The sequence below is a fragment of the Carettochelys insculpta genome, chromosome 8, assembly GCF_033958435.1.
Source record: "Carettochelys insculpta isolate YL-2023 chromosome 8, ASM3395843v1, whole genome shotgun sequence".
NCBI classification, from domain to species: Eukaryota; Metazoa; Chordata; order Testudines; family Carettochelyidae; genus Carettochelys; species Carettochelys insculpta.
Window position 1 is genome coordinate 56,193,064 of NC_134144.1, and position 72,089 is coordinate 56,265,152.

The 72,089-nt window shown below is 44.0% G+C and overlaps 1 protein-coding gene across 1 annotated transcript; it reads left to right on the plus strand.

Annotated features, from left to right (window-relative positions):
• The first annotated feature begins 23,138 nt into the window (after positions 1–23,138).
• LOC142017145 (transcription factor 15-like) lies at positions 23,139–29,186 on the plus strand. Its single transcript, XM_075001821.1, has 2 exons — positions 23,139–23,673; positions 24,725–29,186. Exons 1-2 carry the CDS (start codon positions 23,254–23,256, stop codon positions 24,755–24,757), a joined length of 453 nt encoding a protein of 150 aa, XP_074857922.1. The 5' UTR covers positions 23,139–23,253; the 3' UTR covers positions 24,758–29,186.
• The last annotated feature ends 42,903 nt before the right edge of the window (positions 29,187–72,089 follow it).

Genomic DNA, 72,089 nt, shown 5'->3' on the forward strand with positions numbered 1-72,089 from the left:
CCAGGCAGGGGCAGGCCAGACTCCCCTGGTCTATTCAGATGCCTTCATGCCTTAGGATTGGCCCAACCCCAAACTCTACAAACCAATGGCAAGCCACCCTGTGACAGGCCCAATGACTTACCACTTCATTATATGCTTAAAAAAGGGACCACCCTGATGGAGCAGCAGAGTTCCACAAACTTTAGTAGCCTGGTTTTATGCTGATGTATTTAATCCCTGCTGACAGCAGCTCCATTTTTAAAGTTTCTTCCACACCACTTCTATTGTTTACCTTATATATATATAAATTAAAATAAAAAAAGGTAAACAATAGAAGAGGTGTGGAAGAAACTTTAAAAATGGAGCTGTTGTCAGCAGGGATTAAATTGTATATCAACAGCAAGACATTTATGCACTGCTACTTAAACTGTGACAAATGTTTGCAAACATGATAGTTTCTGGATCTTTAATCTAAATGAATGGTGCTTTTAGTCTATGCCTGACTGGAATTCGTTGTGGAAATCAAGAAGAATGTCCTACTTAGTTGTGTGCAGAATGAACAACCACCCTCAACAAGAGGGTGAGAATCATCACTTTCATAGATATCTGTGGCAACACTCCATACTTTAAAAACTCCCCATACAGCCCATCTTCACACAGTCATTCCCTTCTGAATCCAAAGCAGTGTCTGCAAGGAGAAGTAATAAGATTGTACCTAACTGCCAAGCTGCTGGAAAGTGTTTTGAAAAGGTCTTTCCCCTCCTCCCCCCACCCCACTTCATTTTTCCTTTTAACTCTCCCAGGGCAGCAGAGATGACATTAAAATTATTTTCTGATAACTTGCCACCCAAGATGTAATTTTTTAAAACTGCATTTAATCACTACCCATTTAACTGTAATATTAACTACTGGAAAGTTGAGTGCAGAGAGATATAAAGTAGTCTAACTTATTCCTAAAGTAGCTTCAGACACTCGGAAGGGAATATTTCTTACAAAAAGGTCTCTATAAAAACTGTTTTTTAAATGTTTATGGTACTATAACATAATATTTATAAAACAAGTTACAAGCATTTCAAGGTGTTCTTTGGCTGATGGGGGCGGGGGGGAGGGTGGAACTTTTATATCTTTCCCTTGGTCTCAAACCAGTAGTTGACTGTACCACTTAGAAGTCAAAGAAACAGGAATTAGTTTAGAACTGTATTGCTAGCTTTATTTACCCCCTTTTCCCCCCTGAATCTTTGAAAATAATCAAGCAACTGCGTGAAAATTTCACGTAATGCTCCCTGCATAACACCCGAAATTGTTGTAGTATGTTTTTAAAAACAAAAGACTTGTAAAAACAGTGAACTCAACTTTAGTTTTTTTAAACAGTAATGTTAAACTGATGTTTTCTCTTTGTTCATTCTGACAATCTCCACAGTTCAGCTTTTGAGGGAAAAATCATCATCTTGCTCAGAAGAACTTCTACTGATGAAACACTCTGAACAAGGTTAAAATAAAGTTAAACAGTTTTAAGAGCAGGAACTTACTGCCATCTTGTGGAACACACATTTTTATGGCTACATGGAACATACTATTCTGTTGCGATCAGTTGAAAGAATATGTTTGCCTCACCAACATGCTATCGCATTCGATCAATATTATTCTAAAACTTAAGTAAAATAAGCCCAAGTCTTTCTGGAAATGAGCATTTACTTAGGGGCAATTATCCTGATAATTTAATCTTCAGGAACCAAGCTGAACTTGAGTCAAAGTTTATCTCTGAGTTACACCTATAACCCCCCTGGGAGTTGCTGAGTTGCAACAGAATTCAGCCCTCTGCTTTTAACCAGCATGTGTTATTTAACTATATGACAGATGAGGGATCTGATCTGCTAATTCCCATTAAAATTAATGGGAACTGGATATTCAAATACTCTGGGCAGCTCTGAAAATCTCCAAGGTTGTGATCTGGCAGTGTTACAGGTCTCGCATGGAAGCAGTTCTTATTCAGAGAAATAGTTCAATTGATGTAATTTGCTGAAGGCCACATTCTCGATACTGAGCCACTGGCCATATTGAAAGCATCTCTTCTCCCTGTCTGTGGGAGAGTGTTTGCTTGGAGGTCACTTGAGAACAAGCAGGACATCTTCATGTCACCCTCCTTTTTGCGAGTCCATTGATGGCTGTCAGCCCGATTTTGGAGCTGCAGATCTTATCACAGAAGGGGCAGGTGTTGGTAGCTGTTGGAGGGGAACAGGGCAGTTTTTGATGCTCTTTTGAGGGGAGGGTGACAGCTGTCTCCTTTCGGGAGAACAGGCATTCCCGGGGTTGGGGGCAAATGTATTCCTGGATATGCATCCAGGGAACAGTCCTTGTAGTTCCAAGAGAGCAAGGAATGCAATGGAGAAGGATACTTGCTCAGGGCCTGAAGAAGTGGAAGGGAATCCTCCTTGCAGGTCATGGCGAACACAGGGGATACCAGAATTGCTTTTCAAAATCTAGCCCTAGGTTTATTGGCTGTTGTGTTGGAGATGTGATCACTGGCATAAGTGCTTGTGCTGGCTCTCAGAAGGTGCACCGTCCCCCTCCAACCTGTCCCCCTCCTAGTATTTTAATTGCTAAGTGGGGTCCCCTCCTCTTAGCCCCTCCCCCAAAGGCGCCCATTGCCTATGACCACGGGGATCAATTCCAGCAGACAGACAGACTCATTGACAGGAAGAGTGGGCTATCACCACACACTCACCAGTAATCCAGGACAAAATAGATTGCCTACTGCTCTGAAATCCAACTCTGATCCACAGGAAGGAGGCGTAATAACTTTGGAGCAGTTCAGAGAACCTCTGCTGTGGATAAAAGACTGCCTGAGAATCATGCAGGTCCATACAGTGTTTTACAGCACTGCTGTGAATGTACAGTACACAAAGCCTGCTGTGCCAGGACTGGCCATGTGGACTCTGCCAATATGTATATTCCATAGCGTGCTTTGCCCTGCTCTGCTTGGAGCTTTTTGTGCACAGCAGCATGCTCCACAAGGCAAGGTAGTGCACAGCAGGCGGGGGGCATCGCAGATCCCCATCCCCACTGGCTGCACACATTTGCTGTACAAGCCCTTTCTGTGAAGGTCTACAGAGATGCAGGCTGAACATCAGACTCTGAAGAGGTGACTAGGATAAGTGGAACTCACCTAGACTAGCCAGGAAAGAATAAGGTTCAGCCAAGACAACGCATTTACACTTATATCCCTCCCTCCCTCGCTTGTGTAGTCCCTATGGAGAAGTAAGTTCCGCTCTGTTTTGAATCAGCTGTTTTCCCCTCACTATATTTAGCAGCAAGTCTCAACTCTCAGAGAGCAGAATCCAAGCCCAATTGGACCTGCTGAAGATAAATACAGCTGGAAAACAGGGGTCATGGTCACCTGGTGGTCAAGTCTAAAAGGGGAGGTGAATCATGGGGCTCTATTCAGAGAAATGCACAGGCACTGGACTGTCACTGGGAAGAAGTGCTAGTGAAGATACTCGAGAGATCACAGGTACAGCTTATCCCGGAACATGCTTTGCCTCCCTTAGCCACCTTAAATCTGCAGGACTTGTGAAAAGTTACATAGAGGATAGAAGCGAATGGACATTCTACAAATCTCTCTTCAGACCCAGTGGAAAACTACGGATGTGAAGGCCATTTAAGGGATGCATGGAATAGATTAGCGAGCCAGGTGCGCAGTCGCAGAAGTGGCCCACTGGATCAGCTCCAAAGTGGAAGAGTCCCCAACCCTGAGTAAATCCTGAGCTTGCACCAAAGTCCTCACTGACCCACCACTCATTCCATTAGCAGAGAAGAGTCATGTAGCTTTACCCTACCTTGGCCTCACTCTCAGTTGACAGCAGACCTCGTGTTTCATGTGCCATTGGGTACATATGTATTTTGCAATTCAGAATAAAGGTGAGAACTTCTCAGGGTTTTTTGCACAAAGTCTCAGTTGTGGTCAATGTTCCCTGTAATATTTTTTCCATTGATGGGCAGAATATGCTCTGTTATGTGCACCAAAGCATGTGATGATGTGCACCAATAGAAACACATGATGCCCACACTGGGTGGTTGGGGTTGCTCTTTTTAATCAACTGGGTAGCACCTGAATCTCTCCTGGGCAGCCACCCAAGGACTCACCTTACAGGGAACACTGGATATGTGTTTGTTATAAGATCAAAACAGAAAGCCTGGGGGAAGCTTAGGTTTTGTGTTTCATTTTGTTCAGATTACCAAAGCTTAAGGTTCAGAAGAAAGTTTTGGTTTTGAATCCTCTCTAATACAGACTAATTTTGATTATGTGCCTTCTGGACATCAGTGATTCTTTTCTTCCGTGCACACGCATCATGGAGCAGGTTCTTATCTTGGGTGCATGCTGCATCTCAAAATAGCCTCCACTGAGCAGACATGCACACACACCCTATTAGAAGATTTGCTGAGACACAGGCAGCACATCTGAGATTAGAACGGGATACCAAGCCAATAAACACAAAATTCTTATAACTATCAGAAATGATTCAACTCTGTGGGCTCAGTTCTTGCCAAGTTTTATTTTTGAATGGATATATTGTGTATGAAAGAGAAACAGATCAGGAGTATTTTATTAAGGCTTCAGGGTTTGAAAAAAAAAAAATAGGACCTGGATTCAAACAATCCTGGTTTCAGTCTTGTAAATAAAAAGCTATCCCTGTTTGCCAACCTCTTCTAGGTCTTTGTTCTCCTCAAGTGCCTGCTGAGATCCAAGGGTCACAATGTGCCTTGCAAATGTGCATTAATCATCTCCACATGCCTGTGTGAAGTGGTTAAGTGTGGGTATTTCCAATGATTGGACTAGGAATCCACTTAAATTACTCCAATGTATTTTAAATAGTGTTTCATTAAACTTTAATATTAGAAATTATAACTTCGTATTTGCTCTCTGCCAGCACAAACCCCTGAGCTAGACAGATAAAATGGCCCTTTTCTCTTGAGTGTGTCATACCATTTAGCTCCACCAGCATGACAGAAACTAGAATTTATACAGAAGGAAATGATTGTCATTTATGGCAGTTTAAAACTGTGAAGTTTGTCAGCCCTAGAATAGAGCAAATTACTTCTTTTGCAGCAGTACCCAGAGGCTCAATCACCATCCTCGGTCTTTATGGCGCCAAGTATGGCTCCTGCTCAGAGCACCTAATTGACAGTGAATAATTTATCTAGCTTCCGTTCATACAGCATCCATGAGCAGACTAATTTCCTCAACTGTAATTGTTAGTCATTTTATGCTGGAGCACCAAGTTGGAGGAAAAGAGAGAGTGAAGGAAGGAGATCCAACTTCCACTGCTCAGGTACAATGTAACTCTAGAACAGGGCCAAAGCTCATCTGTGCAGAAGGGGGAGCTCTCTTGGTGATAGCTGCCAGGCTGTGCAACAAACTCCCACAGGAACTAAAGAACATGGCAAATCTCACTACCAGTGTTCCCTACAAGTCATGTGCTTGGGTGGCCAATCAGGAGAGATTCAAATACTGCTCAGTTACTAGCAGCTAGTTTTGTTTCTATTGGTGGTACGTTTGCATATGCCACAGTGCACAAATTAATTCCACACATCAGCAAATGGATGGAAAAGTCTAGAGGGAACATTGCTCAGTACCTTTCACTAAGTGCAAGGTGCAGTTCTTCACCTTCTCTAGAACCCACACAGAGCCAAGCACACACTAAAAAAAATCCTAAATCCCTCCAAAAACAAAAAACTACATACACTAGAAAGACGGTGGGAAGGAGAACAAATCATACGTGACAGGTGTTCATCCCGTTGCTTAATTCACTGCTGAAAGGCGTTCAGGTGTTATGATGAGGGCAGCACAAGAATCCAAACAGAGCAGAAAACAGAACTAGAGCATCTGTGGGTAGACAGCAGTACCTCACACCAAACTACCCACACTTACACCAAAATATTTCCCTGGTGATATCTCCCTCCAAACAGGCCATTAGCACAGAAAGTGAGCTAAGAACAGAGACTGATTCTGAACTCACTGATTACATGGGTGTACATTGACATCAATCTTATTTCTCCCATCTTCATAAAATAGGACACTGATTTAGAATTCTTTATCCAGTATGTCCTCTAGTGGGATCTTCCCTCTGTCACTGCAGGAAGATGGTATTGGAGATCAGTATATTATTCCTCTGATTCTAACTTTGGGAATGCAAGTTGGTGCCGCCAAAAGAAGAAAACTAAATGTATTTTGCTGCCTAAAAAGGCTGTCCTGCCTTTCCTTCTTCTGGTAAATGAAAGCACTTTACTGAAGCAGAGGTTGAGCACTATCATTTATTTTTTTTAAAAAAATAAGCTTATGGCATATGCAATACTTTATATAGTTTTTGGAAATTTGTTTCACAGCAGTCTCTGCTAAAAAAAAATTTTAAGACCCTCAACTGTATTTTAAGAAATATACTGGTCACTTCCCTTCCATCCCTCTTCAGCATTCTATGGTATTGTAAAGTAAAATCAATTGAACATTTTGCTTCATTTCTCAAAAAAAAAAGTTCAGTGGCTATATTACTTATACAGAAATTATGTATACATACACACGACTTGTTATAGACGCATAATTAGAAGTAGTATAATCCTGACAGGTTTCTTTACCTAACTATAAAAAAAGATTACCTCCTCCCCGCAAGGGAAAAAAAAAAGCCTTTATATTTTAACAGTGAAAAAAGTCACACATAGCAAACTAGACATAACTTTAAAAAAAACAATCTACAAATCCAAAGTGTAGGTGCTACCTTTCCAATAGTTGGTACATTTTAGGAAAATAATTGCACAGGATTGTCTAGTTAGGCATCTTACCAAGCAAAGTACCTCCCAGGCAGCTAACAGTTCAGTCTTCCAAGGGTGTGATTCTGTAGAGCTGCTTCAAAAAGACAGGAAGCTAACAAGACAGATCTGCCTTGGAGGCAGGTCATCAACAAGGGGATGTCTTCTAGATGGGTACCTGTTCTTGTCTTCCTGGAAAATAAGCTATAAGCCTTTGTATATCACCTTTCAGGCAGGCAACTTACTCAGGTTGGCCTGGAAGGCAAGTCAGCACGCAGATATGCCTAACAGGCACAGAATTAAGGCAAGTCTGCCTTTTCATTGCTTCAAAGATCTCAAGACAAGTAAAGAATTTCATTTTAATGATTTCAGGAGAAAGTATTTCCTTTAAGAAGCCATTTGAGCTGTTTCAATATAGTTGCTGAACATGTCAAAGTACAGTCTCTTTAGCTACCCATTCTTAATGCCAAATTGAGAACAAAATTCTACTTCCCAAGGATCAGATGGTATTTTTAATATGAGAGGGTTATGTTGTTGTTTTATAAGATTTTTCTAGTGTAAAGCATCTAAGTAATTGGGTACAGATGCAAAAATAAAATAGATATGGGGCATGGACAAGGTAAACATATGCCAGAATAATACGAAAAGGCTCAAGTTCTCTCAGGCAGGGATGTAAACAAGGAATGTTTCTGTGCAATTACACCCAATTTACATAGCGTAAGTGAATGCTGAAGTTGGGCCCAAACCTTCTCCAAGTCAAATATGGTAAAGGTGGACGTTTAACCTGGAAATTTATACGCTATCTTTTTGGAAAATTCTTCAAGTGTTTCAAAATCCTGCTCCAGCAACGTACTTAATCATGTGCCTAATCTTCACCATATTATCTGCAAATTCTGGGAGTTTTTTTTTTTAAACACACACTAACTCACATTTTCAAAGGGTTTTGACAATTACATTTGCTAGAGAGATTTTTAAGTGTGCTAGAGAGATAACAATATCTCCTCTAAACTGCTATGTCCAACTACCATGTACTGACCAGTTTGGGCCAACAATTTTGGACATGTCAGCTAATGGCCTGGAGAAAGGAAGAAACATGGAGATGTTCTTTCATGATTGTCTTTTATGGAAGGCTTTGCAATTGCTGAAGCAGCCCAAAGTGACAATTAGGCTGTGGCCACACTTGGCCAAAACTTCAAAATGGCCATGCTGATGGCCAAATTGAAGAATTCTGATGAGCCACTGAAATGAATATTCAGCACCTAATTAGCATTCTCTGAGCCACAGCGCTTCAAAAGTGCCACTTTCAAATGCGCGTGGCTCAGCTACACAGGGGTCCTTTTCAAGAGGACCCCCACATTTCAAAATCCCCTCAGCTGAGAGGAATAAGGGGTCCCTATTTCAAAAAGGACATTCATGTAGCTGAGCCACGTGCCTTCGACAGTGGCACTTTCAAAGTGCTGCAGCCAGCAGCCTGCTAATGAGGTACTGAATATTCATTTCAGTGCCTCATTAGTGTTCTTCAGTTTGGCCATTATCATGGCCATTTCAAAGTTCTGGCCAGTGTGGCCACAGCCTTATTGTTGGAGAGACATTATTGAATTAGCTGGGCGATGGGACTAATGCGGTGATATTTCCAGGGTTATTTGTACCCTATAATTGACTGCACTTTATTTAGCAGTCATTCTGTAGCAAAAATGTAAATAAGTCAGAATAGAGGAGGGAGAGAGGTAAAGGAGGCCATTTTGTTCCAAGAGGGTCTATAGTAGGCCTAAATATAGAACTATAGTGATATTTATGCATCTATTAAAGAGGAGCAGCATGAGTGGTAAGAGCAATGGCAGCTGTGAAAAACACATACAGCTAGAAAATCAAATCAAATCAGTACTCCAACTGAGTACAATTGCTCTGTTTCCAAAACTCATACCATCTAGTACTGGCTGTAAGATACTCCAGTTATAGTTTTCAGTTTCTTTCCCAGAAATATTTCTGATCATACAAACATGGAAGCCCCTTTTCAGGAGGAAGCCAGGCATTGACATCCCCCATGTTGGAGTGTATAGAAGAAATACAATGTGGTAGCAAAGCAGCATTAAAACTAAAACCCTATTGTGCAGTATTTCATGAGAACTAAAATCATCATTTCTACCTGCACAAAAGAAAGCCCATAAACTTCTAAAAATTCCAGACACAAGACCCTCCACAAGTGTTATGAAAGACCACCTGGTATATTAACTGTCAGTAGGAATCTTAATGAGAGTGATTTATCCTTTCCCAGTGATAGTCACAAGACCACCCGAAGAAAGGTCAATGCATTTTTGCAGAACATTTCCTCGGATTGAAAGCTAGACCTCTGGTGTGCAATCTGTAACCTGTTCAACACACTTCCTGTGGAACACATTCAAGGTAAAATCTCTGAGCGCATAATTCCAACACAATTCACTTGGAAAAAGTATTCAGTGTATCCACTCCTCTTGGACCTGGAAGCAGCTCCCTCACATGCGACAATTATGCCTTTAGCACAGCCCCTCACTTCAAACAGGAAGTCTCTGACCCAGACTGAAGTCAGTTTTTATATTTTAGGTAATTGTAACTAGACAGCTAAAAGTGCATATCAAAAATATTGTCATCACTGTACATTAGGTCTGCATTGGGCTGTATCCTTTATGTGTGCAGAGGTTAAGCTTTCATTACAGATAGCTCTGGGTTGAAATATAGGTAAATTTTTTTCTAGAAAACAAAAGGTGAGAAATCGATCCCAAACTATCCCTGCCCCCTGCAGCCCCAAACTGCCCCCAGGCTTCAAGCCCTCCTCCTCTCAGCACCAGCCACCCTCCCTGCTTTAAATGAAGGCCCTTCCCTTTTCCTAGAGCCAAGAACCCCCAGCTCACACTACCCGCCATATATTCCACCCCACTCACTGGAGCAGCTGCCAATGGAGCTGCCAATGGAGCCAGGGTCAAAGGCACCATGCCAGACCTCCGGGGCTGCACCGGGCCTCCCAGGCCAGGCCAAGCCACAAGTGCTGCACTGGGCCCCAGGGCCAGGGACCCACTGGGGCACAGGACAGCACAGCAATGCCAGGGCCATTCTGGTCTGCAGGGGAGCATCAGCAGCACTATAGGAGCCAGCAAGCTGGGGGAGTGTCAGAAGTGCCAGGGCCCCACCAGGACTGAGGCCAGGGGAGCACCAAGCTGCAGACCTGGAAGGGGCACAGGGGAGTGCTGGGGAGCCAGCAGGGGCTGGGACAATCAACAGCACCAGGGCACCCCACCAACCTGCGCCATTCGCACCAACCTCATCCTCCCACCGCAAGCTGAGGGGGACCACTTGGCCCCACACCACTGGAAGTGCCCGTTACTCACACCAGCAGGCTTCCTTCTGGCCCCGCATGGGTCAGGTCTGACTCAGCCACCAGCACATTTGACTTCTCCACAACCTATGTTTCCCCAGGTCCTCGCAGCAGCCCCACCCTCCAATTTGAATATTAGCAGCCAGCTAATTACAGCAAGCCTGTGGGGCCTTCCCTACACCTCATTGGTTCTGCTTTCTCATGTGGAAAGAGCACTCTGAAGCTGACCATGAGGATGCCATCTTTGCCCAATGCCTGGTTCCGGATTTCCATTATTGAAGCCAGCTGACAGGTGGCCCCAAAGCTGTGCCCCCTCAGCTCTTGCCCGTTAGGGCCTTGAAGATGGTGGTGCCAGGAAAAACAGTACTGGAACACATTCCGTGGCATTCCAGCAGGAAAAAAAGATCCTGTTTAACACCACATACAGTTCCAAAGGAACGTGGAAAAATATTCATCACTGCCAATGGATTTTTGTCCTAGAGACGTGGGCTGTGTGTGAAACACCATTTTTTTTTCCCCAGAAGACCATGTTCTATATAGGAGTTTTGTTGTTTTGGATTTTTCTTAATACTTGTGTAGCTTCAGATTACTTTCTGGTGTAATTAACTGACTGGCAGCAACCAGACTTTTGGAAACTTGTCCCGACTTTGTCATTTTCTAATTGGAAGAACACATACTAGAGTCTCGCTATGCTAAACACAACTAAGGAAGTTGTGAGCATGCAAAATAATTTTAAGATGCTTTTCTATACCTAAACTCTGGGATATTTGTGGTCCAAAATATTAAAGCAAACTGGTTTAATTTACACAGAGTGGAGTAGGCCACTCCAAGTATCAGGTGCTCTGACCCATACAGATCTACTTTCAACCCAACACATTCCATTCCCACCTCATGAATTGAGATAACTCCTGTACTTCTGCAAATTGACTTTTGCCAAAGAATTATTTGACAGGGTTTATGATATCCAACCAGTTTACTATAGCAAACTAGCCATATTATTCTAAAAATATAACAGCCATTTAGCTGTTGCTAGCATATTGGACACCATGGGTCTAGAATATGGATTTTAGCTATTTAAGTTCAAGTAATGTGTTCAAAAAAATACATTCCGTTACTAGGGCTGGGTCTGTTTAATTTTATTGTGTTTATTTTGCTTTTAATAAACTCATTTGTTCCATAAAGAGGCTTTTACCTTTATACTCTATTAGTGTATGTACTATAAAAGAACAGCTTGAAACACTTGTTTCACCATCATGTTAATGTAGTGTTAAGGGCTCACAAATAAATATTGAGCATGAGGCCCGGATGTTTTTGACTGAACATTGAAATTATTAGCACCAATTCAAAGGTGGTCTCACATTCAGCTTACTCTTAATCTGTAGCAAATATTATGGGCCTGACTGCTGTTGATGAACTCTACTAACTTCAATGGAATAGATCCCGATTTCATCCCACTGGAACTGTGAACAAAATCTGGCCTCTGTTCAAATTTAGAATAAAGGTCAGGGATCAGCATTCCACTTAGTTAACTGGATGTATTAAAGAGAACAAAGTGAAGGCTCTAAAAGATGTCAGGCCTTTCAAGTATCTCAGAGAGGGCACTCAAGTAGCATGGAAAGAGGAAGGGAGCGTACTATCCCAATTATACTGTAGAAGCAAACCAGCATTTACACACAGGATTATACTTTTTCATGGTTTGTAGTCTCCCTTTAACAAAGACACACAGAAAGGAATAATTGAAATTGCGTGCCTTAAAATAGCTATGAAAGCTCAGTGCTCCATTCACTTTATTGGAAGACCAGTGGAAAACAAAATACAAGAAATGCTTTCTTTACAGGGTCTGGAGAGCCCACAGAAAAATGAGAAACAATGGTACTAACAGTTTTCAAGCACTTCTAATGATTGGCTGACACGTGAACTACTGTACACATTGTGTCAGGCCAGAGACTGCTAGATGGTAAAAGGCAGGAGGAAGATGACAAAATTTGAATCGCCAGAAACTATACTCATGCTTCCAAGGCTTTGAACATTTAAAATAAGGAAAATCTTGCACAAAGGAAGCTGGATTTAGGATATTGCTGTGAAGTAGGAATTTATACTATATTTTAGAAACTGTTGCAGCCCATCACTGAGGCAAACTGAGCTCTTTGCATCAATAAAACAGCAAGACGTACGTAATGGTGTCTCCTGCTTATTATGAAAAAAGACCCCATTCTCTACCAATGCTTTACAATCAAAGCCAAACAGTTATCTCTCTATGCCCTATCTTCACCAACTGACTTTAGCATACCATTTAGGGGAGCTGGTGAAGTGTCCAGCTCTTTGACTGGACAAGACAGACCTAGCACAGCAGTTGTCAACCATGGGTCCTGAGAAGAAGAGGGGGCCCACCAAGCAGGACAAATGTTAGACTCACTGGTGGCCAGGGCAGGAAGCTGAAGCACTGTTGTGTGTGGCAGAAGCCCAGGACTCTGAACCCTGCTCTCTGGGGCTGAAGCCAAAGGCTGAGCAACTTAGCTTTGAAAGGCCTCGAGCAGCTGCCCTGCTTGCCTCACTCCAATGCTGGCCGACATTTACATGCTAACAAACAGATGTGGGGAGACTGATGGGCTGTTGACTATTTAATAACATACTGAGAGGGGTCAGCAAGGTGAAGAATCCTGCTCTAGGGGACCATGAGTCTGGCTCAAGCATACACAGACAGGTAAACAGGTCCAAGACCGTACAACATTAGAGATGAGACCAACACTTCGAATGGCATCTGGAAATCAGTAGACACCCAGTGCAGAGTACAGAATGTTTGCTGCTTTGTACTCATGCCAGCTGACACCCTCAAGCAATTTACTGCATTGTGTACTGGCTGATACAAACACCTTTTGGACATTAGTCCCAAGCAGCGTATGTTGTAGCATCAGGCCTAAATTACTACAAGACCATACATTATTATGGCTAAGTGCTCATCCCCAGGAGCCATTTCCACTACCAGGTACAACATAACACCTGCCTGGGAGCAACATTAGAGTCATACTGGCTCTTGCGCATTGAGCCATGTTGACAAAGACTGATTCTGCAAACTATACAGACCCAGCATAGAGCGTATTATCTCCATACCTAATTTAAGTGGTAAGTTCAGTAAGTATGGACCAAGAAAGACTATGAATAGAACTCCAGCTGCAATCAATGCATACAGTGGTGGTGAACAAGCAGTAAAATTGCCTGTGAATACAACATGCAAAACACTGAGGTGGGAGTAACCTCCTTGAAAGTATAAGCAAAATGCTACATCTTTGGTTTGAAACTGCCCCGAACCAAAAGTTACTTATAAAAATATTATTGGTCACACAGGTATCTACAAACACTTATTAAAAAATACATTTGATTTCAGATGTTTAAATCAACTGGAAAACATATACATAAGTCCTGTCCAAACAGTGATTTGTTGAAGAATGACTCAAAACTCCATTGGGACGATCAACTCAAACATTACCTTCTTGAAAAACTGAGGGCCCTGTGGAAGCTTCTGCAGGGAGCAGACGCAGAGGCAATCACTGCAGGATGGTTAGCACATTTGTGGAAAAATACTTCCACTGTTTTCTCCCCTGCCCCAAGTGGGACAGACTGACTGCCTAAAGAAAAATTCAGGAGGCAGAATTTCTCTGGAGTTTAACAGTGCCTCCAGCATACAGAAAACTCACTGAAAAAACTGAAGAATCATTGAACAGGTAACTTGAGATGAACAGAAGTTACAAGTGAAAAGATAATACTGCTTTTACATCTGAATGGATGACAATATCATGAGAAGGCACGTCAGAGCCAATATTAAATCAGCCAGTTAGCAACCTGGGAAAAGACTAGTTTGTCTCTCCCTCACTACTCATCCTCTTACCTATACTTGGAAGCTATATTGTGCTATAACATATTTAAGATATTTTCAACACTCAAGGTAGAAAACACAATGGCTGCATTTACAGGGGCAAGTTCTGTCGACAGAACAGGGCTTCTGTCAACAAAACTCCAGAACATCTACATGGCTAAATTGCTCTGTTGAGAGTTTGTCAGCAGAAGTCAGCTGTTCTGCTGGCAGTGTTATCCCTGTTCCCAAACAGGGATAACACCTGTCGACAGAGGCTGACCGTATAGACGTAACCAATGTGGTTAATAATCAGGCCTTCCAGGGTGTAGCATAACCAGCTCACAAGACGATAAACACACCATCATCTACATATAAGCTATGTCTACACTAGTGAGTTTTTTCAAAAGTCGGGACTCTTGAAAATCCTGCAGAGCATCTACATATAAAATGTCTTCTTTAGACATCAAATTAGAAGAATGCAACCTTTTTCTGGCAGCCCTCTTCCTCTCCCACGGTGAGGAAAATAATTCTTTCAGGAAGAAAGCTTGCATAGCTGCCCTGGGGGCTCTTCATTCAAAAGAGCAGTCTTTATGGTGCTGGATTCTTCTATACCTGTCCTGTTCTTTCTGCTCTGGCTTCTGGGTGGGTCTGCATGGATGCTCTCTATCAAAAGAGAATTGATTTTTTTCAATCCACTTTTTTGTGTGGATGCGCTCTTTTGAAAGGAGTTTTTTTTTTTTTTTTCCAGAAGAGATCTTCCAGAACTTCTTTTGAAGGATCACTGTTGTGTGGATGTAGCCATAGTGTTTATGCTTGTGTTAGTTCTAGAGAAGCCCTATGCTTCTGAAGGGCCTTTTTCTCCTGCCTTCTTCCCTTTCCACTTAAAATCACTTGCATTCTTCAATACTACTGTCTAAAATACCATTTAGATGATTGAATTTTTAACTGAAAAAAATTTTAATCCAAATGTCTTTGATGGCACCAGTATTTTAATAACTAATATGACAACTCAGTCATCCAAATTGGATCAGCAGTACAAAAGTTTGCTACATACATCTAAAAAACACATATGCAGACAGATAAAAGTATATAGGGAACATTTGGGCTGCCTGAACAGATCCAGTCCATGTTTCCTACACATTTTTCTTGGCAAATTCCTTTCAACTCTCCCCAAGATCTGTCAAGTGTGATGGAAATAGCTCTAAGACCAACTTTATGAAAGCATTCTGCATATTAACATAGAAACAAAAATATTACGTTTCATTATACTTCCAGAATTCTCTTGCCTAAATATTGCCGTAACAACATTTACAAATACAGGTGAATTGCTTTTTTTGGTTAAATATACAGATGCGTATTTTGCTCATTTTCACACCAATATCTAGAATGATTTTTGCAACTGTGTCATACTTGTGTCAAGGTCCATCAGATGGCCCAAGGCCAGAAAGTAAACCAAGATTGAGTGTGCTGTCTGTAGACACTGAACCCTTTACTGGAGGACACCTGTCCCCTTCTTCATCCCACCATGTGTGCACACGCTCATCTGCAAAAGAGCACAAATTCAGTACCATTTTTTCAGTACCATTTTGATTACACTGAACAAGGATGTAAACAAAAACTGAAGAGATGCCCATTCAAGGGCCATTAGTAATACTGGCGGAGAAGATTAGTATCTGCTAAACAGAAGAAAAAGTTAGGTGGAAAGGAAGTTTTATCTTCAAATAATCAGAAGTGGGGCAATTCTGCTCTTGAATGCACAGGCGATCTCTCTGCATTCAAAGGAAACCTTCTGCACAAAGAGTGGAAATTCACTGTAAACATTTAAGAACCATTTTAAAAATACTTAAATGTGTCTCTTTAAAGGCTTTAGTGTCGCTAACATACCTTTTGTAAGCAGAACAATTTTCTCCTATACCTTCTATTTAACGTAAATACATTTGAAGGTTTCTTAACTGCTACTACAAATATTCTGAACCATTGATTTGTTTGCTTCTCTAATTATCCTTTAACTAACTTGGTCTCTTTATATTTACAGTTTTCTCAGTGCTTCTTTTTAAATATTCTTTCCTCCTAATACTGTCTATTACTTTAATATTGTTTGAAAACTATAAAGGCTTTAATATACTAGTTTGCCGAGTGGTGCTATCTGGTGGTTAGTTTTTTGTTTTTTTTTTAATTTGTTGCATATTTCTACACAGTCCTTTAGTGTGGCTTCAGAGCTCTTTATGTGTGTTTACAGAACAAGAGCAAATTCCATCTGTGTCCTGTCAGCGATATGTAAAATATTTCCCACTATTCTATATTAGATTCATGCAGCCCTCTTGTATTAGCAATTCAGCAAACTGTAAAACGGTGGGGGGGGAAGCAATCCAGCACTATTGTGTCTTATTTGAGAAACATGTTCCCCCATACTGTGTGTACTTGTAATCCCAATCAATAACCAAGTAATTAAAGGCACCAGGGTTTTAGCCTTTTTACAAGCCTCCCTTATCAGTAAAATTATTTCTTATTCCACTTTCTCAATCTGTCTTAGCAGTAGAAACGAGTTGACAACCACCTTTTTGCCCTTAACCTCTACATTAGCTACTTCTGTAGTGCCAGTGAATCTTTTCAAGTATTGCTATTCTCCTGCCTTCTTTATTTTGCCAGTCTATTACTGCCTGCATTCCAATACCAGAAATAAATACACTTTTTATTGTTTTTTTTTTGGAAGGGGAGAGGGAAGGTTCGGTCCAATAATTATTATTTATCAAAAGAGGCCACAGAAACAAAATGACAAAGGCAGTACACACTTTTAAGCAAAACGTCTAAGAATGATATACAAGCAATTATCCCTACTACTCAGGCATCAGAGTATATTCAGGATGACATTCTGGCTCCACTGAAGTGCATGGGAGTTGTGTCATGGGGAACTGAGGAATGTGAGTTTATATAGATTTGAACTTTACTTTTTAACAAAACCAAAAAGCAGTATTCTAAAATGTATGTTAAGATTTGATTGCAGATGCTTCTCTCTATAAGAAAAATCTAAGAAAAGATGTAGAGAAGACAGAAGTAGGAATTTTGAATTTAATAAAAAAAATGTGCTAATATACTTACACTCATACCTTCATAGTAGTAACAGAGAGAAAGCTGTGCTAGTCTATATACTATCAAAACAAAAAAGCAGTAAAATAGCTGTAACTCATATGATTTCAAATATTCCTATACAATGTTGAACTGCTAGAGGCATAAACTGGGCTGGATTCCAGAAGGAGTGCCCACTGGAGTCAATGCCAGCTGTGTGCGCTTCTCTAAATAGGTACTTATAGTGCTAATATGCACAGTGTGTTTAAGAATATTGTATATGGCCTAGAATTTTAATTTTGAAGCTTGAGGTGCCTCAGATATTATATAGTAAGACCACAAAAGCTCCCCTTCCCTGTTCCATTTCACATTGAAAGAAATGTTTATCTCAACCTTGACTATTCCACACGAGAAACACATTTCCTGGATACCACAATACAAATCACTGATGGCCACACAGACACCACTCTCTACCAGAAACCCACTGACTGCTACACTTACCTACATGCCTCAAGCTTCCATCCAGCACACACCAAATGATCCATCATTTAAAGTCCTTAGATCCAAATCACGTCTGCTCTGATCCTACTGACAGAGACTGAAAAACTGCAAGGCCTTTACCAAGCATTCATAAAAATTCATTACCCACTGGGAGAATTAAAAAAAACACATAAATACATTCATTGACAGGGCCAGACAAATATCCAGAAAACAGCTATGTCAAGATAGGGCCCTAAAAATCAACAACAGAACACCACTTGTCATCACCTATAGCCCCCAACTCAAACCCCTGCAACGCATCATTAAAGACCTACAGGCTATTTTGGATCATGATGTTACACTCCAGAAGGCCCTGGGCGACAGGCCTGTCCTTTCCTATAGGCAACCTCCTAACCTAAGGAAGATTCTCATCAGCTATCACAAGCTACACCACAGTAATACTAATCCTGGAACTTTCCCTTGCAACAAACCCTGCTGTCAACTTTGTCCATATATTTATTCCGGGGATACCATCACTGGACCTAAAACATGTTAGTCACAAGATCAAGATCTCATGCACTTCCAGCAACATTATATATGCCATTATGTGCCAACAGTGTCCTGCCACTATGTACATTGGACAGACTGGGCAAAGCCTTCACCAAAGACTAAATGGACACAGAGAAGACATCAAGGAACTCAATACACATAAGCTGATCAGTGAACACTTCAATGGAGTGAGCCAGTCTATTAAAGATTTGAGTGTGTGTGTCCTAGAGCAAAAAATTCAAAAACAGATTAGAGCAAGAAATTTGTGAGTTGGAATTCATATTCAAATTCGACACATTAACGCATGGTATGGAGAGAGACATCAATTACCTCCCACTTTACAAGGGCTGCTTTCCTTCCTTTGACGCTTGTAATTATCTCATGCAAGACAATTAACATCCCCCCCACCCCTCATTCCTGTGTCAGTTCTTAATTGCCTTTTTTTTTGATCCTCTGTACTTATGTCAGTCGGCACTGGAAATGTGGCTGATCTGATGAAGTGGGTCTGTCCCATGAAAGCTCACCACTGAATAAACCATTTTGTTAGTCTTTAAAGTGCTACAATTTCTGCTGTTTTGTTGCAGTACAGACTAACATGGCTACCTCTGTTACCTTCTTACAATATGTGATTCAAAATTTACTTTAAAAAATTTCTTCAGCAGAAGAAATTCCCCCCTGTGAGTACATCAGAATGTTAACTGAATGGAGCTAGAACTGCTTTTCTGTTTCACTCAGGCTACTGGGCTTGAAGATAGCTTTTTTTAGATGTTTTGGTAATGTATGTATCTTGGCAGTCGCTCGATAAACAGTAGGACGTCTTCATGTCACCCTCCTATTTGCAAGTCCATTGATGGTTGATCAGCCTGATTCTGGAGCTGCAGATCTTCTCACAGAAGCAGGTGTTAGTAGCTGTTGGAGGGGCGCCAGGCAGTTTTTGGCATTCTTTCTTCTCCACCTCTCCTTGTCTGCACTGCAGCAGGACCTCTCAAAGTGCACCACCTTCTCATGGATTACGTTTTTCTCCTGGGGACAATCTTGGGCAGGATTCTTCCAGGTGTTGACACCGATGCTGCACTCACTCATGTGTGCCTTCAGCACGCCCTTACATTGCTTTGGCTGTCCCCCAATGCTCTGCTGTCCTTCCTCCGATTTCGAAAACAGAATCAGTTTTGGGAGGCACCAATCAGACATCCAAACCACGTGACCAGTTCAATAAAGTTGTTGATGAATGATAATGGCTTCAATAGTGGTCATGTTCAACTCATCCAGAATGCTAGTATTAGTGCGCCTATCCTCTCAAGAGATATTTAGGATTATCCTGAGGCAGCATTGATGATATTGTTCAAGTGCCTTCAAATGACACTTGTATGTTGTTCAGGTTTCACGTGCACATAGTAGCACTGGAACAACTACTGCACAGTATACGAAGAGCTTTGTCTTGGCATAGATGTCCTTGTTCTCAAAGACCCTTTTTCCTCAGGCGGGCAAAAGCAGAGCTTGCACAGCTCAGACAATGCTGGATTTCTGCATCAATGTCAACTGTAGCGGAAAGATGACTTCCAAGGTATGGGAAGCGCTCCACATTTTCCAGCAGTTCTCTACTGACTTCAATAGAAGGTGCAAGGGATTGTCCCATTGGTTAAGGCTGGTGGAGCACCTTGTCTTTTTCCGTGTTCAGCGTGAGGCTTAGATTCTCATGTGCTTCAGCAAAGGCACTTAAGATGGTATGAACGGATGTGGGAGAAAGAGCAACAACACTAGCGTCATCTGCATACTGGAACTCTATGATTGAGGTTGTGGAGGTCTTGCTTTTAGCCTTCAGTCTCCTGAGACTGTCTATAGAATTAATGGGAACTTTTCAATCTTCACACCATCTGGAAGCTTGCCATCAATAAGGTGAAGGGCCTTGGTGATGAAGATGCAGAACAGTGATGGGGCAATGACGCATCTTTTTTACCTCAAACTGTTCACTTTGGGATCCATTGTTGCACAATACTGTGGCAGTCGTGTTGTATGTATGAATCTTCCTAACAGAAAGAGGTTCATGGTGCCTCCATGAATATTTGCGTCTATAGCAGATATACTGCATTTGTGACTTAGTGAGCAGCTGGAGAGAAACCTGGATTAGAAGAATCCTCACCTGATGTAAAACCAGCAGCTCTGCTAGGTGGCTCCAAATTATGTTTAGGCCCTGTTCAGCTCTGGTGATTATAATAGTGACTTTCAGCTCCCTTGCCCTACACCCCTTTCTTTACTCTGGTCTGGTCCCGATGAAAATCTAGGCAATGGTTTTCACACATCTCCTTGTCATTCACTTTATGATTTTTTTCCTTTAAGCTCCTCTTACTTCCAGAATCATCTAGCATGAAGTGTCTAATTTGCTTTTCTTTTTCTTCTGGACAGGGATTAGTATAGGAATTACAAAAGATATAAAGATCTGTTTTGAACATTTGCAAAACAAATTTACACTATAAACATAACTATTCTTAAAGAAGCTGACTTTATAATGACTTCACACTTTGCTGCAACAGCAGAAGGGAATGTGTCTATTTGCATCACACATTCATCTTCTTAGAGGTCTTGCCAAGATCCCTGTGCTCAAAACCTACCAGCCTCATTCTCCATTGTCCCACACCTTGTGAAGTCATTTAAACCTATGCAATGTGTGTGTGAAACGCCTCAAATCAGAATGAAAGTGTAAATGGCTACAGAGTAAGAGACAATCAAGAAGCTGGCTCATGATCTTCCTAACAAAGATACCTGGCTCTCCCAGTATAGGGGCATTCTCTATATCGGCCTTCCTTCACTGCTGATGCTTCAGTAGAAGACAACAATAGTCATGTAACAATGAAATGAGAATAAAATAAACCATCTCCTTCAGGAGAATAGACCCACCAATGGCCATTAGGCAGGATGGGTAGGAATGGTGTCTCTGGCAGAAACTGAGAACTGGCGACGGGGGAGGGATAACTTGTTGGTTTCCTGTTCTGTTCATTACCTCTGGGGCATCTGGCATTGACCACTATTTCAAGACAGAACAAGGGGCTAGATGGACCTTGGTCTGACACAGTATGGCCATTATGTTCTTATAGCAATGAATCAACACTTAAGAAGCTCCCCCTTTGAAAATATGCCATCTTTCACCTGATAAGTATTTTACCATTTGTGAATGTGGTAGTTAAAATTTTGTATGCACTTCCCATTAATAGTTTGAAGAATGCTAGTTTCATATATTCAGCTACCTAAAGATGAAAGTCTGGGAAAGGGAGAACAAAGGTATACCATAGCCAATAAGATATTTGTATTTGTTCATTTGAGAGATAGTCATAGAAGTGCCCATTTACCAGTGAGCAAAACAGTGGAATGACTGAGGCTTTTTAAATTTTAATCCATTAAAGGTTGCAATGGATATCATCCACTGACAAATAAAGGCACCACTGAAGCATGTTTACACAAAAGGGAACCTTCTGCAGAAGATATACTATTCTAAGCATTCTGCAACCAGCTCACATGAGCACATTTGTTGCCCAGCACCTATGCCCACAGGGAAGGTACAACCAACTTTCAAGTGGGCACTATGCCATCCTAACAGATGGACTTGAGTGCTGACAGTCAAGAGACCACATACATGCATTAACTGTATTTGTGGAGAACATGACTCCCAGCCAAGAGTGTCACAGCAGCTGTCCATTCGAACTATATGCACCTATGATTAACAGGACATGACTGCTAATCCAGCTCTGAACTGGAAAAATTGTTTAATATTCAAACAAAAAATAAGCTCCAATGGCTACATAAACAGCCATTTAGCATACTTTATCAGATGGAGGTGACTCAGCTAGGAAAACTGGTATCCTGAGTTTGAGTGCACACAGGTAGTCAACTCTTATGGAAAGAGGCATAACAGACTAGTGGCTATGATGACCTGTAAGTAAATGGGTTGATGCAGAGCTACATTTTAATCTGAATCAGGATTTGGATTTAGATGTATGTCTACTGCAGTGATTTTTCAACCTGTAGTCTGTGCAGCCTTGTAGGTTCAAAGACCAAGCTTAAAATTTCAGCCACTGAAAATTCCTCTAGGAGTTTGCAAACTGAACACAAGTGGAAAACCACTGGTCTAGTACTCAGTGGGAAAGCAGATTTAAAAAGAGTACTAGAGTACCTGTTAGTCCATTCCAAACCAAGGACTATTTTGAAAATGAACTAGGGCAAAGGACAACAAAACAAACCAGCAGTCATGTAGCACTTTAAAGATTAACAAAATCATTTATTAGGTGATGAGCTTCAGGTCTGAAGTGGGTCTGCCCCACAAAACCTCATCACCTAATAAACCATTCTGTTGGTCTTTAAGGTGATGAGCTTTTGTGGGGCAGACCCACTTCAGACCTGAAGCTCATCACCTAATAAATGATTTCGTTAATCTTTAAAGTGCTACACGACTGCCGGTTTGTTTTGTTTAAAAAAAGACTAAACATGCTACCTCTCTGTTGCTGGAACAAAGTATGTCTTCTATTCTTCAGAGCTATTACTCCCTGTTAAGGGCCCATAATAAGAAAACTAAAACCACATTTCCATCCTGTCTTGCCCCTTCCCTTGGGCCCACTTGGATGCACATTAGCTACTTATTGCCATTAGGCCTTGGCGAAGGTTGTAATTCGCAACAGCCCTGGAGCTCTTCGCTCCTAACTCTGCTGTTCCCTTAGCTGCAGGGGCAGCGGCACCTGAGGGCGACAGGCGCTCACCCGCCCTGCCGGGAAGGATTTGTTGGGGGCGGCTGCCGTGCGCAGGAAGCCGAGGCCAGCCCCGAACGCCGCCTCCCCCCTGCCAAGGCGGTCCCGGGGAGGGGACAGGCTTGGCCAGCCTCCCTCTACCTTGTGTCCGGGCCTCGCCGCTCACCCCCGACCCGCGTGTTCGGGACTCAGCCCCGCCTCCCGGCGGCCGCGCTGCCCAGGAATGCCCGGAGCCAGGCGCCCTGCCCGCGCCGGGGCGACAGGTGCAAAGCTGCCGGGCGGGCGCAGCTCCACCTCCTTAGCCTTATTTACGGCGCGGCCACATGGCCGAGCTAAAAGGAGCAGCCATTCAAGGCCGGAGGGGAGCCGGGGCCGCGGCGGCGAGCCGAGCCGGCAGCTGCCCTGCATAAAAGTGATGGGGCCGGGCGGCCGGTGGGAACGCCATGAAGGCCGGTGGGGGCGCTGCGTCCGACCTGGAGAGCGGCAGCGGGAGCAGCCCGGGCAAGTCCTTGCCGAGCCCGGGCAAGCGCAAGCGCCCCCGTCTGAGCGGGCTGAGCAAGCAGCGGCAGGCGGCCAACGCCCGCGAGCGGGACCGGACCCACAGCGTGAACTCTGCCTTCAGCGCGCTCCGCACGCTCATCCCCACCGAGCCGGCCGACCGCAAGCTCTCCAAGATCGAGACGCTGCGCCTGGCCGCCAGCTACATCTCGCACCTGGCCAACGTGCTGCTCCTACAGCCGCTGCCCCCGGGTGAGGGGGCGGAGCAGCCCTGCCTGCAGTACCAGCCCCGCCTACAGGGCGGCAGCAGCCCGCCAGCGCCCCGGCCCATCTGCACTTTCTGCCTCCGCAACCAGAGGAAGTTGGTAAGGCTGGCACGCAGCAGGGGCTTAGGGCTGCTCCCAGTCCCAGCCACCTCCAGGGGCTGGAAGTGTGGGTGCCTCCTGTCAGTGGCCCTTAAGGACCTGTCCTGCGGCAAGGGGGGGGTCCCCTTTTCTCCAACCCCACGCTCATCTCCCAGCCATCATTCCAGTTCTGCCGCCTCTGAGTGCACTCTTGCTCTTAGCTCTAGGAGGGCAGCTTAGACAGAGAACTGATAGTATTTGCTCAGTGTCTGTTCCATATTGTACACCCCTGCAAAGATGGCCAAAGGACGGTCTCACTCAGGGTCATAGGCTGGAGCAATATCCCATGGGGGAAAAATCCCTCTGGATACAGCTTTGAGACTTGTTTAAAATTTATACACACAAGTTTTCTTAGGAGCATTGCCTAGATGAGAGAAATCCACCCTACAGTTCATAGAGCACAAGCTTTTCTTAAATTGCAAGATCCACAAAGCATGAGGCAATGGAAAAAAAAAATCAGCAAGCTATTACCTTGGGTCTATGGTTTAGAGACTTGTGTGTCTATTTCATTTCCCAAGTAGGAACTTTGCAAATAGTCTTCCACCTATTTTCACTTTGAATAGTAACAAAGAGGAAGCCATGCTAGTCTATACACTATCAAAACAAAAAGCAGTCAAGTAGCACTTAAAGACTAGCAAAATGGTTTATTAGGTGAGCTTTCGTGGGACAGACCCACTTCTTCAGACCAAGAAGTGTGTCTGACCCACGAAAGCTCACCTAATAAACCATTTTGCTAGTCTTTAAAGTGCTACTTGACTGCTTTCTATTTTCATTTAACTTCACTGTTGTATTTCTGGTATATTTCATAGTTTGTAACAAATTGAAAGATTTGAAATTGCAATGTGCAGTTTTTAAAATGACTAATGTAAGTGCTAGGAATGTAAAGGGCTGTCTTTTTTATGTGACTGTGTTAAATTAGGTATAATAGTAATCAATGCCAATTAAGGGAGATAATGAATTTCCTTTTTCTGTGATGTTTTCTAACATGTATATTTTCTGTCCCCTCTTACAGAACAGAGAAGGGGAGAAACACTTGTCTATGTAAAGGTTAAGTGGACATTGAATCAGATGAGAAGCTTGCACAAATCTTGCACTGAAAGTAGAACTGTTTTAGAGAACTTCTCTGCATTCATGTTTACACTGAAATTATGCAACAAAAGCTACAATTTAAGCTGTAAAAACCCACTGCTATGCACTGTTTTACATTTTGACAGGTTTATGCAGGCTGTTTTGCCAGTGAAATTGAACACTGTGGGGAGAGTTGCACCTGGTGTGGCAGCTATTTTAATGCAAGAAATGTTAACCTAAGCAGCCAGCCCCGATCTTGATGGCTTCTCTATTTGTATCACATGATGAAACTTGAGCTTTGAAACACACAGTGTCTCCTGTCAATAGAATCTGTCATAAGATGCCATCCTCTGTGCCTATAACCAATATTGGGCTTAACAGTCATGCCACCCACTCTCTCAGCTGATTCATGTGAGAGAAAGTGGCAGCCTGACATGCTGAGGTCTTTGAAGTCAGATTTTAAGGTACTCACACAAAAAACAGCCCAGAATATTCACAATGAAAAGTGACACATACTGCAGCTCTCACTACTCATCTATACACAATAGAATTCCTCTTAAAGAGAGACACAGCCAAAATGGGATGTCACTGTCTCAGTCAGTACCCAAGCAAGTTGACATACAGTGGAAGGGAAGGGTGTCATCCTACCCCTGCCCCTCCCACAATACACAGCACACACAGTGCCAATTCTCTAAATAGCATGGGATCTTTCTAAACTTGTGCTTGATAAGCACAGAATAGGGAGGGTTTCCCTAGGGCTCTAAATTTATCAACCAGGTTATTCTCAAGCAGTAACTGTACATCACTGATGCCATTAGTCACATTTGTTTATAAACTTGTAAACTTTTTTGGGAATTTAAAAGCACGTGTGTCCTGGCTCCTGCTTTGGGCACACTGACAAAACCGAAAAAGTAACAAATATTAACTCTCCATATACTGGTTAATTTAGAGTTGAAAGGTTACAAAAATGGTGTGTTATCTTATTTTTATTTGAATTTCAGTACAAGCTTTAGCCCTGGTTTCTTAATGTGTCACATTTAAAAAAAATTAGGCGTATCTAGTGAAGCACAAAGTGACCCCCAAAAAGTCAGGGTGCAGAGTCCTTAGGTAAGCCTTTCTAGCCCTCCTAAACTTTTTATATACCTTAGAAATATCAGCTGTTCTCTCTCCTCTGTGGTATTAAAAAGGAGAGGGAGTTGCTGCTTTCTTTGGATAGCAATAATTTATGCCATCCTGAGAAAGGTGTATACTGCACAGGGTGATTGTCTTCACCTGCTACCAGCTCACCACCCCTTCTGGCTGGCCACACCCTCTTGTAGCAAGTCACTCATATCAAAGCCAATGTGGGAAAGAATAAGAAAAGAGAGGCTGTTGATGTTTATTGTGTAGCTAACTTTCCTTTGGTTCCCCTGCCCCTTATTTAAAGGCATACAGAGCAAATTCTGTGGACATGTCCCAAAAACATACACCAAAATCAAGGCATCATTACTTTGCTCTGGAAACTTTCAATTCCTCATGGTCCCCGGGCTGGATGTTTTGCAGTGCCACTTTAAGACACTTCTGTCGTACCTACAGGAGCTGTAGTAAATTTCTCCTCAAAGAGGCTGATCCAATGAAACACTGAATCCAATGGAACTATGGTATTTGTGTACACATGATTCACAGCTTTACAAAGTAAGGTTTGATTTTCCTGCTTTTTAGTTTGCTGTTATCTTTAATACATCCTTAGCTCACTGTGTAATGTTTCAAACTGCTACCAGATTTTTTTTGCATTGATCAGTTTTATGTAAAATGGGACTTCATTTTTGACTTTTTAATTTTGAATGCAGAAATCTGCAAACATGCTCTGCAAAGTTTTGCTTTGTTTTTTAAGAGGGTTTGTAATGGCTTAGCAATTGAATGTGTAAATTTTTTACATTTACATTTTATAATTTTGAAAGTGGATTTTTAGATTACTGTAGATCGATATAGTTCATCTTGAACATGATCAAATGTGAGCTTAACAGTGAAACAGATTTCTGTAACATCTGTAATGTTCATAAGGACACTAAGATAAGTTTAAAAACTTCAATTGCAAATATAGCCTATTTGCATTTAATAGGATTTCTCTATTTGCCATTTAAATAGAAATGCAAGGTTCACTGTTTTGACTGTAAAGCTTGATACTTGAAGAAACTCACGAATAAGTGATTTGCACAGTGCTACCGTATTTTTCTAAATGGAACCCCACATCCCTGGTATTTGCACACTGTCACTTACACAGGACGGTTTTGTTCCTGCTTTAAGTCAATGACAAAATGGGAGCACATTATTTGTGAAAGAGAGGGGACATACTTTCCACTGAATATGGCATTAAATCCTGCAGTCCTCCTTATTAAACTGTTCAGTTCAAGAGGAGTGGTTAGACCATTGGCCTTGTAAACCAATCTTTGAAGGGGCCTTTCAAGAGTCTGCGGCAGGTTAGCCTTTAAACTCAGGGATGGTGATCAGTCCCCTGCATGCATAGCAAGACCTGACTCAACTTCTGGAGGTCCTTTCCAGTTCGGTGATGTGAATTTGCATTGTTGTGACACGTAAAGGTTCTAATCTGACCCATGGAACATTAGGCCCTGCATATGCATGTAACAAACAGTACAGTAATCCCTCAATTTACTTGGAGGTTGCATCCTGGGCAACCTCTGTATAAATCAAATTGTGTAAATTGGTGACAGTGGGGAGATCCTTGCAGTTCTGCTGGCTGGGGGAAGGTGGGCAGCTGGAGTATCTGCAGAGCTCTGCAGCTTCCCCCAGTTGGCAGCTGGGGAGCAGCAGTGCCCCACTGCTGTTCCAGCTACCCGCTACCCCTGACTGGGAGAAATTGCATGGTTGCCCGCTTCTCCCAGCTGGGGGGGGGGAAGATTGCGATTTGCACTTAACTCATGTTAATGCAAGTTAAGCACAAATTGTGCTTTGAGGGTTTACTATACGTACCCCTAAAGCCTCAGCTGCTAAAATTTCATAGACACAGGTCCCAATTCTGCAGACAGGTGTCAATAACTTTGCTTGAGACTAGTACACTGAACTCAGTGGGGCAAATGTTCAGATCACGAACTATCAGAGCTCCATTAAAGGTCTTTGATAGTTTGTTAGCTGAGGATTTGCCTCTGTGTGCCTACTCATGTACTTCAAAAACTGAATTGTTACTGATAGTCATATCAGCAGGTCAGGAAGATCTGGATGGTGGACAATGTAGCTACTTAATTACTTTATCTAGTTGAAAATTAAAGAGTCAGGCTTCATAGCTGGGAAATGAAAGTTAAATTAGGATAGTCAGCATCTTGTGCTTTATTGGTTTTACTCCATACAAACTTGTTAGTGTACCTTATCGGTTCTGTCTAAATCAGTCACGCACTTGTAGCATGCAAGTATTTTAAAAAGAGATTTTCAAACTTGGATCCCTAAAACTGAATACCTAACCTCATATAGGCTCCTAAAATAAAAGTGCTGAACACTGAAGATTATGAACAATTTAAAAACATTTAAATGTAAGTACCTAATTTAAACCCCGTAACTCCTTTTCCCCATGTAGGCTTTTCTATTAATGTAAGTCTACACTAGATTTGTCAACACCACCTGTAGAGCATCCACACTAAAAAATGCATTCTGTCGACAAAATTCAGCACTTTCATTGACAGCCTTCTGCCTCTCCCCCATGGGGCAGAACAACTTTGACAGAATCTGACAAAAAAAAAAAAAAAGCGTGGATGCTCTGGAGGACCCTCTATCAACAGACAGGGCTTCCGGATCACTGGGCATCCCTGTCTTCTGTGCTTCTGGTTGGTCATTCTGTTGAGAGAGGGCTGGATGGTCCATCTGTGCTCTGTCAACAGAGCAGATTGAAAAAAAATCTATCTGATTTGCTGTCTGGTTGCACTCTGTCAATAGAAGTTTAGGCAGAAGATATCTTCCAACAGTGATTTCTGTTGACAGATTGCTGTAATGTAGATGTAGCTTTAGAGTTTATACAATGCCTGGATTAAACAATTGTCATTGGTAACATACAGAGACTGGTCTCGATTTTATGAAATCATTTTAAAATTTAAATCCCCATACTCCATGTCAGCCATTGAATGTGTTCTGAATGTACAACAAGTGCCCTCAGAAAGGACAAATAATAGGATTTGAGTAGGTTTATTAAACAGTATTTGAACATACTATTTGATTACTTGCCAGCTAACCAGGATGCAAGTCTGAATGTTCTTTAAGGTATCTTGCTATAATTTTAAATAATTGTTCTTCAAGCAGAAGTATTTCCTTTCTAATGTCTACTTGAAAATTCTAGTTTTTGTACAAAAATCAAGACGTCTTCAAAATATGCTAATTTCTGCTAACATTTGTTTTTATAAATAAACTATTCAAGTTCTGGAGGTATGCCTCTTTCTCTAGCAATCTCATTGTTGGAAAATATAAAATGAGTACTGTATGTTAAAAGCAGATATTCCTTTGTACCTTCTAGAAGGCTATTTGTATGATAATCCCTGTATTCTTATTGCAAATAGAATTCTTTTAAAGTAAAAGTTTATATTAGGGCTGGTAGAGCATTTTCATTAATCATTGTTTCTCAGACTTGTCATGAGCCAATGGAGGTCTGTAGAGAGCACACTGGTCTCATGGTGTAATCTCCCTTAATTTCCAACTACTAACATTGTATTAGAAGATTTTTTTTAAATCATTTTGCTAGTATTTTTCACGTAAACAGTTGCTTTTGTTGCCACAGGGATGTTATGCCTTGAAGAATGGGAAGGTATATGCTTCACATGACAGCAAATGAGATGGCACAAAAGAGAGAAAGCATTCTTGGCCTAAGGGCTTTGACCAGCTATGCAACAAGCCTCCAGGAGGTGGCTATGCAAATCTAGTTTTGCTGTGTTCAGCAAATACAGTAAACCCTCAATTTTATGGACCCCGATTTAGCAGACTTTCAAAACAACGGACAACCCGGTTGTTCCCAAAGTCCACTGGGGTCCGTAAAATCCTAACCTTCCCTTCCCCGCCCCAAAAAAGTTAAGGGACTTACTGTTGCTGCCTGGAGGAGCCGCTGCCAGAGACCCGCACAGTTGGAGGCACCGCCACTTGCTCCTCCCACCAAGGGTGGGGCACATACACAAGTATCATCTGTCCATGTACATGCTCCACTGCAGTGACAGGAGTGCATGGCAGCTCTAGTGTTGATGGTGGCTCTTCCAGCTGCATGTGGTGGAGCACTTCCAGCCATGAGCTGCAGCCAGCGGGATCCCAGCTGCAGTCTGGGAGCTCCAGCTGCACAGGAGGCTCCGGCAATTTTGGCTCCCGTGGCTGCAGTCTGAGTCCCTGGCTTTTTTTGGGGGGGGTTGGGACTGGGGGAACCTTGGAGGGGTAGTAAACGCTCAGATTTAACTGACTTTTGGGATTAACAGACAACCCTCTGCCCCATTTAAAAAAAGCCCTCAGAAGCACCTATCCACCACAGAAGTGATTTGGCACTTGTGCCCCCTAAACCACACCAAAGGGGGGGGATTAAAAATACCCCCCTCACAAGCACAGAGTCTGAGATAGAAACAGCTTGTTTAACAACAGTAGCCTAACCTAAGTTTACAGTGGCATGTGCAACATGCCTAAACAAGAGAGAGGTAAACCCCGTTAAACAAGGTACTGTGCCAAGAGTTTGTAGGACCAAGTCTCTTGCTGAGAACTGTCTTCAACCCCCCCCCCACACTTATAGGGTGTCTCTGTCACAGTGCAGTCCAAAACCCAGAGTCCACAGATACATCACCGTGGAGGTGCTAGCCATCCACTTGTCTGCAACTCCTGCCAGCTGGCTGCCTGTCCACTGCGCCCTGCCAGCCATTCCCTGTCAGCTGCCTGTCCACAGTTCTCTGCTACAATATGGCTTTGGCTTGAGGCAAACCCCTGTGTTTTTGGCTCTCAGGGACTTCAGCTGCCACCCTGTGATTTTAGCTCTCAATCTCAGTGTCCACCAAAGTGTATTTTCATAAAAAAAAAATACAAACTCTCGTAGCTAGTTCTATCTTTGAACAGTAGGAGGGGCAGGCAGAATTAGTCAAACCAGATTTATGGCTATGTGGCCAAGGTTCAGGCAGGCCTAAGACTCTCTTAGCTCTCTGCTAAGTGTTTCTAAATTGATTACCCACCCATTTTCACAGAGTGAAAGCCACTTCTCTGTTGTGTACCAGAATACAGTCTGCACTACTTTAAGTCCTCAAGCCCAAGTTTTCTCAGCTACAGTTGAAAATTATTTAAGGCTAAAACTGAGCCTTAGTGAGGAAAGCTCAGAAGAAGGACCTATGTGCTCCAGACACACAGGCTGTGTCTACACTACTTTCCTACTTCGATGGGAGGATGGGTGTTGGGAGTTTATTAATGAAGTACTGCAGTGCATATGCAGCACTTCATTAAGCAAATCCCATCCCCCACCCGCCCCGGCATCAACTTCGAAGTTTTAAACTTTGAAGTGCTAGCTCATGTCTAGCCACGGCTCAGCCACTGATACTTGAGTAAAATTTTGAGAAGTAAAAGGGACTTCAGAGTATCCTGGGCACTTTGAAGTACTAGCAGCTGAGCCAGCTTGTATCTAGCCGAGGCACTTGGAAGTTGCTGTGTGGGGAATTTGCTTAAGGAAATGCTGCATATGCATTGCAGCGCTTCATTAATTCCCAACACCCTACTTACCATCCTCCCTTCGAAGTAGAGGTAGTGCAGATAAGTCCACGGAGTACCCTCTAAAATTCCCATTAACTTCAGTGACAATAGGATTGACCTTTAAATATGGAATTTAAAATTATGCTCAGTGACAAACTTCACCTTAATGAAAAATTGCACATTGGAAAAAAAAGTTACCAAAGCAGGTTGTGGGAATCACCATCACCGGAGAAAGTCAAGACATGACTTGGGGGGGGGAGTATGGGGGGGGCACTCTAATAATTCTAATATCAGCCTAAAGAAGATATTCTATAGGTCTCTTGCAACCCAAAACTATTTATAAGTTGTGGCATGTGCAAATATTTTTACATCACTTTGAAAGATGACAATTTTTAGTAAGATATTTGTTCATTATTTTGATAATTAAAAATATTAATTCTATGAATATTTAATTGGCTCACAGACAGACAATCATAAAACCACTTATATGATATGATGACATGAATAAATTCTTCCCTAGGTATTTTGTAGCATCTCAGTGGAATTAATATTGAGATGGTCTATTTCCAACAGGGCAGATGCCTATCACCACCAACCCATTTCAAAATAGGCCTCCAACTACTCAGACAACAATTTTCAGTAATCATCCAAAACAATCCCCTTCTCTATGGTACCAGCTTTCACTTGTAAGGTTATAGATATATGTCATTAGTAGTGCAAGAAAAAGGAGTTAGATTCTACGATATGTCTGGTAAGACTGGCACACTCTCAGTGAAAGGTTCCGTGTTGTCCAGGATAAGGCGATGCAGTATGTAGTTGGACCCAACGAAAATAAAAATCAGACTACTTTTCTGCTACATAAAACATTACTGCTTATTTTAGCTTCTGTAAAGAAATAATAGAAATAAAATACATGTTCCATGATCTGCCTCCACACTCCAGAAAGTGCTGTAACATTGCAGTATACTTCTGTTAAATGAGATGATCCATTTCTTGGCACATTTTAATTTCCACTAGGGTATTGCAAATGAGTAGGTTCTATTTTGTGCATAAAATAAATATACTGCTATATAAATATAAGTATGGTGGATACACAAAATTGTCACTGTCTCTGCTAGTTTTACATACTGATGCATCACTACATTCCACAGGGGAACACATTGCAGAAGAATACTTGAAAAGCCTGTAAAAGTCAATAAAAACCCTCTTTAAATGTTTAATTTAGTCTTCTGAAGGGAGTCACAGGGCCTGATTCCTGTTTACACTGGAACCTGGTCTACATCTAAAATTTCACCTAGTTATATCTTTCAGTTTCACATTCTGTATCTTTTAGCTATCTATACCTATATCTAGCTTTCGCTCAATCTAGCCCTACTGGAGACACAACTAGACTGACAAAAGAATTCTTCCATCAGCCTAGCTACTGCCTCGAGGGGATAAATTTTTACAAAAAAGTTTTACTGAAACTAATGTTAAAAATGTATGTAACGTACAGGTTAAGAAAAGAGCATCTGTACATCTCAGTAGAGTGCTCAGGTTAGCCACAGAAGTCATAAGATACCTAAATTCATCTAAATGTGGTTTATTGCTGATATGTACCATAGGTATCTAACAGTATAGTTCAGATATTAGCAACGAGTTATTCAGGCATTACAACTGAACAATCCCTCTGCCACTGTAGCAAGAGCAACATATCTGCAGCACTGCCGCAGTAACATTTCTCTCATAGACATTAAACTAGCTCCCTTTCATATTGCTCTGGGAACATTAAAGGAACTTACAAGAGCCTAAGTTATAATTACAGTCACTTTATATCACTGGAGCAGTACAAAAAGGTCTTTAGTAGAGGACATTTTCAAAAGAAATAAACAGAGGCACTATCACAGAGTGCTCTACTCACCACTGTGGTGCTTCTTGCTGTGCATACCTGGGAATTAGTTCTATCAGGTCAACCTTTCTTTCTGTAATTGCACTCCAGCACTCTCAATATCTTTCACCAAGACCTCAATTCCTCCCACTTAGCAGCTTGGCCCTCCAGACAGGTCAGTATGGTTCTTCCCTGCTAGGGCAGAGTACATTATGTATCCCATTGTCTCACAACACACGCTGTCCCATTTTCCCATGGCCTGGTAGGATAACCCAGGTCTACCCTCCTATACAGAGTTATAGTGCAGAGACCCTACAATAAGCAGTCAAGGTCTGCATGCTCCATAATTTTACTGCTATACCCCTTCCTACCTTGCCTTTGAGAGTGACTGCAAATTGCCAATCAATCCCTCACACACACCCTTCAGTTTTCAGCTACTAGGCTTCATACAGACCACTCCACCCTGATCCTAGCTAGCTGCACCTCATCTCTAATTTGTTCTTGCTCTCAGGCTCCTGCTCCAGGTGCAGCCTAGGTGGTTAATTGGCCCAGCTGGCCACCTTAACCCCTTCAGGACTTGTACTGGACAAACACCCCCTCCCAAGCATTCACTGACTTTCATAGAAACTTAGTTTCCTTAATCATTTTTGAAAAAAAGTAAGTGCTTTTAAAAACGTTACTCAGCGTCAGTTTTTATATGTGTTCTGAAAAGGGGCCTCTCTGTAATGGCTACACCTAGCATAACAAAATGATATTCTCTTCTTCTAGGCCAAGGTTTTATTTGAACTACACTTACTGTGATGTTACAGACTGTCTCCACTATTCCCCCTTCATTGCACATCCCAGAAAAAGGAGGGGAAAACACCATGTCAATCTGAGCTACCTCTGGGAGGGAAAGGCAGGAGAAAAAAAAATACAGCTCTGCCAGTTGCCACCAGTTCTTCTACATAAGCTACTAGCAGCATAGCCACTGAAGAGAAAAGGGAGATGAGAGCAACTCACTGGGAAGAGGAACAGGAAATGAATGCCCAGTGCAGTATGTTTGCTCTTTTCTGTAACCCGAAGACAGTGTATAACATAAAGAAGATGCTCTTTCCTCCCTCCTTTTCCCCTCCACCCTGTGAGACCACTACAGGGCTACGTTTACACGTGCCCCAAACTTCGAAATGGCCATGCAAATAGCCATTTCGAAGTTTACTAATGAAGCGCTGAAATGCATACTCAGCGCTTCATTAGCATGGAGGTGGCCACGGCGCTTCAAAATTGACGCGCCTCGCCGCCGCGCGTCTCCTCCAGACGGGGCTCCTTTTCGAAAGGACCCCGCCTACTTCGAAGTCCCCTTATGGAGCCCTGTCTGGACGAGATGCACGGCGGCGAGGTGTGTCAATTTCGAAGCACCGCGGCCGCCCGCATGCTAATGAAGCGCTGAATATGCATTTCAGCGCTTCATTAGTAAACTTCGAAATGCCCATTTGCGTGGAAATTTCGAAGTTTGGGGCACGTGTAGACACGGCTCAGAAGTCACAGATGTTGTCCAGGGGCCAAATAGCAGCAGAGTCATTTACAAGTACCAATGCTGGGGCTGACAGGGAAAAGTAGGAGGGCATCAGAGAAGACAAATTCTTCCTTGGGGCTATTTAAGGATGTATAGTGCTTGGCCAAGATTTTCTAGGTCCTTGATCTCTAACACAAATCTGGCTCTGGTGCTGTGCACAGGGAGGATAATGCATCACAAACAATTTAAGAATTTCCCTACATTCTCATTTTATGCAGCAAGAACTCTTCAGTTCTGTTTACTTTAATATTTAAGGTGAGATTTCAGTCTCTAGTGGTTAATACATATGTACCTCGCGGAGAATATTTGCTATTCTGCTTTCATGTGAGAGCACAGGTGGGAGCTCTTACATGGTAGTCAATAAATATTTCAGACACCAGAGTTTAGAATACAGTCCTAAGCATTTTATCACCATATCCCCTTGTGAATGAGCATCTACTGTTGTCAGTGTAGCAAGGATCAAATATGGGAAGTATTAGGGCATTGGACTTTGGCAGCTATGAGCTCTTAAATGTCACTGCATAACACCTAATCAGGAACTCCTGTCCTCAGTATTCTGAGGGGGACTGATTCCTGTTTGACTTATTACTGATCTTTCCAAAATCAAGCACCACTATTTTTTTCTGCACTGCAAAAGAGATCATTTATTTGCATATAATCTGAACAATATGGGCATTAACTTGCAGCTACTACTTTAGGGGTTCATCTGAAGACTGAATTCATCTACAGTTTAGCATAACAAATGCCCTTTTATAGTAATCAGCATTCACGTGCATAAGGATAGTATACATTTCTGTATTAATTAGGAACGTCACCTAATTTAATTCAAGCTTGCTGACAGAAAGACTTGTGATCAGGAGTATTTTAAACTGGTGACTGACAGTGACAACAGTGCTACAGTCTTCTGTCTCAGCTGGACTGTGTTCTGCTCATCTTAGCACCCACACGTTTTATTAAGCTAGATTTTCTGATTAATAACTAAGTTTAATATGTGCATACGTATCTCTACAGCTGTTCCTACTGGTATGCATTTGCATTATAACTGAATATGCAATTAACAAACAAGTATCACCATGTGCATTTATTTCTGTTTCTTTCTCTGGCAGGTACAATTGTAGAATAAGTTGTATTTACACAGTCTGTGAAAGAGATTTTCTTATACTGCATAATCTATTTAAATTGTCACTTTCAAGAAAGGAAGACAATATCAGAGGGTATCCAAAAATTAGATTCAATTACCACGCTCACAAAGACAAAATTTATTCTGTTCCACTCCATGGGAAATACAGAAGTTAAATATTTCAATTTAACTGACCCAATTTTGGCTTAAATATGCACAGAGATGCTGCAATGCTGAAATAAATTTTGCAGTTAAAGTCCCCTAGAATTGTAGGCCATGTCTATAGTAGCACCCCCCTTTTGAAAGGGGGATGCTAATGAGACACTTTGGGATATGCTAATGAGGTGTTGCAATGAATATGCAGAACCTCATTAGCATAATGGTAGCCACAGCACTTCAAAAGTTCACTTTTGATCGCGTGGCTCATTGTCTACATGGGGTGCTTTTTGAAAGGACCCTGCACATTTCAAAATCCCCTTATTCCTATAACCAAATAGGAATAAGGGGATTTCGAAGTGTGAAGGGTCCTTTCGAAAAGGACCATGTGAAGACAAGACGTGCATGATCGAAAGTGGAACTTCTGAAGTGCCATGGCCACCCCTATGCTAATGATGCACTGTATATTCATTGCAGTGCCTTATTAGCATATCCCGAAGTGTCTCATTAGCACCCCCCTTTCGAAAAGGGGCGCTAATGTAGCCGTAGCCGTATAGCTTAATTTATTCCTGAGTTTGAAAGTCATATGGAAGTCATAGCAAGAAGTTTGTGGTTCTTTAACAGGGGAAGCTCCCTGATCTTCAACAAGACAGCCTTCTGTTTGTGTGTTTTAAATAAAATGATCCTAAAATATTTCGACTGTAGGTCTAACCATACTAAGTGCCAGTACTACTATGTTATAACAATGAATTGGCTATTCCTCAGGAATCTACACAGGTGTGACCCAGCAAAGGTCAATAGTCAAGCACTTTGTTCAACCACACAAAGTTAAAAATAGATGTAATGGTAGTTTTATATAACCAGGTGACATACAGTAACCTTTTAAGGTCAATAGAAATTGTAAAATGGATCTTAAGTACCTAAATTGGATGAACATTTGAAAGGAGAGACATACGAAATAAAGACAGAATGGTGTTTGTATCAAAGAGGTGAAATGGTAATTTCCCAGATGATTTCTGATTTTTGATAATTTTATATTGTTTAGTTGTAAGTCTATGTTTTTATTAATCTAAAGTGACAGAGATTACTAGTCTATCACTGTCTGTCCCTTCTTTAAGAAATTAAACATAGTTTATGTATTTGAACACAATCTGGACACATCCTTAAATGAAATGATATAATTCTTCATCATAGCATAACAACACAGGGGCAGAGCCGGCAGACAGCACTCAGCAGTTGCATGCAGGGCTCTTGCATAGAATCACAGGGCGGGAAGGGACCTCAGGAGGTCATCTAGTCCAGCCCCCTACTTCAAGCAGGATCAACCCCCACTAAGTCATCCCAGCCAGGACCTTGTCAAGCCAGGACTTAAAAACCTTGAGGGATGGAGAATCCACCACCTCTCTAGGCAACGCATTCCAATGCTTCACCACCCTCCCGGTGAAGTAATTTCTCCTAATATCCAACCTACACCTCTCCCTTTAACTTCAGACCATTACTTCTTGTTCTGTCATATGACACCACTCAGAACAGCTCCTCACCCTCCTCTTCAGAGCTCCCTTTCAGGAAGTTGAAGGCTGCTATTAAATCACCCCTCAGTCTTCTCTTCTGTAAACTAAACAAGCCCAAATCCCTCAGCCTAGCCTCATAGGCCTTGTGCTCCAGCCCCTTCATCATTTTTCTCACCCTCCACTGAACCTTCTCCAGCACATCCACAAACTTTTTATTCTGGGGGCCCAAAACTGGACACAATATTCCAGATGTGGCCCCACTAGTGCTGAATAGAGGGGAACAACCACTTCTCTAGATCTGCTGGAAATGCTCCTCCTAATGCACCCTAGTATGCCATTAGCCTTCTTGGCTACAAGGGCACACTGTTTACTCATATCCAGCCTTTCATCCACCATAACCCCTAGGTCCCTTTCTGCTGTACTGTTGATTAGCCAGTCTCATTAGCATCTCATGGTGTGCTGCAAATGCTGAGCTGTCCTACATCTATCAGTGCTGTAGGTGGTTTCTGAATGTGATGGGAGCGTAGCCAGTAGATTCTTGTACAGAGTGGTTCCACAGGCCACACAAATGCTGGGAGTGAGCTCAGTTAGTTGTTTCCCCATTCTTCTCCTATTTTCAAGGAGGGACAAATGAAGGTAATATGGGGTCATAGGCACGCCCCCACCCTGGGGCTCCCAATCGCTCCACTCATGTCCTGATCCAGTCCACAAAAAAGCTGTCTGCTGAACTAAAGAGGGTCCACCACTAACAGTCTTTGGGAACTCCTTCTCCAGACCATGGTGCCTTGTTTCACACGTGGGCTGCAGTGCACTCTGGACGAAGTCCTGTGCTCCCATCCTCTGGGAGGATCTATAATAGGGTGATAGGACAAGAACCTCCCTCCCAAAGTTTAGCTGGGGTAGTGCTGACTAGGACAGCACCCCCGCCCCCCCGCCCAGCAGCAGAACGGGTAACAACCCAGTGTACAGTTCATAACTCTGTTGGTTTCAGACTGTCCACAGGTGCAGGAAGCTGTCACTCCCTCAAGTTACACTCCAGTTGAGTTTCTCGCTTTGCTCCACTTCTGTGAGGGAGAGATGCTTTTGTTTTAATGAAAGCTTAGATTAGGATGTTATCATATTGCTTCAAGGTCTGTGGCCACAGGCATATAAATGACCATGGTAACAAGCACTCTCTGAAGACACTGTCCTTTTACTCTGTTTAAAAAAGCCTCAGTTATATGCTGGTAAGAATCCAGTCTTCCTTCCCTAGCAGCAATCAGAATGACTTAAGCGATTTATTGTGAAGGGGTTTCAGTGTATGGTTTGTTTTGTAATTCCCCTAATATGAATGTGTGCATGGTACTGTTTTACAAAATATTAATGTTATTTCATGTCTTCAACATCTTATTCAGACACAATTAATCCCAGTTATATTTGAACTATAAACTGTTCACAATGCCCCATTAAATATTTTACAAATAGAAAAAGAGACACTTCCCCTTTGATCCTACAATACTCTGGTTACTGTGTATGGCTCTCCAAACGTTTAGAATAAAACATTCATTAAAAGTGTTCCAATAAATTCAGTCCTCCTGCTGTTGCATGCTAGTATGTGTCATTATGGCTTTGCCTTTGCCTCTCAGCTTCTCATAAAGAGGTGCCTTTCATGCATTTTGTAAACTGAAGTTTAACCTACCAGCAAAAATGAGCTGCAAATTTACCATTTACTTCTCCTCAGAACCAAACTTGGGGCTTCTTGTGTTATTTTACCCTAAAGCACAGACAGGAGCCAGTCAGAAAGGGCTCAACAGCAGTGAAGGGACTGTAGCAAACCCAGTGTGGTGTGATATGTCCTCTTCCTCTGAAGTCAAGTCTCTCTTTGCCTGCTGGGTATGGCTGGGAATCTATGTGGTTTGAGGATGGTTTTAGGAGAGGCAGGGAATAGGCCAAGCTAGCCACACTCTCCAGTGTGCTTCCCTTCAACACCAGTGATTATGTGCAGAGGAATATAGTGATATTTTGAGCAGTGTGAACTGAACTCTGCAGCTGCACCTGCCTGGAAGTGATTGATTCTTCACAGACATGGGCAGAAAGACCAAAAGCAGTTCAGCTGCTAAGAGATCCGTGCCACCACTGTTGAAGAGGAAGACATCCAGTATTATAAAGAGTACAGCACTACATGAGGCCCAGCAGGTCACTGACAGTGGCAGCACACTGACAGTGGGGCCTGGGCCATAGGCAGGGGATGCTAAAGTCAATTGGAGCAGGGGCCCTCAGGCTCAGAACCCAATGCAACCAACTTGCTTCTCTTGCCCTAGGGCCAGGCCTGAGGCCCAATCTGGCATTTGAAAGGCCAACACAGCTGCCTTCTCCACAGCCTAAAATGCTTTCCTGACAGAAGCAGTCACTAGCTGAATGACACCACATGAGATCACCTTCCTGCAGTTTTAATCCCAAGAAAGGATGCTGTGACCCTTAGTTCTAAAGGTCCCACTATTGTAACCAGTATCTCACAAGGGCAGTTCTCTGTGCCATCATTCAAAGGTCAGAGGGTGCCTCTTTAAGGGTTGTATACTAAGACTAGTTCCAGACCAGAACCAAAAGAGTGTATCCAAACCTACTAAATGTAGTTTCAGAATCCCACACCATGCCTGAATTTTGCAGTGCCTATAATGGGTTGAACCAGAACACTGACACTGAGAAATACAAACTTTGGGATTTTCAGAATCTGAGTCCATATCGGAATGTCAGTGGTTCAGCTTCATTTCTAATTGCCATTCTAAATCTTGGCACCAATTCTGTGCAGCTAAATCATTTTAAAATACTAATTACCTTTCTCTCATTCTTTCTCTCTCTGACACCTTTCCTATACTTGCAGTTATGGAACTATCTCATTGTGTTGTACTCTACTGCAATTTTAAATAGTGCTTATCTAATTCTGAAAAAAGATACATTTGTAGGTATTTGTAGTGAGCAAACATACACAAGGAAAACATGGCAGCTATTATGTTTCCTCTAATATTCCATGTGCACCTGTGAATATATGCATTAAAGTCAATTAAGGCTTACTGTGGTGAACTCAAAGAAGAAGTGCTGAGCAAGATGTGGGAGTTCTCCATAACTTTTTTTTTCAAATACTGCAACAAGATCTTTAACATTTTCCTGTCTGCTGCCAGAAATGAGCAAATGTGACTTCATTAACTTGGCTTCATTCACACAAAAAAGCCCATAAAAGAAGCAGTAAACATTAGGCCTATGGCTACACTGGCCCCCCCTTTCGAAACGGGCATGGAAAAATGGCTGATCAAAATGCAAATGAGGCACTGATTTGCATATTCAATGTATCATTTGCATAATAGCGGCCACTCACCATTCTGGAAGTGCTGTTTTCGAAAGCCAAAAGAGCTGTGTAGACAGGGCTCCTTCAAAAGGAAGTGCTGCTTTCAAAAGCACCCTTCTTCCTAATTTTTTTCAGGAAGAAGGGAGCTTTCAAAAGCGGGGCTTCCTTTCAAAGGAACCCCATATACATGGCTGTTTTGACTTTCAAAAATAGCACTTCTGGAACAGCAAGTGGTAGTTATTTTGCAAAATGAGGCACTGAATATCCAAATCAGCATTCACTTGCATTTTCAATTGGCCATTTTTGCATGCCCCTTTTGAAAGGGAGGGGCCAGTGTAGACATACTTAGTTTCAATGACTTATTTTCATTTAAGGGAAACAAACAAAAATAGTCTCCATCACTATCATACTGCATCAATTCTGTCAAAACACCTTTCTGCAAACAGCAGACGCTGACACAGTAGTGGGCAATAAAAGAGCAGCAACCTGTCAGGGATAGGCCTGCTGGACTTCCGCCACTATATTTACCTGCACCTCCACAGGTATAGGGTGATTGTAGCTCTCATTGGGTGCAGATCGCCCTTCACAGCCAATGGGAGCAGCGGGAAATGGCACAGACTGGGACACTGCTTCCTGCAGCTCTCATTGGCCGCAAACTATAATCTTAATAAGTTTAAAGGTTAATAAGCTTAAAGGACCGGTATAGGTCCTGATTTTACACAGAGTGCCCCAATATATAGGAGCTTGTCTTATATAGGTGATTGTAACCCTGCCTTCTCCCACAACTCATTTCCATTTTTTCACACTTGGTATCTGGTAACCCTACTAGTCACAGAGAATTTGTTCAGTAGTAGCACTTGGTACTGCTGAGCTCCCTACAAGTGTTTTGGCCAAGGGAATCACAGACCCACCAGTCCAATCTTGTTCTGTTCTTCAAATTCCCTGCTTCAGCCATGGAGCACATTGGATATGGAATCCTTTATGTGGCATCTCCATGAACTGTTTCCTCATATGCAATAGAACAGCAACAGTTCTACAGCTTTGGGGACCTCAATATCATTGCCATTAAGTCAGAATTTGGCCCTCATGTTCTGTGGTGAGAAATGAAATACACAGGATGCCTTTTAGCCTGCATTCAATTTTTTTTAAAAAAAAAGTTGATTTGTTTCCCTCTTAATTCATTCTTACTCCATCTTTTTCCTGAAAAAATATCAGAAACTCTTTATTCTTGTGGGACAAACAAGCTCAGATTAAACTCTCCTTTGTTCCCTATAGAATGATTGACAAAAAATCGCTTTCACCACTGGATTATGACACTGTTAAAAAGTCACTTTAGATGAATAGAGAGTAATAAATAGACAATCTTCATAGAGATAGCTGACAAAGAAAAAATTACAAAAGAGAAATGAACTTCTATAGACTTTCAAAACAAAAAAGCAGTCTAGTAGCACTTTAAAGACTTTAAAGTATATAGACTAGCACAGCTATCTCTCTGTTACTATTCTATAGACTAGTCTCCTAATTACCAGATATTGCATTTCTAAGCACGCCGTCCACTTCCTCTTCTTACAGCATTTAATCTTTGTCACCCTTTTCCAAGTTAACCAACTTTGGTTTAAAATATTTTTTTCATTGATTTTGCCCTCTGATGCATGCTTATTTGGAGTGTTCCATTCCATTAGAAGTGCTTATATTGTACTGCTCAGGCGTGTTCTCCCCAGTACTTTTTGTAGGCACCTTGGAAGGCAATAATAGCTGCAACAGAGTAAAGTTAGAAGTAGGATCTGAGTTTCAACCTTAATTTTGAATTATATGGCCAACCATGTCATTCAAGAAGAAGGAAAGAGCATGGGAGGAAACCAAACAGGAGAAGGAAAAAAAAAAGCAGTCAAGTAGCACTTTAAAGACTAGCAAAATGGTTTATTAGGCGAGCTTTCGTGGGACAGACCCACTTCTTCAGACCATAGCCAGACCAGAACAGACTCAATATTTAAGGCACAGAGAACCAAAAACAGTAAGCAAGGAGGACAAATCAGGAAAAGATAATCAAGGTGAGCAAATCAGAGAGTGGAGGGGTTGGGGGAAGGTCAAGAATTAGATTGAGCTAAGTATGCAGACAAGCCCCTATAGTGACTCAGAAAGTTCCCACCACGATTTAAACCATGTGTTAATGTGCCGAATTTGAATATAAAAGCCAGATCAGATGTTTATCTTTCCAAAACGGTGCGATAATTCCTTTTCAGTAACACACATATCTTTAGGTCATTGACAGAATGCCCCATTCCATTAAAATGTTGACTAACTGGTTTGCGGATCTGGAGTGTTTTGATGTCTGTTTTGTGCCCATTGACCCTTTGTCTAAGGGAGTTAGAAGTCTGTCCAATATACAAAGCATGTGGGCATTGTTGGCACATGATGGCATATATGATGTTAGTAGAGGAGCATGAGAAAGTCCCCGTGATTCTGTGAGTAGCCTGGTTAGGTCCAGTGATGGTATTTCCAGAGAAGATATGTGGACAAAGCTGGCAGCAAGCTTTGTTGCAAGGAAAGGTTCCAGGACTGGTATTCCTGGGGTATAGACTGTGGCTGTTAGTGAGGATCCTCATGAGGTTGGGAGGTTGTCTGTAGGAGAGAACAGGCATGTCACCCAGGGCCTTCTGGAGTGTGGCATCCTGATTAAGGATAGGTTGTAGGTCTTTAATAATTCGTTGCAGTGGTCTGAGAAGAAAGTGGTCTGAGAAGAAGTGGTCTGAGGAGAAGGAAATTGCAGCTTGCCATGCTTATCCAAAGGATAAAGGTATCCCAAGGGAACCAGCAAATGAAATAAAACCAGTATAAAGGATGTGACCTAGTAATGCTTCTAAAAAAAAAAATGGGATGCTACGTAATGAATGCTAGGGACAAGTGAAACTTACTAGTAGTTGTTGAACTCGTTGAACTGAGCACGCTGTTCACTCAGTGAAGAGACCTGCAAATCCCTATCCATGACCTAGTTTGAAGTTCAGCATAGATATTTACCCAGAGTACAGCTCTCCCATTGTGCAAGCTGTCATTATACTGATTACCAAGGAAATGGAAAACACAGCACATCTCTTCAGCATGCATTCTGAGATATAGCATTAGTTCAAAACAGGATAGTTTTGTGAAATCTTTCTATCACCAGCACTGAGTTAGAATATCTGTAGTCTGGATGCTAAAGCGAATGTTTCTATTTTCTGTTATTTTCATTTTACAATTGCCTAGATGAGGCTAAAAATGGAGGCTGCTTTTTGCCTGTTAAGAAGAAAAGCAAAACAAAATTATAAAGGATTCCAATCTCTGTTGAAGAAGAAAAAGAAATAAATCAAATCAGAACTACATTTCATATCCACTTTTCATGTGCACAAGATACAAGACAATGGAGTATTATGCCAGAGATCAGCAAGTTGTGTCTGAAATTTCATCTTAGTTATATGAATGCAAAATAGATGATTAACAATTTATTCCAATTTATGAATTGGAGATATAATTTTGCCCATATTGCCACAACAGTTGCCCCCTTTGCTGTGAGTGACTAAGTATAGGCTATGACAGTCCCAGTGGGATTTGACAAAATTATCAAAAAGGTGGGGGGAGGAGGAGGAAAGGAAGTGAGTGAGTGAATATATAGTAGCACATCCAAAGAAATATATATATATATAGCACAACAGTCTCATCCACACACACTACACGCACTGGCTGTATTACTCAAGTCTTATATTACGCATGTAAGCATGTAGGTTTTAAAGGAAAGGCCTGTAAGTAGAGATCGCTACAAGGCTTTTTAATTGTGGCTGAGCACTGTACACTTGAATGGTACTTACGTTTTCAAACATTTGAAGGTAATTCATATTTAGTTTCAAGGATGCAACCCTGCGCAAGCAAGTGATTTGCATTTCAAGTGGCCATCCTTAATTTGTTAGTGTAATCAGATAAATCTTATAAATGACAGCAGATGCCTATTATTAGCATATCTGAGTTAGTAAGTCAGTCCTGGGGCCTCCAGTGTATCTGTACTAACAAAATGTGACAAGCAATCAGAGGCTTTGAGTGAAATTCACCCCAGCACTGAAAGCCCGAACAAGGCCTTTTATACCCTTCAATGGCCCCCTGCACTGGGCTGAGTGAGAGTTATCTTCACATTGTCGTAACAACAACATAAATAGCTGTTCTTGTAATAATTCAGTAATATTTTTTACAGGAATTCTTGAATGACCACAGAGACTCTGAAATACCTGATTTGCAAAGGAACAGCCCCCAGAAATAGAAAGAAAGAAAGAAAGAAGCTGATTCATTATTCTTTAGTGTTTACTGATTTTATAGTTTAGGGGATTTTGGTTAGTATCAAAGTTTTAAAAACTGACAATTTAATTTTTATACAAATTCATTTTGGTTTTCCCCTCTGGCAATGTGCTCTGATGTATGGATGCGCTGGTAGGACAGGATGGTTTTATAGGCCTCTTCTATTTCTACAGTCTACAATTCTCATTCTAGATATGAATGTTCTCAGAGCACAAACTCCCCACCAGCTCCACTTGCAATTGCAAATGTTGGTAACAAATGACAGGTATAGAACCTCAGTAAAAGCATTACATATAATTCTCCACCACTTCCTTCAACCTGCCAGCATAATCTCAGTCTTTTTTGGCTTGACCTTCCCCCAGTTAGCTCTTGTCTGTGCTCCAACCTTGTCCAAACATTAGGCCAAGCATGCAACACTAGTCAGATTGTATGAAACAGAGCTGAGTGTTACACTGTGTATTAGGGGAGCTGAAATCCATTTCCTAGGTCTTAGACTCACTCTCTATTCCTGGTTTCCCAGCTTCCCCAGCTGGTTCCCCAGCTTCTCCTGCTGTCTCAGAGCTATAAATGGAGCTGGAAAATTAACAATAAAAATCCAACCATAAGCTCTTTCCCTATGTAATCTGCAAAGAACTATGTGTAAGAAGATCTTTACAACACCAACCACCTTGTTAAATGCTGGAAAAACCATAAGTCAAGCAGAACTCTGTAAGTCATCACTGTAATTATATATACAATTCTTAATTTAGAAAAATAATCAAGTCTCACATTCAAAGCACTTCATAAAATCTTTTAAATATTTCTTGCTTTGCATAATTTTGATCAATTTTATAAATAAAATGTTCAAGAAATAGAGTAAGCTAGTTTTTAAAAACTAATTAATGGTCCAAATAGATAAAATATATATTTATTTTATTTATCCTGCCTTTACACTGCCCTGGGACTTCTGTGCCAAAGGCCCAGCAGTAGCTTTTCTCTGGCTTTCCCACTCCAACTGCCCTGGATCGCAGGCAGAGAAGTCTCAGGCCAGAAGGATGAATGAGATGGGGACATTCGAGAAATGCTACTGTTGGGTCTGGAGCAGAGAATCATTGGAGCGAAAGGAGATGGGGAAATGCTGCTTCTAGATTCCCCAACTGCCATCCACTCTTGCTGCTCAAGGACCCTCTCTGTTTGCCACTATTAGAATCATAGAATTCTTGGGCTGGAAGGAACTTCAGGAGGTTATCTAGTCCAGCCCCCCACCTAAAGCAGGATCAGCCCCATCTAAATCGTCCCAGCCATGACTATGTAAAGCAGGGACTTAAAAACCTTGAGGGATGGAGATTCCACCGCCTCTCTTGGTAACACTTTCCAGTCCTTCACCACCCTCCTGGTAAAATAGCTTTTCCTAATATTCAACCTACATCTCTCCCTCTGTAACTTCAGACCATTGCTCCTTGTTCGGCCCTCTGTCACCACTGAGAACAGTCTCTCTCCACTCTCTTTAGAGTCCCCTTTCGGAAAGTTGAAGACTGCAATCAAATCGCCCCTCAGTCTTCTCTTCTGCAAACTAAGTAAGCTCAAATCTCTCAGCTTCTCCTCATAGGTCACATGCTGCAGACCCCTAATCATTTTCATTACCCTCTGCTGAACTCTCTCCAATGCGTCCACATCCTTTCTATCCTGGGGAGCTCAGCACTGGACGCAATACTCCAGATGAGGCCTCACCAGAGCTGAGTAGAGGGGAATAATAACTTCTCTAGATCTGCTGGAAATCATTCTCCGAATACACCCCAATACACCATTAGCCTTCTTAGCTACAAGGGCACACTGTTCACTCATATCCAGCCTCTCATCCACCGTAATTCCCAGATCCTTTTCTGCTGCACTGCTACTTAGCCAGTCAGTCCCCACTCTGCAACAGTGCTTGGGACTCTTCCATCCTGAGTGCAGGACTCTGCACTTGTCCTTGTTGAACCTCATCAGAGTTCTTTTGGCCCAATCCTCCAATTTGTCCAGGTCACTCTGGACCCTATCCTTACCCTCCCATGTATCTACCTGATCCCCTACCTTAGTGTCATCTGCAGATTTGCTGACGGAACAATATATCCCCTCATTCAGGTCATTAATAAGATGTTGAACAGCACTAACCCTAGAATTGATCCTTGGGGCACTTTACTTGAAACCGGCCTCCAACCAGACACCGAACCATTGACCACGACCTGTTGACCCCTTCTGTCAAGCCAGTTTTCTATCCATCTTACAGTCCATTTATCCAATCCATACTTCCTTAACTTATGGGCAAGAATATTGTGGGAAACTGTATCAAAAGCTTTCCTAAAGTCAAGGTAAATCACATCCAATAACTTCCCCATGTTCACACAGACTGTTACTTCATCATAGATGCTAATCAGATTGGTCAGGCACAATTTGCCCTTGGTGAATCCATGTTGACAACTCTTGATCACTTTCCCCTCTTCCAAGTGCTCCAAAATGGATGTCTTGAGGATTCCCTCCATGATTTTTCCAGGAACTGAAGTGAGGCTGACCGGTCTACAGTTCCCTCTATTGTCCTGCTTTCCTTTTTTAAGGATGGACACTACATTTGTCTTTTTTCAGTCGTCCAGGACCTCTCTTGATCTCCATGAGTTTTCAAAGATAATAGTCAAAGGCTCTGCAATGATATCTGCCAATTCCCTCAGTACCCTTGGATGCATTAAATCTGGACCCATGGATTTGTGTGTGTCTAGCTTTTCTAAATGGCTCTTAACACATTCTTTCCCCATTGTGGCCTGCTCACCTCCTTCCCAGACTGTATTGCCTAATGCCGTAGTTGGCATGATGTTGTCCATGAAGACTGAGGCAAAAAAGCATTCAGTACTTCAGTCTTTCCCACATTATCTGTCACCAGGTTACCTCCCTCATCCAGTAACAGACCCACATCCACGCTGATAACCCTCTTATTAACACACCTGTAGAAACCCTTCTTGTTGCCCTTCACACTCCTTGCTAACTGCAGTTCTAATTGTGCATTTGCTTTCCTGATTACCCCGCAGTACTCTCCAGCCACTTATTTGTACTCCTGCTTACTCATCTGTCCAAGTTTCAACTTCTTATGTGCATCCTTTTTGAGTTTAAGCTCACCAAGGATTTTCCTTGTAAGCCTAGCTGGTTGCCTACCATATTTGCTTTTTCTACTGCACACTGGGATGGTTTGTTCCTGTGCCTTCCATAAGACCTGTTTAAAATAGTGCCAGTTCTCCTGAACTTCTTTCCCCATCATATCAGCTTCCCAGGGGATCCTGCCCATCAGTCCTCTCAGGAAGTCAAAGTCTGCTCTTCTGAAATCAAGAGTCTGTATTTTACTGCTGCTTACCTTTCTTCCTTTTGTCAGAATACTGAAATCTACCATCTCATGATCACTGCAGCCCAGGTTTCCACCCATTTCTATTTCTCCTACTATTTCTTCCCTGTTTGTGAGCAGCAGGTCAAGCTGTGCACAGCCCCGATCAGGTCCCTCAGCACTTGTACCAGGCAGTTATCCCCAACATTCTCCAAAAATTGCCTGGATTGTTTGGGTGCGGCTGTATGTGTCTCCCAACAAATGTCTGGGTGATTAAAGTCTCCCATGAGAACCAGCACCTGTGATTTGGAAGCTTCTCTTAGCTGTCTGAAGAAATTCCCGTCTACCTGATCTGGTGGCCTATAGCAGACACCAAACATTACATCACCTTTGTTGCTTCCACTTTTAAGTTTAACCCAATGACATTCAGCTGTCTCTTCTCCCTCCATAAACTGGAGCTCTGAACAATCATATTGCTCTCTCACATAAATCGCAACTCCTTCTCCTTTTCTCCCCTGCTTGTCCCTCCTGAGCAGTTTATACCCTCACATGACAATGGTCCAGTTATGTGAGTCACCCCATCAAGTCTCCATTATTCCAATCACCTCATACTTCTTTGACTGTGCCAGAGCCTCTAATTCCTCCTGTTTGTTTCCCAGGCTTCTTGCATTCATATACAAACTCCTTAGATAATAAGCTGATCGGCCTACTTTCTCCTTTTGAACGAGTGGTCCTCCTTTGTTGTATCTTCTTCCTTCCCCAGTTATCTCAAGGCTTGGGTCACCATCCCCCAACAAACCTAATTTAAAGCCCTCCTCACTAGGTTTGCAAGCCTGCCTGCAAAAATGCTCTTTCCTCTCTTTGTTAGGTGGATCCCGTCACTTCCTAGCAATCCTTGCTCTCGAAACAGAATCACATGGTCAAAGAAACCAAATCCCTCATTCTGACACCACCTGCACAACCACGCATTTACTTCCATGGTTCAACGATCTCTACCTGGACCCCTTCCTTCAACAAGGAGGATGGATGAGAATACCACTTGTGCTCCATATTCTTTGATCTTCCTTCCCTGAGTTACATATCTGCAGTGATCCATTCAAGGTTGTTCTTTAATGTGTCATCAGTTCCTACATGGAGAAGCGGGAATGCGGTAATAATCTGCCGGTTTCTGGAAGTCCTTCTGTCACAGCCTGGATTCTAGCTCCTGGTAAGCAGCAAACTTCCTGAGATTCCAGGGGGCACATTAATCAGGATGACAGGAGATTACTAATGAAGTGCTGCAGTGAATACTCAGCAATTCATGAGGCTAATTCTCCCCTGTGGCAACTTTGAAGCTTTGAGGAGAAAAGGGACTTCAAAGTAGCACAGGCACTTCTAAGTGCCCATGGCTACATGCATGCTGGCACTTTGAAGTTTGAAGCTTCAAAGTTGCCCTGAGGGAGAATTAGCCTAATGAAGTGCTGTGTATTCACCTCAGCACTTCATTAGTAATCTCCGGTCACCCTGATTAACATGCCGCCTTTGAAGCTGAAGGAAAGTGTAGACCCAGCCTCAGAGTCTGTATCCTGTGAGAGAGACTAGGAAACTAGAGATGAGGCCTAATTGCAGCTCACTGGACTTAGAAGCATGCAGGGTCTGGTGTTTGGATCCAGGCGAAACAGCCAGGTGAATTTCCAGCAGAGTCTTTGACCAGGGCTATAACAGCATGGTCATCCAAAGACAATCACGCATTTTAAAAATACTTTACATAATTATTTCTGAAGAGCGCTGAAGGCTACTTTAGGTCATGTGGTTTTTCCCTAGATGATGATTTCTTGACGACATGTATCCAGACCCCAGTTCCTGAGGTGCTGGTTCCATGGATTGAGTGACAAGAATTAAAAGCACTAAGAAACATTACTTATTCCATGTGAAGTCAGACCAGTTCATATGGGTTTGCAAATGTAATTTATTTACTGACTCCTGCTTACCACACGTGTACTTTCAACTTTTCCCTTTTGGCTACATAATTAGTAGAACCATTTCAATGTTATGTATTGTACATTTAGGGAATGCTGCAGATTGCTCTCTTTTTCAATGTGCTAGCTAAGAACTGACACAGTCATGAGGAGACATTTTATTCCAGAATTCCTCTCGAGTATGGAATGAAATATTTACATACCATGTTTTGATAGAATTTAGGTACAATGATTTATAATACTTCTTTGTCTTTTTGCAATTTGGAATTCTGTTCCAAAATATTTTTTCCTCTTGTTACTTTTGCCTCTTATTGTCTGAAGGGCATTCTGTATTGTCCTGCTTTTAAAGAACTCTATTTTACAGTACTGTTAAATGCATGTTATTACACCAGTTTACAGTAGATGGAAGCATAGAGCTGCTTGGCTAGCAAGTAATCCTCTGCTGTGTGCAAAATGTACCTAAGGAGTTAAAACAAGCAGGTAGAACAGGACTGCTTGTTTTTTGTGAAGCTACAGACTAACCTGGCTACCCGCTCAGACTGAAGAGAAAAAAGTAACTTCAGAGATAGCAAGAGAATTCTATGTTTAAACCCACATTCATCTATGTTCTCCAGCCTAACAGCACTACAACTCGTGACAGCTTACAATACTACTTTAGGGGGCCACTAGAAGGATTTAAAAAAAAATGAATAATGGAAAACAAAGACCCATTATATACAGTTAGACTAAACAAAAACTACTGGTCCAAATATCTCTAAAGTTTGAGAGCCTTTCAGGTCCAAACCCTATTTTGGCACCTTAGGGCCGTCTCTCCAATCAGCAAGGCTACGTCTACGCTAGAAGCATCTGTTGACAGAGTGCATCTACACGTAAAAGCAGATCGACAGCAATCCACTCTGTCAACATACAGCAGCCATACTGCCCTGCCCTCTCTCAACAGAATGCCTGACTAGAAACTCTGCAAACGGGGCTGACTGATGAACCCAAAGCCCACTCTGTTGACAGAAGTGTCTACACGGCACTTCCATTGACAGAACTCTGTTGACAGTGTTATTCCTCTGATTTCGACGGATAACACTGTCGAGACAAATGCAAAGTTCTGTTGAGACTCTGTCAACAGCACACTTTATGTGTGTAGATGGTCCCTGAGTTTTGTCGTCAGAAGGCGCCTTCTGGCAACATAACTCTCTAGTGTAGACACAGCCTAAGTCAGGTAGTCCGTATCCCAACCATTTCAGTCCATATCCCAGTCCATATCCCATATTCAGTCCATATCCCAACCACTGTATATCTTCCTGGCCAACAAGCATAGGTGCTGGAACCATGGATGCTGCAGGTGCAACTTTGACCCTTGGCTTAAAACAATTCCATTATATGACGTTTACAGTTTCATTCAATTGCTCTCAATGTCTCAGCTATAAAAATTGTTCCAGCATCTTGTACAATTTCCCAACCATTTTTTAGAAATTCCCCCTATTTTTATGCTAAAACTGGTATTTTTGGTTGCTGATCAATGGTTCCATGGTTGTAGACCAGTGGTTCTCAAACAGCGATATGTGTAACTTTGTGAGTATGCAGAGGTCTTCCAGGGGATACATCAACTCATCTAGCTATTTGCCAGCTTTTACAATGGCTACATTAAAAGCACTAGCAAAGGCAGTACAAGCTAAAATGTCATGCAATGACTTATTTATACTGCTTTTCATACTAAGCACTGACAAGTAAAATATTTATATTTCAATTAATTTATTTTATATATTTTATAATATAAAATAAATATATTTATTTATATTTATATATTTTCTAATATAAAATAAAGCAAACCGTTTTATGAATTGTGAGACTTTTGTCTTTTTATGTCTAATTTTATAAGCAAGTAGGTTTTAAATGCAGTGAAACTTGTGGGTATGCAAGACAAACCAGACTCCTAAAAGGGATAAAAATAGTCTAGAAAGGTTCAGAGCCCCTACTGTAGACCATTTACATTCCAAAGACGAAGACACTGCAATTCTTCCATTCCCTCTTGTAACGGATAAAACATGACAGTCATTTGATTTCCTTTAAGCCATCAAAAAGTAGATGCTAAAAGGTGAAGGCATTTCAATTCTCCTAACCCCATTCTCTTTCAAAATAAAATAGGGCCGAAATGAAGTCAACATGGCCATTTTCAAATCTCACACAACCACCAACACCTTGCTAATATAAATAAAGCATCTGTAATAAATATCAAGGCCAACATTACAAAACACCCAAGAATGTCTCCTGGAAGTGCAGGGCTTATTGGACTACATGGGAGGGGCTGGGGCGGTAGTGTGTGGGGAAGAGCTCTTCAGAGGAATGAAATTTTAGGAATTTCTCTGAACAATTTTTGCTCTTGTGCAGATGTCAGTCTTCCCGCTAAAAATCTCTTCTAGGCTTATTTATCAACTATTTTAATCCTTCTTTTACAGCTCCTAATTTCAGTATAAAAGGTAGCTAAATCATTTAATGGTTGACAATATGCTGAAAGATGTGTGTGACAAGAAGATGTATAGTGTTGTGTATTTGTACTGAAATATACTGTCCTGGGAACTCTAAGAAAGCATCACAACAGCATACTGTACCACTATGTCCTTTTACAGAAGAATATACACAATTACGTTAATAGTAAATGCCTTTCAAATGGGTTCTGACATGTAAAATACTACACATTTGGCATGGACTTGCTACAGTGATGTAGGTGATTGGGACTTCAGAGATAGCATCATGTTCTGTTGACCAGGTACAGGCAGCACTAGTATCATGTGTTCTTAGGCCATAATTTTACAGTGAGCTCATATGCCTGAAACTGAGCCCCCATTCTAGAATTTCTGAATCATCACTAGTTTCAGTAGCAGTAGCTCCAGCTTCTTGTGCTTCCTGGATCATGGCTCTTCCCTTAGTCTGTGGTGGTTATTGCTTGGCTGATATCAGGTCATCTGGCAGAAAGAACAAGCACTTCCTGAGGCTTTCCCTTGCAGTTCATTGGATTATTTAATTTCTAAAAAGTCCATCTGTCAAGGAGCAGACATAGGAACCAGCTGTTCTTTCATGAAGAGCGACAATGAACTGAAACATAAAAGTCACCAGGCAATTATTGCTGTTGTCTCAAAAAGTCAAATCTCAGTGTGCCTTGGAAGTTCACTTCTGAGTTCAAATGATCAGACAACTGGATTAGTAGTATTTGGTAAGCAGCAACTGGACTGAAAGCTGTGAAAGTGTTCTGTCCTGTTAGGCAAAGATAGTATTGTAAAATGGTGCTTCCCAGAGAGCAAGATCCTGCAGAAAGGTTCTAGACAAGGAAGGGACAGCCTGTGAGAATAGCAACACAGTGAATCCCAACATCTGCCTTACCCTAATGTTGTGAACGTGTTCAAACAAATAGGCATCTCCCCTCTCAACAATATCATCATAATCATGTGCAATACCTACTAGCTTCTTAAATTACATCTCAAAATCTCCTGAAGATGGTATACAATATCTTTGAATACTCAGTGTAGATGTCAACAGTTCTCTGATCTCAGACAATACTCCTCCCCCTCAATTTTTTCTGCTCTCTCCTCCTCTTTTCCTTCCTGGCTACATCTACACGTGAAGCCAACATCGAAATAGGCTATTTTGATGAATAACGTCTACACGTCCTCCAGGGCTGGCAACGTCGATGTTCAACTTCGACGTTGCGCGGCACCACATCGAAATAGGCACTGCGAGGGTACGTCTACACGCCAAAGTAGCACACATCGAAATAAGGGTGCCAGGCACAGCTGCAGACAGGGTCACAGGGCGGACTCAACAGCAAGCCGCTCCCTTAAAGGGCCCCTCCCAGACACAGTTGCACTAAACAACACAAGATCCACAGAGCCGACAACTGGTTGCAGACCCTGTGCCTGCAGCATGGATCCCCAGCTGCCGCAGCAGCAGCCAGAAGCCCTGGGCTAAGGGCTGCTGCCCACGGTGACCATAGAGCCCCGCAGGGGCTGGAGAGAGAACATCTCTCAACCCCCCAGCTGATGGCCGCCATGGAGGACCCGGCAATTTCGACGTTGCGGGACGCGGATCGTCTACACGGTCCCTACTTCGACGTTGAACGTTGAAGTAGGGCGCTATTCCGATCCCCTCATGAGGTTAGCGACTTCGACGTCTCGCCGCCTAACGTCGAAGTTAACTTCGAAATAGCGCCCGACGCGTGTAGCCGCGATGGGCGATATTTCGAAGTTAGTGCCGCTACTTCGAAGTAGCGTGCACGTGTAGACACAGCTCCTATGTCTAATTTCCTTTTCTAGTTTTTCCCCTTCCTCAAAGATTCCCTTTTTAATCTTTTCGCTTAAAGCTCCTAATAAATTTCTCATCTCTCTATATTAAAAAGCTTCCCAAATGGAACTTTCCATTTAACGAGGGCTTTTTTTAAAAAAAATGGCAATGTAGTGGGCACTATATGTTTACATACAACAAATAGTCAAAGAGCAAGAATGACAGAATTTGCCAGCTGTTACTAAAGTATCAAACAGATTTCTGTCTCCACAAATTATACTCCCATTTTATGCATCTGATGAAGTGGGTCTTTGCCCATGAAAGCTTATGCTCCAAAATATCTGTTAGTTTACAAAGGTGACACAGGACTTCTTATTACTCCCATTTTAAACACCAGTAGGAATGTACCTCAGGACAAAAGTTTGAGTCTGTAGCCCATCACTGAAGCTTAAGTATATTGGCTTTCAAAAATATATTCTGTCCCTTGGAAATAGCTACAAAGACACAAATTTTGTTCAGAGACCTAGCTAGCTGACAAAAATCTAAAAGTATTTGTCAATGAAAAATGGTTCAGGCTCTATCACAGAATGAGGCTGTGCAGAGCTGCTATGTATGGAGGAAATGAACCTATAGTGTTATTTTTTTTCAAAAAATACAGATTTGGCTTAATTTTGAATCATTGGGGGGATAGCCCACGATGCAGAACTGGATCACCAAGATATGCAAGAAGTTAAACAATAGTTTAACCTAGTCAAGACAATAATTGCCCTATCTCCAGCTAATATCACATTAACTACAGCTCAATGACTACCCGATTCAGGGGACACAAATTGTTAATGTTAATCAACATCTAAATGCAGCTGGAAAACATACAGTTGAAAATATATGAACAGGCAAGATTAATTTTTACTGTTAAGAAGGGGAAAAAAGTTCTGCAAACTAGCTATTGGCAAATGGAACTAGACATGTTTTAAAAAGATTGTGTGGCTATGAAGAATTTTTATATTTATTTACAGTTACCTGCATTTGGCGTTGTGCAGAGGCTTGGATCAGATGGCCTATTATAGTCTATTACAGTCCTACATACCTATGATTTCTCATGTTTGGCTTCATCTTTTTCATGCCATCACAGACCATATCTCACTTGATTTGATTATATATCAGTAGCTATATAATCAGGATCAGCAAGCAAAACAGCAAGAAGATCCCCTTTTTTTTCAAATTCAGTAAAAAACCAGTTCAAGAGCCACAATGCACGTGAATACAAGACGGTTCTTAATAAATAACATCAAACTGTACTTTTTGTAACCCCTATTTTAAGAACTGCACACACACATATCCCACAATGCATTGTGCATATTAAAAGGAGAGTTATCCAACGTTTTGAAATCACATATTGGTTGCTACTTACATATGAGTTGTTCGTTGTTGGGCTTCTAGATGTTCACTGAAATATCAAAAATAATCAGGAGTCTTCTTTTTTTTTTTTTTAAGCTTTGCAATTAAACCATTGGGAGCCACAAAGAAGTCCTTAAAGAGCCACATATGGCTCCAGAGTGGCATATTGCAAACCCCTGATCCAGCCTAACCATGCCTAGCCAACTGGGACAATATGCTCTCTGGCAGCCTGCAATGGCCATGGCTCTGCATCTTTCCTACAGACCTTCAGCAAAAGCAGTTTTGCATTGAAAATGTAGACTGCAAAATCCTCTGAGGCATGCAATTGTTACTGTTATCTGTGACAAAAGCTTTAATTATGCTATTCTGGTGAATTTAACAGTATATAGTACACAGTATCTTAGGCAAAGCTTTTATACCTCTAGCACATGACACCAGTGGAAGGTTGTGTGAATATAACAAACCTCAGTTCAGCATTCAAACCAGCCTCCATAATGAATGATGTTCTGCTGAAGTCATTGTTATAACCACAGAATCTTCTGGCAACCATTAATTGTGACAAGTTATTGGAAACCTAGTTTGTGTGACAAGCTGCTGGAAGTAAAACATTTCAGACAATATGCAATAAATAACTCACATCATACCCATCATGACAGCTAATAGTTTATAACAATAACAGGAAATACTTCAATGAGCTATTTAATTCTTCATAGTGGCAGATAAAGAACCTGGGACTTCATCTGACACTTTATATTATCCTGCATTTCATGTGCCTTTTGTTTATCACACTTTTTTTCTAGTTTTGTATAATTTTTCTTTCCATTGTTTATAACACTTCCACAAGCCATGGAATAAAATTGTATTCTCTCTCTCCCTCTCTCTCTCCATAAACCCAGCGCTACGATAGAAAATAAAGAAATATGTGTAGCAAACTTCTTTTTAACTCTCACAGAATGGCAGCTGGGTACGTGACATTTTGCTCCAGTGATAAGAGACGAACATCTCTTTTAGAGCTCCCTCTTCGCCTTTGTCTGTGGTCTAGTGCTGGAGCACCAATGGAAAAAAAGTGGTGGGTGCTCAGCACCAACCAGCCACAGCTGCTCAGTGGGGCCCTGCTCAAACTGCTGATCCACAGTTGGCAGGGGGCAAAAAAGCAACAAGGAGGCAGGAGCCTCTGGAAGGGGTGGAGCAGGAGTAGGCAGGGGGAAGGGTGGGACCTTAGTGGAGGATGTCATAGAGGATGGGGTATCAGGGTGGAACAGGTGTGGAAAAATAAAAGTCAATGCCTATGGAAACAATAATTTGCTTCCTGAATACCTCAAAAGCCGTGTCTACACGTGCACGCTACTTCGAAGTAGCGGCACTAACTTCGAAATAGCGCCCGTCGCGGCTACACGCGTCGGGCGCTATTTCGAAGTTAACTTCGACGTTAGGCGGCGAGACGTCGAAGTCGCTAACCCCATGAGGGGATAGGAATAGCGCCCTACTTCGATGTTCAACGTCGAAGTAGGGACCGTGTAGTCGTTGCGTGTCCTGTAACGTCGAAATTGCCAGGTCCTCCATGGCGGCCATCAGCTGAGGGGTTGAGAGACGCTCTCTCCAGCCCCTCAGCTCACTGGTGGCCGCATGGAGCGGCCCCTTAAAGGTCCCCTCCCCCTCCCTTCCTGTGCAGGAAGCTGAGGGATCGTGCAGGCGGCAGCCTACACACGCGGCCAGCCTCCACCTCCCTCAGCTCCCCACCCAGCTGCGATGGCTGCCCAGCAGCCCCCCCAGCGCCCCCAGGGGACCCCCCCCAAGGGGAGCCAGGGCTCACAGCCCAGCGAGAAGGGCAGCCAGGCTGGGAAGTGACTGCGGGGCCCCTCCTGGATGGAGGCCGAGCTGTGGGACCTGCTGGGGCTCTGGAGCGAGGAGGAGGTGCTCCAGGTAATGGGGAGCAAGAGGCGGAACGCGGATGCGTTCACTCGGCTGGCCGACGGCCTGGCTGCCCAGGGTCACCCTGCCCGCACTCCTGACCACGTCAGGAGTAAGGTGAAGGAGCTGCAGCAGGGTTACGCCTGGGCCCGGGATGCGGCCGGCTGATCTGGGGCCGCCCCCGTCACTTGCCCCTTTTACAGGGAGCTCAGGGACATCCTGGGCCCCCGGCACACCTCCTCCCCTCCGGCCACCCTTGACACCTTGGCCGACGAGCCCCAGCAGGCCCTGCAGAAGGAGTCCGCCCCGGAGGCAAGCCCCGCACCCTGGGGGCCCCCCCCAGAGGCCACCCCCGGGACATCGCGGCAGGAGGAGGAGGAGGAGGAGGAGGGGGGCTCCTCCTCTGCAGAATCCGGGCTGCAGATCCTCCTCCTGCCATCCCGGAGCAGCAGCAGGGCCTCCGCCCCCCGGGGATCTCTGGACCATGGGAGCGGACCGACAGGTAGGTACCCCCCTCTGGTGTACACCCCTGGCCTTGAGGGGCGGGGGGTAATAGATATGTGTCCAGGGCCCCCCACATGCTCACATGGCCATGGCCCCAAGGACAGCAGGGCCATGGCCCTCACAGCACTGCATCAGCCCCTGCCCCCACCCCTACCACGCATGACAGTGCCATGCCCCATCCCTGGGGCAGGGGGGAGCGGAACCTCGAGGGGCCCCCGGGAGGAGGTGGTGGGACACCCCACAGCAGCAGCATGTGATGGAGTGGGGGGAGTGCAAAAGGGAGACTCAGGCTACATATGGAGCAACAAGAGCCGAATAGCTCCCAGGGGCAAAGGAGGATCCTGGGGCTACAGCTGGCAGGTGACACCTCTGCCCTGAACAAAGAGGAGGGAGGAGCCGAGCTGGCTTGGAATCGGGGGGCGAGGGCAGGGGCCACAGGTAGAGGCTAGGGGAAGGGAGAGCTGGAAGGCAGCCAGCCTGAGGAGGGGGAAAGCTGCATCCCAGAGGGGCACCCCTTGGGGTCTTCTCCCCACAACGGGTTGGAAGGACTGTCTCTTCCGACAGCTGGTGCTGTCACTCCTGGGAGAAACTGGGCATCTGTGGCTAAGAAACCTCTCCTGTCAGACCCTGCGGGGTGAAGTGAGAGTTGATCCCACCAGGGGATGGGGTGCAGAGCAGGGGGACCCCTGAACCCCATCCATCACAGCAGCATCTCACGGGGATGGGGAACCTGCAGCACAGGGCTGGGGGGACAAAGGCCACGGCTCGTGGCCCATACTAACGCCTGTCTCCATTCTTCTTCCCCCGCCTCCTCTCCTGTGTCCCGCACCCACATCATCAGAAGGACCGGAAGAGAGCGCTGGCGAGGCCTCAGTCGTCCCAGAGAGCCCTCCGGGACCATCGCTCCAGGCCAGCCCCTCGGCCGAGGACTGACCGGCCCCACGGCGGGCTAGACGGCGGACCCTGCACCACCACCAGCCGACGGCGACGGACCCCCAGCTGCTGGCCATCCACCGTCGGCAGTTGGAGGTCGCGGAGCAGCACCTGCAGCTGCAGGAGCGGGCGCTGGCCTGGTGCCAGGAGGCATGGGGGGCCTACATGGAGACTTTTAACCGCTTGGTGGACTACCTGGCCCCCCATGCTGCGCCGGCCGCCGCATCGCCCGCCCTGCCTGCTCCACCAGCCCCACCACCAGCTGCTCCGCCCATCGCCGTCCCGTCCGCCGTCGCCCCGCCACCCACCGCCGAGGGCCGGAGCGCCGAGGGACCCCTGGAGCCACCTGAGACTCGCCGGCCATCCTACCTTCTGGTCCGGCCCGCCCCCACCCAGCCCTGGACAGGGCTGCAACAGCGGCGGGGCTCCCGGCCGCCAACGCCCAGTGCCGGGCTATAGGGGCGAGGGGCCCGGGACGTGGCCCCCCACTTGTATATAGTTTAAAGTTATTATTTGTTGCCCCCCGTTTGCCCCGTCCCCCCCATGTAAATGGTTCTCCCCTTTATCCTCCCTGGTTTTCTTTTTATTATTGAGGACACTTGTTTCTTTGTATTGTTTTATTTTTGTACATATTAGTTTTTTTCCACGTTTGTACATAGTTTGTTTTGGGTTCAAATATTTACAGTTTAAAAAAAAAAAGGTTCAGAAACAAAAACAAGTTTAAGTTCAGCCACAAGTGCGTGCTGTCATTTGTCCAGGAAAAGTGGGAGGGAGGTGCGGTGGGGTGCTCCATGGTGTAGGCGTTGGGGCAGGAGTGTGGTGGAGGAAGGGGCGGGCAGTAGGGGGCCTGGGCAGAGTTCACCCCACGGCCTCTTCATCAAAGTGGGCCCACAGGGCCTCCCGGACCCGGGTCCCCTCGGGGTCCACCTGCCGACTGGGGGCAGCAGGTGGCTGGATGTCTGCCCTGCCGGCCTCCGCAGCCCAGCCCTGGAAAAAGGTGTCCCCCTTGCTCTCTACCAAATTGTGCAGGGAGCAGCAGGCACCCACAATCTGGGGGATGTTGTTGGGGCCTGCATCCAGGCGGGTCAGGAGACATCTCCAGCGTCCTTTCAGGCGGCCAAATGAGCGCTCCACCACCTGGCGCGCATGGTTCAGGCGCGTGTTGAAGCGCTCCTGGCTAGCGGAGAGATGGCCCGTGTAGGGGTGCATGAGCCACGGCCAGAGGGGGTACGCCGCATCTGCGATGACGCAGAAGGGCATGGTGGTGTCCCCCAGAGGGATCTCCCGCTGGGGGATGTAGGTCCCCGCCTCCAGCCGGCGGCACAGGCCCAAGTTCCGGAAAACCTGGGCGTCGTGGGTGCTGCCAGGCCAGCCCACATAAATGTCCTGGAAACGTCCCCGGCTGTCCACCAAGGCCTGGAGGACGACAGAATGGTAGCTCTTTCGATTCAGGTATCGTCCTCCACTCTGATGCGGGGCGCGGATGGGGATGTGAGTCCCATCCAGAGCCCCGAAGCAGTTGGGGAAGCCCAGGGTGGCAAAGGCCGCGATGGTGGCATGTGGGTCCCCCAGCCTCACGAGCCTGTGCAGGAGCATGGCATTGATGGCACGCACAACCTGCAGAGAAAGCACATGGGACAGCACCAATGAGGGGTGAGCAGGGTGTGCATGGCCCTGCCCTGCCCTGCCCTCCTCTGCCCTCCCCCGCCCTGGCCTCCCCTCCCCTCCTCCTCCCCTGCCCTGGCCTCCCCTCCCCTCCCCTGCCCTCCTCTGCCCGGGCTCCCCTCCCCTGCCCTGCCCTCCCCCCGTGGGTTCTCTTACCTCCATGAAGACAGCCCCGACGGTGGCCTTGCCGACACCAAACTGCTGCCCCACGGATCGGTAGCTGTCGGGAGTGGCCAGCTTCCAGACAGTGATGCCGACCCGTTTCTGCACTGTGAGGGCATGCCGCATGGCGGTGTCCTGGTGCCTGAGTGCGGGGGTGAGCCACTGGCACAGATGCAGAAATGTCTGCTGGCTCATCCTGAAGTTCCTGAGCCAGCGGTCGTCGTCCCACTCCCCAAGCACCAGCCGCTCCCACCAGTCGGTGCTGGTGGGGTAGCTCCACAGCCGCCGGCGTGCGAGGCGGGCAGGGGGGCGGGGTGCTGCAGGGTTAGGGGTTGAGCCCTGCTGCCCTGGGGGCATCTCCTCCTCTGTGGCAAGGAGGTGCTCAGCTGCCTCCCGCATGGCACGGAGCAGGGCAAGCCCTGCTCCTGCCGGGAGGGCTGGGTGGACCTCTAGCTGCTGCTGCTGCTGCTGCTGCTGCTGCTGCTGCTGCTGCTGCTGCTGCTGCTGCTGGGGGTCCATGACTGCGGCGCCCGGGGTCTGTGTGCCTATGGCTCCTCAGACCACGTGCTGTGCAGGCTGAGTGTGTCTGGGAGGGGCCCTTTAAGGGAGCGGCTAGCTGTTGCCCCGGAAGCGCTAGTCCGCCCTGTGACCCTGTCTGCAGCTGTGCCTGGCCTCCCTATTTCGATGTGTGCTACTTTGGCATGTAGACGTTCCCTCGCTGCACCTATTTCGATGTTGGGCTGTGCAACGTCGAAGTTGAACATCGACGTTGCCGGCCCTGGAGGACGTGTAGACATTATTCATCGAAATAGGCTATTTCGATGTCGCTACTTCGAAATTAGCTACTTCGATGTAGGCTTCACGTGTAGACGTAGCCAAAATGTTACAAATCTTGAGGTGAGTCAAAAATAACTTAGATGGAACCAAGAGATGATAATCCTTAGGGTATAATCTGGACTGTGGAACAGCTGTGCCCCACAGCTCTCCAAACCAGTCCTAACTGCTACTAGCTAGTCACCTATGTCTGAATTAAATTGCAGAGCAACCCCTGCAAGCTCTCTAGCTCCAGATTTTCTTCTGCATCCAACACATTGCTGAACAAAACACATTCATATGAAATCTGTCATTTCATAAATGGAAAATTATATGCACCAGCTCTGTTATCCCAAATGGCGTTTCCCCACATACTTTAATCCAAACAAAACAAAAAAGCAGTCAAGTAGCACTTTAAAGACTAAGAAAAGTGCTACTTGACTGCTTTTTTGTTTGAATAGTATATAGACTAGCACGGCTTTCTCTCTGTTACTATTTAATCCAAACACTTTGGCTTGATAAAACAGCGAAACAAGTTTGTTAACTCCAGATAGAAAAGAAATATTTTAAGTGGCTAAAGGTAATGTTGATGTCATGAACACAGAGGAAGAAGTTAGGTCAAGTATTTTTCTCCCCTCTTTATAATTCAACTTCTTGTACTAAAAACATCCTCTCTTGTCTCTTGCAGACATGAAGTTTGAACCATCATTTTTATGAACTGTAAATTTCTTCTTCACTCCTTCCCCCTTCCCAAGAATGGTGCTTAACTAAATAATAGACAGCTTGTCTTTGTTCCTACCTATGTCCATGTGTCTTTTGCTCTGAAGAACTTGTCTGGATTTGCCTTTTTAACTTTGGAACGTGTTACAGCAATGTTATGCTCATATATCTTTATGTATAATGCTGCCATATATATTTTACCTAGACACTTATGGACAATAATGTTCAGCGGATTATATTTTCAAATGATAGCTCACCCGGCATATTTTGCACAAAAGTTATCATAGTCTTGTAAAAATGGTGAATGCAGGGGTGGGGAGTACAAATAATCACATAAGAATACATGGAGAACTCTCCACGTGGATCAGAAGGAAATGTTGCTGGGGAAGCTCTTCAGTGAAACAGGGGAGCAGGTGCAGTCACTATGGTAAGCGAAAGCCTGGAACAGGAGTTGTTAGATGGTGTGGGAAAGTTAGGAAACCTCCCCCATTCTACCCTTTCTAGAAGGAGCATGTAGAGATCCTTAGGAGATATCTCAATGAGATTGAATTATGAATACCATTCAAAAGAGAAATATCAAAATACTGTTTTCAGTAAATTACTAAAATGTTAGATTTTTAAAAAATATGTAATAGCTGAAAATATGTTGCCAGTCTCAGATTACTTGTTGCCATAGAATGAAATATGAATGTCAAGATTTATAAAACAAAGAAACTCAGATTATGGCTACACTATAAAATAAAATCAAATATACGGAGGTTGACTTTTTACCACTAGAGTTTATAAAGTTGAAGATGAGCGTCCACAAAAATGTCCTGAAAGTCTACATAGTGTGTTTCCATTGGCTTACCTAGGTTTGGCTGCATCAGCAATTCATTGTGGGTACCTATCACACGATGCCTGCAGCCTCATTGCATTTATCCTGTTAGATAAAGCCTCACTTCATTGTCCCCCAATCTAACTCACAAACAACCCCACCATTACATTTTTTTGTTTTAATTCCAGGATTTTTGCAGAGGGGATGGATGTTCGCAATCCGAATTCCCAAAAGGGAAACCCTTCACAAATTACCTCAAGCAAAGTCCTTTCTTTCAAGATAGGATCAGGACAAAGTGCAATTACCAGCCCCTTTTGGACATGGTTATGCTTCCAATAACCACAGACAAGAATACTATTTTGGAGATCCCAGCCAGAATCTTCCCCTGATCTCCCACTCATATCAAGCCTATGGCTGTGTCTTCCCATTTAAGGCAATCCTTAGGATTAGTGATGCCTTATGCAGTACTATTAAACCGGTGCCCCTTATGACTGACTTGCTCTTAGCAACACAAATATAAACTTACAATACCAGAAAAACTTGTGACATTAAATAGCTCGGATGATAAGGTTATATTGCTAATAACGTATTCATGCTCAAAGCTGATCAGTGGCAATAACACAGTAAATTGCTTTCATTTTTGGCTCACCCTCTGCCTGCTGGTCCAGCTGTAGTAAAAGAGATAGATGGAATGGTGTGGAACCCCAGAATCTACCTCTTGGGGTGCAAAGTGGAATAAACAGCAACAAACCCTCCGGATAGATCGTGAGTTGTCACCAGCACCATGAGGAAATGCAGCATTTGAGGGATGGAAGACAAGGGGCTGCACCTGCTCCTCCTGCCCCATGCAGTGAATGGGGAACAGGGGAGTAAGGAGGAGGCAGTGAGGGGTGCCAGAGAAACAGGATAACACTAAGAAGAGGGGGTTGGACAGGGGACAGGTGACATGGGAGGGAGGCAGTGGAGTGGGTGGGCTGGGAGGGAGGCACTGCACTTGGGAGGGAGCAGTGGAGGGCAATGATCTGCTCAACACTTGGAACACACCACTGGGTCTGGCTGCCCAGGAAGTGGCGAAGTACCATGCATACACTTCGCCAGTGGACTATGAGAAGGAAACTCATTGCCCACCACAGAAGTGCACTCAGGCAGCAAAAGGATATTATTCACCTCACCATGGGGAGCTGATAGCCACTGAGTTGGGGGAACTAACCAAGACTGAGCCCAGGTGGTGCACACATGATGAGCCAGCAGGAATAGAGTCATGTGTTCACTTCTTGCCCACCCCACCCCACTCCTTCTCAGTCATATAAGAAACTCACCCTCAGCACATGCCAGTGCATTCAGTTCTCTTACCTGCTGTCCTTCCAGCAGCTGTATGGTTCCCCCATTGCTATGGAGCCCTATTCAGCTACATGCTTTGTGTATTGGTAAATACAGCCTTGTCCCAGGGGATGTGGATAGGATCTATGATTTGCAGAAAGTACAGCAATATCAGATAAACTAATTACCATTTGGGAACAAACCAAGACTTCCAGGGCAGACAGCATATTGCAGTAATGTGGAGACACCACGTCACTCTGGAAGTCCTGTCCATTGTACCCATCATAGACCCTCTAATGGACACATACCCTGAAAAAACATCCCATTTTTGTGCCTAAGTCTTCCTCACAGTGCAGGATAACACTTTGTTAGTTTACTTTACACAGATATAGACAGAAAGTCCAAGCTGTGTACAGTGATGCTCTTCATTAGATGCACTTTCAAGTTCTCCTCCTCATTTAACAAGTTTCTTCACCAGCACACAGACAAATATTCAGACCCACCTTCCCTATTCTTCCAGGACTATGGAACAGAATACAGAAAATTCATCAGCTACTTGGATAGCTGTATAGCCTCTACTGGGATGCTTGTTGTGGTAGGAAAAGTCTCCTCAAAGATTACATTCCAGTCTATGAAGCCATATTTCTTCCCAGTGGTTAAAATTCTGTACCAAATCTTAGTTGACACCCAGATAAGCCATCTGAGCTATTTGTTTCAAGCACAAAGCAAATCCCCATGGGCTACTGTGGCAATCCTCTGAGAGACACCCAAATATACCTCAATATAATATATATTCAGGTTGGCGCTAACTACAAACTGACCACAAGAGTTAGTTCTGTGGGATGGCCCAGAAATAGCAAGCTTTTATATGAGCTGCTCCAGCAACTAATCAAGGGTCTCTTGCTCTCACATACATAGTTGCTACTGTTTTTCCTTAGCCAATTGCATCACTACTGCTGTTCTTGGTTACTCCTTTTGAACTAGGTATTATAGAACCTCCTGTTTCTCCTTTTACTTAAAAAAGGTGTAAGTGTAATTGTGCTAACTGTCTGTTGTGGCAGACCAAACCAAGCAAAGGTCCACACCTGTGGAGCTCCTTTCCAAAAGGAACAAAACTCTTCCCCTATCAGGGCTAATTTGCCCTCAATCTCTGAGAAACTATAAATAGCAGTGGGACAATAAAGGAGTCACTCTCCAGCCCAGTAGGGGAATCAAGTTCACACCGTTTCCTTATTAGTTACAGAGAAGTCTCCAAGTTAGTCTGTACTCCAAAAAAACAAATCAGGCAGAGGAAGGAATTTAACTCTTGTCTACCATCACTCTAGTGAGTATATTAGTATTCACATTTCACGCCCAGTCAGTACCTGGTCCAAAGCTAGGGAAGCTAATGATCCAACCAGTGGACCAAATTTGTTGATGAATTCTGGTCATGTGCCATATGAGGCCAAGTGCGTGTATACTAAGACATGGCTAAAAAATACAAGGTCTCCTCTTCTGACTGTTTTCTGAATAGTGGCAAAGTCCTAGAAAAGAAAAACAAAAGTTGGAAAGGCAAAAGTATTTGATGAATTTGTGATTAGTTCTGGGTCCACTAAAACCACATCTTTTCTTTAAATAAACTTTTTAAAAAAATCACTCAGCTCTACTTTTCGGAATCTCAAATTAATCTTACTAATACAAATAAGGATTTTTAATGCATCTTACTTTTAACCCGTGTCTCTATAAATTGCAAAAGGTTAGCCTGTCCACAAAAGAAAATCTTTGATCTATAAAGTAAAAGAAATCAATTTTAAAAGTTGATGCTAGTGAGTAACTAACTGTAAGCCTTAATGGCATACGATAGCTATACCAAATTTAGCACCTGCAAGGCTGCACTATTGACTATAACTCTTTTATCTTATAATGGTAGCATTGAATATAGGAAATGAGTAGAACATATTATGCTGACTGTCTCAGCTTTCTCATGGCAAGCCTACAGACAATATCTGTAAAACAGAATCTTTTATAATACAATTTAAATTGTCACTAATAGCTCATGGAACTAATGAGAAGACTTAGAAGGAGTCCATGTTTCCTTCATGTATAAAATAACCCTGTAAATAGTTGTTTTGGTATTGTAGGGAATGAAGAATTCTGATCTTTTTATAGGATAGACCAATTACTAGCTGAGCTCATTAGTGTACAATGTTTTCCAGTTTAAAGTAATTATCCTCAGAATGTAGAAGAAGCCCAAGAATTTGCATGTAGTCCGTTATGTTATGTGGCATAAAAAGACATAGAATTATCAGTAATTTAGAGAGTGGAGTATGATTTGTGTATTATGAAAAACATGCCAAGTAGTTCACCTACAGGCAATAGGTGGACTAATAATATCTGACAGTTCATGACAATGCAGAAGATGAACAATTTGAAAATAGATACATAATACAAGCACCTGAATCTATGTCCAATAACCACTTATCCAGTAAAAAATGTTAATGCAGAAGTTTCTACTTTTGCCAGCTTTTCACTACAATATTAACCCTGATTATAGTGTCAATAATAAGGCCATTTATTTGTTTCTTACAATGTATAAATGATAATTATTCTAGCTTTACTAGACTATACTTCTGGCAAAGTATGTGTACCTTATTGAAGTTGCCTATTGCTTATACTCCTGACCAACCTGAAAGAAAAAAGAAAAATATTACATTTGTGCAGCCATTCAAAACCATTCTAAAGGCTGATCTTTATACTTCTCACTATTCTGTATTCAAATACAGCTCATTCATGTCAATTTCAGATTTCTTTATTATTGCTAATGTCAGATAGTTCACAATAAAATCATGTTTGTTTTATATAATCAATGGGTGAGCAATTCATTCTCAGCTGAGCTGGAATTGAAGCCATTAATGGAATCCCAAGATTTTATGTATGTATTTATTTGTTTGTTTATTTATTCTAAACACTGGCTGAATGCAATCTTATTCTAATCATAGCCCCTCAGACCATTGCTAAGGACTGTTTTGGCACAATGTGAGACCATTGGTATGATGTTATATGGAAATGTATTAGAAATATTTGCAGATCTCTCTCCTGTTAGGCAACTTGGTGGAGTTAATGAGACTGATTTATACATTTTCTCTCCTGGTGAGAACAGAAGCCATGGGCTATAAGCATGTTGATTTTCATGACACATTTACCGTACGTGAAAACACTAGTTAAAACTTTCAGGTGACCAATAGATCTCTTCAAAAACACAACTTTAGGACTTTCTGCTTTCAATTTCTCCATCCTCCCTTTCTAATTTAATTTGCCAGTTCTGCTTTTAACTTTCCTTTACTGAACTGGAGGCAGATGGCCAGCCTGCATGACCCTCCAAACTGAAAAGGTTTAAAACTGGACTCAGTCCAACATTAGCTTGTATGGCCTTCATCTTATGTTTCAAGCTACATATTGCTTTCAGGACCTCATCAGGATTTTATTTACATTTTCATTTAAAGAAGCAGAACCAGATTATCTAGTAGTTTGTATGTTGTGTAAACATTTATATCCATACAGAATGTAAAACGCTACTACCTCAGAATGATAGATTTTACACAGAACCCTGAATATATAAGGGCTGTGTCTACACGTGCCAGATCTTGAGGAAGAACACAGGCTTCTTCTGGAAGATCTGGGGAGTGTCCACACACGTAAGGCGCCCTTCCGGAAGGAATCTGGAAGAAAACACCACTTCTTCTTGATCCTCAATGCTGGTTTCGTAAGGGGAATAACGCCTTCTTCCAGAAGATTCTTACAGAAGAAAACACGTGTGGACACTCACGTACCACTTCTTCTGGAAGAAGCGGTCTGCCATGGCAGCTCCCCGCCAGAGCTGGGAGACAATCTAGCAAGCTCCTGGGGGCCCTATAGTGCCTGCTTCCAGCAGCAGTTAAAGCTGCAAGGACCTAGAAACCCCGGAGAAGGAAGCAGGGGCTGTGAAGCTGGCAGCACGTGCTGGGCTGCAGCACCTAGCATACTGTGACCCCAGAATCAATGGCCAGGAGCCGGATACCCAGCAGCCAGCCCTGCCATGCTTGAGTCAGATGATGGCAGCCCAGAGGGTGAGCAGCCCTGTAAGAAGAGAGCCCCTGCCTGGACAGAGCCAGAGCTGCGAGACTTCCTCGCATTCTGGCATGAAGAAGATGTCTTGAGGGACACGTCAGGTCACCGGTGAAACACCTCCGCCTGCATCTGACTGGCCATAGCCCTGGCCACCTGTGGCCATCCTGCCCAGACCGCAGACCAAGTCCAGTGCAAAATCAAAGAACTACACCAGGGATATTCACGGGCCAAGGACAGCAGCCATCACTCCAGGGCTGGCCCAGCCAGGTGTTCCTATTATAGGGAGCTGCAGGACATCCTGGTGGGCCATGACACCTCACCACCATGCCACCTTGTGGACACAGCAGCCATGGACACCCCTGCTGCACTGGAGGGGGAGGACAGCAGCTCCTCCGAAGAGTCTGGGGAGGAGGAGGAGACCACCAGGCAGCCCCAGGTGCCCTCAGATGACTCCTTGCCCAAGGGGTCCACGGTGAAAGCCCTGGCTCGGGGCTGAGCAGTCAGGCCACATCCAGCCAGGAATCCCTGAACCTATATGAGGTCATGCCAGGTGAGTGTGCAGCACAGGGCATCCCCCAGTGGGGGAACACACAGGACCCCACCACACCCCCCCATACCTCACACCAGAGTGCACCCCAGAGCCACAGTCAAGCTGCAGGGCACCATGCAAGCCCTGCACCTCAGGGAGCCTCTGCACACACAGGTCTGCACAGGTGGGACCCCAGGGTGCACAGCCGCACCCAGTCTACCCATGCCCCGGGCACAAAGCCCTCTGTGCCAGACCACACCCATCTTGCCCGGTGCCCCATTCCCGGGTGGGGCCCTTCATACGTGGCAGCATCCCTAAGGTGAGGGGCTGCCCAGAACACCATGCCAGGGCCATCAGCCTGCAGTACAAGGGCCTCCCAGGTCTAGTCCAGGGGTAGGTGCCCAGGGGGCCAGGAGACTGCCACACGGGACATGGCTGGGGCCCTAATCCCCACCCCTTGTCTTTCAGCAGCTCCATCCTGGGGACAGGAGAGGCACCGGAGGAGCCTGGGGTCAGCTGGTAGCGTGCAGGCTGGAGGTGCTGGTAGTTCCCCAAGTGGGGCACAACCCACACATGTGGCTACAGCCCAGCAGGTGCGGAGGGTCTGCTGTTGGAGCCTGGCAGAGGAGGCAGCTGCATATGCATCCATCCTCCACCACCAAAATGATGTGGCGGAGTGGCACCTGGCCCTGGAGGCAGAGGACCACCAGTGGCGCCAGCACTTATGGGGGGAGGTGGTGGGTATACTCCACCAGGTGTGCAGGGCCCTCATGGCACTCCCCACTGTCCCTCCTGCTGCCTCCCCTCCACAATCCCGCTGTTCCTCCTGCCCCCACCCACTGTCCCTAAGGCCTGAGCCATCCCCACCCCCTGAGGCCCTAGCTGCCCTCCTTCCCCAGGGTCTTCCCACAGTGGCTCTTCGAGACCTGGAGGCCTGGCTCCTGGCCATGGCAGCTCCTGTGGCGGGCCCCCCACCCTGGAAACAATCCCGGCCCCCCTGAGGACATGCCACTGGCTGCCCACCACCACCTCCCCATGCTCCCAGCCCCAACGGGATCCCGACGGGGACCACACACCCAGGGCGGGAGAAGCAGCCATGGGCACCAGGCTCACAGCCCTTCACCCCATCCCTCAAATAGGGGCTCCTCCTCTCCCCTCCCATCCTCTTCCACACCCAGTTATTATGCCCCCACTGCCCAGACGCCCTGCCCTTGTAAATAGTTGACCCCACAACACCCTTGCGTTATGTCAAAGCACTTGTATCGCTTATGTATACATGTTAATCTAGTTAGTTATTTACAATACAGTTTTGTTTGGCAGCCTCGTGTCCCTGTTCATTGGGGGCTGGAGGGGAACATGTGTTGGGGGCCCAGCTCAGAGGTCCCTGTGGGTGAAGGCCTCCAGGAGAGCCCAGATGTAGCTGCCGGTTGGGGGTTGCAGGTGGCTGTTTTTACTCCTGAGGAAGCAAGGTCAGCTCCGCCCCCGTGCTCTATCCCCTCACGTGCCTCGATGAAGTTGTGGAGAATGCAACAGGCGGCTACGAGCTGTGGGATGTTCTCCAGTCCCACACTGAGGCATGTGAGGACGCATCTGAACCGTGCCTTTAGGCGCCCGAAGGCATACTCCACTGTGTTTTGGGCGCGTCCCAGACAGGCGTTGAAGAGCTCCTGTGATGGGGTCAGGTGCCCCGTGTAGGGGCGCTGCATCCCCAGCTGCAGGGGGTATGCTGGGTCAACTACCAGGCATAGAGAGATGGTGATGTCGCTGATGACAAGGTCCTGTTGGGCAATGTATGTGCCTGCCTCCATCTGGTGGCACAGGAAGGAGTTCCGAAAGATGCGGGTGTCGTTTGCCCTGTCAGGCCAGCCTATGTAGACATCAGTGAACTGGCCCCAAGCATCCACCACCACCAAGAGCATGATCAATGGTACCCCTTGTGGTTGATGTACTGGCCAGTGCAGCGAGCTGGGGCCCCGATGGGGATATGGGTGCCATACAATGCTCCAAAGCACTGGGGGAAGCTGAGCTCCATGAAGCCTGTCACAGCCTCATTGAGGTCCCTGAGGCACATGAGCTGCCGCATGACCACATGATTGATAGCTCTCACGACCTGCAGGGAACAGAGTATGCACACTTGTGGGTGTACCAAGGGGTACCCGAGCCGGTCCCTGGCTGCCCCCTCCCGCCCTCCCTTCATCCCTTCCTTTCTATGCCCTCTGAGAGTGCCCCTCCAGGAGCAGACTTGTGTATGGGTGGGGAATTGGGGTCCCCTATGGTGGGCCCCCTGGCCCCTATGTCTGGGCCCCATCTGGGTCCCCAGGGTTCCTGTTGCTCAACACCCTCTCGCTGCTCCCCGAGGTGGGCTGGAGC

Coding starts and splice junctions, on each gene's coding strand:
- LOC142017145 (XM_075001821.1), top strand. CDS start 23,254: ATGAAGGCCGGTGGGGGCGCTGCGTCCGACCTGGAGAGCGGCAGCGGG. Junction 23,674..24,724: donor TCCGCAACCAGAGGAAGTTG/GTAAGGCTGGCA, acceptor CCCCTCTTACAG/AACAGAGAAGGGGAGAAACA.